Source organism: Urocampus carinirostris, chromosome 2, assembly GCF_059441175.1.
Source record: "Urocampus carinirostris isolate Australia breed hairy pipefish chromosome 2, RoL_Ucar_1.0, whole genome shotgun sequence".
Lineage (NCBI taxonomy): Eukaryota > Metazoa > Chordata > Actinopteri > Syngnathiformes > Syngnathidae > Urocampus > Urocampus carinirostris.
Window position 1 is genome coordinate 55,631,018 of NC_142350.1, and position 72,089 is coordinate 55,703,106.

General features: G+C 41.1%; 2 protein-coding genes across 4 annotated transcripts in view; one reads left to right on the plus strand and one right to left on the minus strand.

The window, feature by feature from the left end:
* Nucleotides 1-2,630: 2,630 nt before the first annotated feature.
* nr4a3 (nuclear receptor subfamily 4, group A, member 3) lies at nucleotides 2,631-55,209 on the minus strand. 2 transcript variants are annotated; one of them, XM_088327219.1, is made up of 8 exons: nucleotides 54,904-55,209; nucleotides 51,992-52,144; nucleotides 44,803-45,638; nucleotides 33,565-33,694; nucleotides 25,913-26,076; nucleotides 25,625-25,824; nucleotides 12,906-13,084; nucleotides 2,631-4,120 (listed from the first exon to the last, which is right to left on the minus strand). In XM_088327219.1, the coding sequence occupies exons 3-8, from the start codon at nucleotides 45,634-45,636 to the stop codon at nucleotides 3,858-3,860; spliced, it is 1,770 nt and encodes a 589-aa protein (XP_088183345.1). In that variant the 5' UTR covers nucleotides 45,637-45,638; nucleotides 51,992-52,144; nucleotides 54,904-55,209; the 3' UTR covers nucleotides 2,631-3,857. The 2 variants fall into 2 exon arrangements, with proteins under 2 accessions (XP_088183345.1, XP_088183346.1); XM_088327220.1 differs by lacking the exon at nucleotides 54,904-55,209 and adding an exon at nucleotides 51,697-51,778 and having other exon boundaries at nucleotides 51,992-52,139.
* Nucleotides 55,210-65,876: 10,667 nt separating this feature from the next.
* LOC148372630 (uncharacterized) overlaps nucleotides 65,877-72,089 on the plus strand; it is a 21,626-nt gene continuing 15,413 nt past the window's right edge. Inside the window, exons 1-2 of one of the 2 annotated variants that reach the window (XM_088328065.1) lie at nucleotides 65,877-66,826; nucleotides 66,895-67,082. In XM_088328065.1, the coding sequence (XP_088184191.1) occupies nucleotides 66,822-66,826; nucleotides 66,895-67,082 (193 nt within the window). In that variant the 5' untranslated portion in view covers nucleotides 65,877-66,821. Of the gene's footprint in view, nucleotides 67,083-72,089 lie in introns of both variants that reach the window. The other variant, XR_015849655.1, reaches the window with a different exon arrangement.

Below are 72,089 nucleotides of genomic sequence, written 5' to 3' on the forward strand. Positions count from 1 at the left end.
CGGTCCGAAGCCTTCGTTCTGAAAGCGCCGGTCTACTGGTGAGCCAAGAAGTGTTCTGCAGGTTCGAGAGCGTTCTCCATCCGGGACCCGGTGCTGTGGAATGCTCTTCCCCCTGAGATTCAATCTGCAAACTCAGTGGAAATGTTTAAATCTAAGCTTAAAACACACTTCTATTCTATAGCATATGAATAACCTATACTTTTTGTGGAAAATATCTCTGTATTATTTGTAATTGCAACATCCTTTGCTGTCTGGTAACCCTGGAAGGGGGATACCACATGTGCGGTCCCTTCTCAAGGTTTCTTCATTTTCCTCATGTTGAGGATTTTGAGTTTTTCCTTGCCCTCATGTTGGTCCCAGATCAGGGCATGGTGTAATAATAGTCTGAAATAATAGTCTGTGCAATAACCTGTGCAGCCCTTTGAGACTCTTTGTGATTAAGGGCTATACAAATAAAAATGACTTGACTTGACTTGACTTAATGCCGCCATTGGGCCTAGCTGTGAAAGTAATGTCAGGCAATGAACCGGTCTGAGGTTCCGACCACTGAGTTACGTGTTAATCTTACCGCAATAATTTGATAGAATATCTAACTGAATACCGCAGCAATCATAGTTTTCATTCTGAGAAGTGACTCTTATTAGCTTTTCCGTCTATAGGGAACTCAGTAAAGCAAGATGTTCCTGCTTGTTATGCATGTGTTAGGACTAAACGGGTATTAGCCAATTTGCCTTTCTGCACATCCAATGCGCAGATTGTTTGCAGTTTCCTAATCACAGTTGCAATCAATCACCTAGCTGTGTTGCGCCGTGCAAGGGGGGTAGAGTGATGGCAGTGACAGTATGGACGACATGTACTGGGAAATGTCAGGGCGACGATCAATGCTGTTTAACGAGGCTGGCGGCTGATCCGGACCTCATACGAACGTCGCATCCTCCCTTTCTCCATCCTGCCTTCTCTCTTCCACTCCTCTTAATCCTCTTCTACTCTCTTCTTTCAAGATCCCCCAATGGGAAGAAGATGAGGCCTTTTACCTGTCGGGAGGCTTATGATTGTAGTGTTTGGGTTTAGTATGACAACAAAAGAGAAGCGAAGGGGATGAGTCGTTACTACGTTGATCTCACACAGGAGAAAGTTTGAGTTTGATTCTTGGCTCAGATCCTATCATTTTCCCTAGTACTTTTACTTCATTCTCGGTTCCTGCAAACTTCCGTATTCTCTGCACATAACTCATTAAGCGATGATAACTCCAGCTCAACTTTTGCAACTTTTGGTCTTGATACTACTTTTTATGAGGGTTCCACTGTGATGATCATAAAGTAGACTGACTTTTTGGATATACTATATTATGTTTTACCAAAATTATTTACTAGATTTGTTAGTCCATATGTTCCCGTTTCAGATATCAAAGGACCGACGTTTTTGTTTTTGTTTTAGAATTTCTGTTGGTGTTGAGGTTACCGCAATGCACTTTTCTCTTGAAAATCCCATCATGTTTTTGTGGTTAGTTAAAAAAAATATATATGTCAGGACCAGAACGGAAACAGGACCCAATTGCGTTACGTTTCTCACTCTCTTTTTTTCCAGAGGAAAGGAAATATTACGTACCAATGGTAAAGGTGTGTGGTATCAGTATCAATGAATGCTCAAGATTTAGGTATCGTATTGGGATCGGTCTTAAAAAATGTGTTTTATTTTTTTTCAGAAGAGGTAATACATTTGCCCAAACTTGAGTACATTTTACTTGGGTTGTGTCAGGACCAGAACGGAATCAGGACCCAATTGCCTAAGGTTTTCCAAAAGTTTTATTGGAGGAAAGAGAAAGGTCTGCGCCCATGACCCGGTGTTCGCTGGACGCGGGAAGCAAGTCGCTCTAGCAATCGGATTGTGATCCAAACACGGAAGTGGATCTTCCGTAATGAGCAATGGCGGCGTCAGGGTCAGAAAAAACGGGTCGCTAGCCGGGAGAGGGAGAGCAAGGCGTGGTCGGGGTCGGAAGCGAGTCGTAACCCAGAACGGGAGAGTAGACATAGTCGGGGACAGAAAAAGTTCTCAAGCCTGGACGGGAGAACAGACATGGTCAGGAGCAAAACAGGTCGTAGCCGGAGACAGTTGGGAGCAAAAACGGGACAGGTGGGAGTCAGGGTCGAAAAAGGCTTCCCTAGTATACACTGAGGTTCGCAGACGGACTGACCACAGGGGATTGACAGGATCAAATAGTGACAGGGAGCCAATCAGACCTCGAGCGGGCACAGCTGAGTCACATCAGTAATCACGACAACATACGCAATTTGCAACCTTAAAACCTGATTAAAAGTTGCAGATTGCTAATTTACGGTGCTTGTTTGCTTTGTGTGCAATGAAGAAACACCTAATATTCCTAATGCTGAGGATTTTTTTTTTTTTTTTGCCATCATGTAAGTTTCAGATCAGGTGATGTTGTAGACCGTAGACCATTGAGATGTTTTTGATTAAGGGCTATACAAATGAATGTGACCATAAATTGTACACGTGAATGTGTTTTCTTTCTATATGTGACGAACAATTACCCAAAGTTAGTTCAACTACAACTTTTGAGAGGATATGTGGTGTACAAAAATAAAGGCATGGAAAATTAAACAACACAAGAGTCAGAATAATCAGAACTAGTTTATGATTTCAAAGTGCTGAACAGAAAATCCAGTGAACCAAAGAGAAAGAAAAAATCAAACAGGAAAATCAATCCAAAGGACATTGAGAGAAAAAAACTGCAACTGTTTCTCTTTTTTCGTCTCTTTGAAAACAATGCACATGTCGTACCACAATATTTGAAAAAAGCTAAAAACACTTCAAAATATTAGTTTTTGTATATTTATATATTTATATATCTATAGAATTTGCTTTTTTTCCTGGTAATATCACTGCTGCTGTGAGTGTGTAAGTTAGGTGCGAGTTGGGACACACGAGCAGGCTAGTTTTGGACTGCTCAAAAACAAACCATGCTAAAGATGCTGGCTTCTCAGACGCAAACACGCTCGCACACTTTTAGATGCACACAGCCACAAGAACTAAAATTAAAATAAAAAAAGACTTCGGAATGTTTCTTCCGTGGATCTATCTGTCGAGCACCCTCTTATCTCTCCTCGCCATTGATTTGGGGAGGAGCAAACCGGGTGTGTGTCGCTGCTTCTCGCCCTTTTGCAGGCCTTAAGTGCTTCAGAAGTTCATTTCTAGCTCCTATCCGTTCCATACGAGTAAAATAAACACACAAAAATGAGCATTTCAAGTCTGAGTGAGCAGTCATTAATCATTAGTGCACAGTTTCTCCTCTAAAGCCAGATTTTTTTCTTCTTGCTTCTTAGCTCTAGTGACAATATAGGACATGTCTTAGCTTTCAAATAATTTAGATTCTGAAATATAACCGCCGTGTCACTTCTTTGCGTCATTAGTAATCACACAAAATTGTACTTGGATCAACCAAGAACTCAGTGTTATGTTATATTCTGGATTTTTTTTCTCGAATATTCTCTTTTTGGACAAAGTGCAAAAGTGCACTTGTGTTGTCAAATTTTGTTTCCTTTCCCTACCTGTGAATTCAGCACACTGGAGCGACAAGCCAGTATACTGTACAGACAGCCTTTCTTTTTTTCTCGTTTTGCAGAGAGCGAAAAGTTCCCCTTCATTAGCTATCTCAGCTCTCATGTGAAAATCAAAAGTGGCAAAACCGTTTTTATACAATGATAAAAAGTCTTTATTTAATTGATGGTCCATTGGAGGGAGTTCACATGTGATTATCTTGTTGGCATCACAGCAAAGTGACTCCGCCACTGTCCCAAAATTGGACGTGAAGTTTTTTTCCTTCTCTCCAGCTTTCGCCATCAGTAAGGCAGAGTGTCCAGGAACCTGTCAATCAAGGGTGGAGGCGGCACCAGGTCCTCCAGCTTCAGGTAGAAGATGCGCTGAAGTCCTTGAGTCCTCTGGGAGCGCAGTTCTGCCCTTAAACTCAGAATACGACTCAGGGCGGGCGCCACCTTGGATGATGCCGGAGACGGGCCGCAGCCCAGATGGTCTCTGAGACAACAAACAACTTTGTTCTGCAGCTCCTCCACTCGCTTGGAGTCCTTCAGGCCCGGAACTTGCTCTGTGAAGGAAACGCCGGGAGGAAAATGGATCAAACAGTGCATGATGTCTCGCTTACAAACTTTGTTATGGACAATGGAATGTGTATTCTGTGTTTAGGTGGGTCGTATTTTTTATTGTTTTGTGTCAGGCAGGTGCGAAAACATTGTAGAGTAAGTATTGATCTGAAATACATTTGTGGTAGGGAGAATACATTTTGAAAATTATATCATACAACTGGGAATTTCAAAACAATCAATTATTCTATAACAGGCAACCTGTCATTATTACCGATGTGAATCACCAGTGCCCGCTCATTTGGTGCCAACCGCTGCGGGTTCTGATTGGCTCCCTGTCCCTATTTAAACCCCGTCCTGTCGATCCCCGGTTGTCAGTCCGCCTGCGAACCTCTGTTTATACAAGGCAAGCCTTTTTCGACCCTGACTGCTGGCTGTCCCGTTTTTGCTCCCGTTTGTCTCCGGCTACTACCTGTTTTGATCCCGACCACGTCTGCTCTCCCGTCCCGGCTTACGACCCATTTTTGATCCCGACTACGTCTACTCTCCTGTCGTGGTTTACGACTCGTTTCTGACCCCGACCACGTTTTTGCTCTCCCTGTCTCGGCTATCCACCTGTTTTCCGTCCCTGACACCGCCATCCTCGCTACGGAAGATCCACTTCCGTATTCGGATCACAATCGGAGTGCGAGACTTCCCACGTCCAGCGAACATTGGATCGTGGGCGCAGCCCTCCCTCTTTCCTTCAATAAAACGTTTGGAAAACGTTTGGAAATTGGGTCCTGATTCCGTTCTGGTCCTGACACAACCCAAGTAAAATATTTGAAAATTCCTCACTAAACGTACTAAAGTTTGGGCAAATATATTACCTCTTCGGAAAAAAACAAAACACATTTTTTTCAGACCGATCCCAATACGATACCTAAATCTTGAGCATTCACTGATACTGATACCACACACCTTTACCATTGGTACATAATATTTCCTTTCCTCTGGAAAAAAAACAATATTTGTAAAGAAATTGACATTTACATTTATTTAATAGCAATGTACCATTATTTTATTTAAATGTAACTGATGTATAAAGGCTGCCAATATCAGTATTGTGTGTACTGAGATGTTAAAAAAAGTACTGGTACTGGTATTAGTTCTCGTTTGTTTTGAGACCAATTGAAGACATGTTAAATGATTTATTTTTCTATCAAGCCAAGAAACGTTTAAGTTATGTGTAAAACGGTTATATTGAGTTAATCATTTATACATCTCGCATTTGCTGAGCCAGACAACTATAAAAATCAGCAAAATTTGGCTAAATGGTTGACAGTTTTGGCTGATGTATAAAGGAACACAATCGGCTGACCAATTTATTGATAGGCCCCTAAGTTTACTGAAGTGTCATTCAAATGACAAAGTTGTTGAACTTAATATTTAAGCAATCTGATAAACTATGACCCATTCTATACACTTGGTTTTCAATGTTAAAGCCCCAATGTGTACATTTAAGCACTAGATGGCACTGTGTTGTCTGGTGCGAGCGAAAACCAGTGATACACGGCATAGCGTGGCGGCAGGATGCCAGACAAACATGGCGGGGGGGGATTCCACTGTGCAAAACAAAAACTAATTTCTTGACTTATGTTAAAAAAATGGCATCGATATGATAGTTCATTGAGAGGGAGAGGGATGGTACGCCAACAGGCTGTACTTGCCAAAAACACACCCCTTACGACTCTAGTAGTTAAGAGATCCACTCCGCCCCAAAAATTCAAATCAATATTTTATGTCTTTTAATGGATGAGAGTGTCATGTGTTGCGCTGTTGCCATGGCGCCCAGTTGTCCCGCCCATGGACACCGGCTGACTCGCATTGACTGATTGCTTCTGTGGGTACTTAAACGCGCTCCTTTGAACTGTGCTTTGCTGGAACATTTGTTATACTTGTTATACCTGTTAAACTTTGGTGAAACTCCTGTGAGATTTCTGCAAGTTCTGTTTAATTCTGAGAAATGCCTAGTCTGTAAATCTGCCTGTGTTTGATCCTGCTTTGTTTTTGGTCTGATCCGTTTTGGACAACTTTTCTTTTGTTTGGATTTCTAATCCACTCCGCGACCGTCGATCCCCGGATCGAGTGTGCGCACCCTCCTCATCTTCCCCTAATAAATTGTGAGTACGTCTACGCGAATGGGTCCTTATTAACTGTTCCTCGCTCCGTTTCGTGACAGAAAGTTTTTTTGGACCACAAGGAGGTACTAGATTTTACACACTGTCCCTTTAATGTTCATCTGGGGCGGCAGTAGCTCAGGAGGTAGAGCGCTCGTCTTGAGATCAAGGGATCCGAGTTCGAATCCCGGCTCATCCGTGTTACACGTCGAAGTGTCTTTGGGTAAGACACTGAACCCCAATACCCCCAATAAGCAGGTTAGCGTCATGGCTGCAATACAAGGCCGCTATTGGGAAATGTGGAGCACACTGTAAAGCGCTTTGGGAAGTCATTGACTTGAAAAGCGCAATATAAATACAGATCATTTCATTTCATCTTCCGATGAAACCTCTCTGGAAACGAACATTTTGTTGAAATTTCTTCCCATGGAAAAAACATAATTAAGAGTCGTATGTTTGTTTTTTCACTTCAACTCTTGTTAATTCCCTTTAGAAACTGTCTAATTCATCCAACAGAACACTTCCGAAATTCATTATAATGGAAAGTTGCCGTGAATGTACTGGACATGTTCCATCTCTTTGCAAGCCCAATCAGCTCATTCAGCTGAAAGAGCAATTGCTACATCTTCTTTTATATTGAATTGCACCTCATTAGCCTGTATGGCTCAACTTCTTAACAGGCTTTAACCTGTCTCACTCACTACAGATCGATACACAGGCTAACCCAATAAGCCCCCCGCACACCATGTGTGTGCCGGCGCACACTCGAAAAGGATAGCTATATATACATATAAAAACGCCGGCTGACACACAAATGCCGGCCGCAATTTAAAACATTGACAAAGACAAAAGTGCTCAACAATTAGCTGATTATCCGGCCCTGTGAGCAGCCAAATTAGATTAGAAACACGTGCACGCAGTTGCACACGCATGCACACGCATGCACACGCAAACCAGTGCCCATAGCAACTCCAGTGGCACCCAAACCAAGCTTAATGTGACACTAACTCATTCTGCAGAGCACTGGGTGTCCACCTCTCTCAACACACACAGAGACTGGAAAAAGAATGAAAGAAAGAAAATAAATAAGTAAAAAAAGGGACGAAGAGAGAGTGGAAAAGGAAAAGGAGAAAAAAAGCCCAAAGGAATGGATGAAGAAAGGGAAATAACAAGGGGGAAAAATAAAGACATGAAAAAAAAGGAAAGACAAACAGAATGACAGAAAAAAAGGAGATGAAAGAAAGAAGGGGAAAAAATAGGGAGGAATTAAATAAGGAAGAAAGAAAGAATGAAGGAAAAAAGTCAGAATGTATGACAAAAAGAAAAAGAAAAGGTGGTAGGAAAGAATGAATAAAAGACAGATGGAATGGAAAGAAAAATGAAAGGATGAAAAAATGAAAGAAAATAAAGGGAAAAAAGGAGAATTAGCTGTAAAACAGAAAAGAAAAAGGACATGAAAACAGGAAAAAGAGAGAACGAATGACATGAAAGTAAGGAAAAGAGGAAAGACAGACAGTGTCGGGAGTAAAGCGTTTCAAGCGTTATGAAAGATAGCGTTCCTGGAACGATTACTGTAACGCATAATTACTAAAATTTCGTAACCGAACGGTTGTTACTTTTTAAAATCAAATCATACCGTCACGGTTGCCATGGCACCCTATTGGCCCCGCCCGTGTGGCGCCAGCTGCAGCTTGTTGACAGATTGGCTCCCTGTCAGTATTTAAACTCTGTCCTGTCAGTCCCCTTTTGTCGGTCCGTCTGCAAGTCTCTGTTTTAATACAGCAAGCCCTTTTTCGCCTGTCTTGTTTTTTGCTCCTGTTAGTCTCCCGTTACGATCTGTTTTGATCTCGACCACGTCTGTTCTCCCGCCCCGAATAACAATCCGTTTTTGATCTCGACCACGTCTACTCTCCTCTCCTGGCTTTCGACTTGTTTCCGATCCCGATCACGTTTTTGCTATTCTATCCCGGCTACTGACCTGTTTTTTTCCGTTCCCGACACCGCCATCGCTCGCCACGGAAGTCCCACTTCCGCGTCTGAGCAACCTACTCCCTGCAACCAGCGATCTCCGGATTGTGTGTGCACTCCTTTCCCTTCTTCCCAATAAAACTTGGGTCCTGTCTCCGTTCTAGTCCTGACACATACTTAACAGTACCGTTCATACTTTGGTGATACTTCCATCACCAAATAATATACAACTCCATTTCAGTAATTATAGCCATACATTAAGATACAAGGTTTTACAGTAATACTGTATTTGATCAACGATTGTGTAATGATTGATCGAATAGATAAACAACGCTGACCTAAACTGCAAAACATTGTATAACAGGAACTGAACCAGAGTAGTGGCGGAGAGTGTGCCAACACTTTTCTACTGGACTACTAGTGGTACAGCAGACGTATGGCAAGGCTTTAGGGCTTATTGCATTACCACACTATTTTTACGGTGACATGTACATAGTGCCATAGTTCATTCTGTTAAACAGTGTCTACTTCTTCACCAACAAAAAAAAAACATTATAAAAGCTCTTTTACGCACACATACCTATTAAACAAAGGAGTTATTGATTCTCAGGTAAAGAATTGGAGAGACTGTTTAACTACAACACTATGCAAATCAGTGTTGTGAGAAAAAAATAGTGTGAGAATGGGATAAGCTCTTATTGTCATGATTAATGATGTGAAGCACCTGTGCCCGCTCATTTGACTCTGATTGGCTCCCTGTCCCTATTTAAACCCACTCCTTTCTGTCACCTGTTGTCAGTCCGTCTGCGAACCTCAGTTTACTCTCGGCAAGCTTTTTCGACCCTGACTCCCTCCTGTTTTTGCTCCGGTCTGTTTCCCCGGCTTTGACCCGATTCCGATCCCGACCACGTTTTTTGCTCTCCTGTCCCGAATACTGACCCGTTTTCCCGTTCCCGACACCGCCATCGCTCGCCACGTAAATCCCAGTTCTATGTTCAGAGCGACCTGCCTCTCGCGTTCAGCGATCACCTTTTCCCTTTCTTCCAATAAAACTGAGAGAAACGTAACGCAAGTGGGTCCTGTCTCTGTTCTGGTCCTGACACTTATGCCATTTCTTATGCCATCCCTAACTACTCGGTTTCGATTCCTATTGGACACAAAGCTTTGCAATTATGATCAGCAGCACACAGTATATCAATGTATTAATATAACAACCAGCTCGGTGGCCTTGGGGGTATGGCACCCCGCCCCGAGACTGGGAGGTTGTGGTTCAAGCCTCGGTCGAGTCATACCTAAGACTTAAACATTGGTACCCGTTGCCTCGCTGCTTGGCATTCAGCATTAGGGGTTGGAATTGGAGGGTTCGGTCACCTAATGCCTCCCAACACCTCAGTTGGGTTGAGCGAGGGGGCTGGGAACCCCCTCCTCTGTATCAATCAGAAATGACTCTATCCACCTCCCACTAGGGGGATATGGCTGCGGTATATATAATATGACAAACATATCAGTCTTAATTTCATATGCATCAGAGTCCGGTGCGCCTTATGTATAAAAAATATCACAAGACTATTTTTAGTCGGTGCTTCTTATAATCTGTTGCGCCTTATTGTGCTGACAATCCAGTCATTTTTACCAGTAACATGCTCAACACTGGCCCAGACCACTTTGAGATATCCATTATGTGAAGAGTGTTTATTGTTTGTTTATGTGGCTCTTTTGTTTGTCGAGTCACACCAGCCCACCTTTCAATTTGTTTTTTTCAGACGCTTACTCTCCCCTCCCCTCCGTTTATATGCTCCAGCTCCTGTGGTGGAGGTGTGTATGTGTGTGGCAGTGCACGGTAGTGCACGGTAGTGGGGGGTAATCGATGGCTGCCTTTCTACACAGGCCACTCTGAATTGGTCGATGGCCCGGTTGCACTGGCAGTGCGCTTCTGCGCTTAGCCGAGGTGGCGCTGAGACGCCGGAGCAGAGCCGCGCTCCGTGGTGGGCCTGGTCGATGGGGCGCAGAGTTAAGTGCACCCCCAGAGAGAGGAGTTTGTGTTGGCGGCTTTAGACAGAGGAAGTGAAGGTGGCGGCGGAGGGCCAGGGGGGCTGGAAGTAAATAAAGTCCGCACCGAGGGGAGGATTTCACATGTTACAAGTTTATTTAAGGAGTGGAACCTTCGTTTGGTATTTGCATGGTTACATTCAGACAATGGAAATGTTTTTTTGTGTTTTAAGGACAATGGTACTTCTTCTAAACACGAGAATTAAGTTAGACCAGTTTTTTTAAACAAAAATCTCACAATACGAAGAAAATTCCAGTTCACGAACAGTCCCAGAGGCTATCAGCTTGTCCAGTTAACACATGCTAGCTATGACCGGCTGAAATAAATAGTACTGGTAAATGTGTTTTTGTTTACGTTTGTTTAAGTTACAGTAACACAGTATCTCAATCTCATACTTGTCATCCTCAGTCAATTGCTCCCCTTATTAATAAATGCAAATACTCCTTATTAAGCGATAATATAACTTAAAAAACATGAGCAGCATCTATGTACTCACAGCAAGACAGTGCTTTGAAGTTATTTTATCTGTTTGTGTCACGGTTGCCATGGCGCCCAATCGGCCCGCCTGTGGGTCACGGTTGCCATGGCACCTAATTGGCCCCGCCTGTGTGGCGCCAGCTGCAGCTTGTTGACGGATTGGCTCCCTGTCAGTATTTAAACTCTGTCCTGTCAGTCCCCTTTTGTCGGTCCGTTTGCGAATCTCTGTTTTTACACGGAAAGCCCTTTTTCACCTGTCCTGTTTTGTGTTCCTGTTAGTCTCCCGTTACGATCTGTTTTGATCTCGACCACGTCTGCTCTCCTGTCCCGAATAACGATCTGTTTTTTTATCTCGACCACGTCTACTCTCCTCTCCTGGCTTTCGACCTATTGCTGATCTCGACCACGTTTTTTGCTCTCCTGTCCCGGCTAATGACCTGTTTTTTCCTCTCCTGACACCGCCAATGCTCGCCACGAAAGTGCCACTTCCGCGTTCAGCGCGACCTGCTCCCCGCGACCAGTGATCACCGGATTGTGTGTGCACTCCTTTCACTTCTTCCTAATGAAACTGTGAGAAACCTTACACGAGTGGGTCCTGTCTGGTCCTGACAGTGGGTGAGTGGGCATAAAACCAGTCTTTAAAAGAGAACTGTCCACTACCATGTTTCTTGAGAATCCTTTTAACATATTCAGATAAATATAGCGAGGCTGTGATTTGTTCTCCTTTCATGTTTCTGTTCCCTCATTTCGGTTACAGTTAAAACTCTTTTTGATTGATTGCTGTGTATTAAAAGTGTTCATTTAGAAAACACTTTTCGCTTTTTTTCCCGGCCCATCCTTGCACGTGCTTTTTCTCCTCTGCATGTTTGACACATGCACATTGATTAAAGCTGCAGGTGTCAGGCAGGTGCAGCAGGTGCTTATGGGTATCAGGTTCAGCGTCTGCGTTTATGTGTGTCCCTTCGAGGGGATTTGTCCGCCTGATCACTGTCTATTTGAATCCGCCACACGTAAATGACAAACCGAAGCGCGAGGCCACAATGATGGTCATGATCAATGTTCCCTGTAATTTTCCACGGGTCTGAGCGTTCACACAAAGTCGGTGAGCAACGCTTGAAACAACAGTGAGCAACCATAATCCCAAGTGTGGCAAGATAATTAATTATCAAACATGTCCAAAACTTGACATCAAGTTCCATTTTGCTGAGTTTCCGGCAATGCAAAATGATTTTTTCTCTAATGAATGAATTGACTCATGTACGGCCTACAAACGTTGTTTTTTTTCCTTACATTTCTTTCACAAGATATCCATTTCTTTTTATTTCCTGATATATTTTGTCGCATGGGCTTATTTAGTCGGTTGTAAGATACAAAACTGTACTTAATCATATTTTTTAGTGGAAGTACAATGTTGGCAACAAGATTCACTTGATATACTTGGAAATTATTTTTCTTTTTTCCACGTTTTTTCTACTTTTTTGTTACTTTTTTCTTTTTGTTCTCTATTTACTTTTTTCCTACATTTCTTTCTTTTCTCTTTTTCTGGCTTTTTTCTAATTTTTTCTTCTTTTTTTCTCTTTCTTTTGTTTCTTTTTTTCAGCTTTTCACTACTTTTTCATTTCTGCATTTTTTTTCTTTTTTGTTCTATTCGCCCCTTCCTTTAAATCATGTTGTCCATAAGTTTACATAATATTTGGTCATGTTGGGATTAAAGAAGCAAAAACAACCTGAAGAGCCGTTTAGGACCCGAAAGCGCCGGTTCCTTTTAGTGAGCCGATCCGAAGAAGCCGGTTCTCTACTAATTCTACTAACTTTTACTTAACTTCGTTCTACTTCGACTCGACTTCAAAATACCGCATTTAGGACACAACGTCAGGCGAACCCGTGTATTTTTACCTTCATGCACTGTAACTTTGACTTAAGTCGCTTCTTAATTAGTCATTTTGAGCCCTCATTTTTGTGCGCTGGCTAGATTTTCTTGTGCGCTGAGAATGTGCGAGCAGTGCGCAATTGCGCGCAGCGCGCAGCTTAGAGGGTGCACTGGTCATGATCGCCTTTCACAAACAGTCCTCTGCAGGTGTATTTTTCGATATGCACAAGATCAATTCATGTGTTGTGTGTGTTTTTTTCTTTCACCTGTGAGGAGCACAAGTGCGGCCAAGCAGGCGAAGGCGGAAGCATCCAAGTTCAAGCTCTGGAGGTGAGTGGCGAAGTCTCGGATGGAGTCTAGCCACTCTCCGAAGCCGCGAAGGCACTGGAACCTGTGCAGCACCAAACCGTTGCAGAACACCAGCTTGTCCTCTGATAGCATAGATCTGGAAAAAAATAGGAAAGGTTTCTAAAATATTGTTATCATTTGCACCCAAATGGGTGTAAACATACCCCTAAGGGTGCTTGGGCGTACTGTTGATTTAGAATTTAGTAGACACTCAATATATGGATTCTGAAGTTGCAAGGAGGACCTAGAGAGAAGCCTTCAGATAAGGGAATTCCATCCTTGTTCTGACGCCCTCCTCTGACCACTTTCATTTTATTAAAACTTCAAGATTACAAAAAGCAGATCAGCCCTAAGGTATGTGGCAATCAAAGAGCAACATGATTGGCCAATAGGGATGATGATGTCACAGTCAAAACAATGAACAACACTGCGTAAAAACAGTCGAAATAAAGATCTGGCATCCTATAAAATCTCTTTTGTATGTGTCCAATATTAAATACAGTTTAGAATTATTAGGCACTCAAGGGGTGCGCAATATTTTAAATAAACTTAAAATAAAATAAAATGTTAAAATTATTTAATATATGCTAGGAAAAAATATTAACTGTACATTAAATTAATATAAACAAAAGGTGATTTATTTCAAAGTACAACCTTTTTTTTTTCCACAGAGGAAATTTACCAGTCCTTAAGGAGTACATTTATTGATGATCATTTTTGTGTTTACAAATCTTTTTCAAATATAGTAAGCTTATTTTTAGTATAAATTCAAAATAGTTCAAATAATTCTTAAATAAACTGTAGAATAATGTTAAAAAAAAAAAAAATGAGAGGAACAACAGAACAAGAATATTGAATTTGGGAAGATTATTTTACTCAAATTACTGTATTTTCAAATTTCGTACCACGACATTTTTCAATGTATTTTTAGTTATATTTTGGGGGGGGGGTCAGTTCTTTTTATTTCCAAATAAATAAATGAATATTACCATGCAAATTAATCTACAGGGTTTAAAAAATAGGTCAATTTCACAAAATACCAGTATAGGTTGCATTTTAGTGGCCGTGTACCAGTCAAGGGCCTAAAATTAAAAGAATCAAATATAGTGTATAATAGAATTAAACTGAATACATTTCATACATCCATCTATTATCTGCACCGCTTATCTTCACTAGGGTCGCGGGAGCATTGGAGTCCATCACACCCTGAACTGGTTGACAGCCAGTCGCAGTGCACTGAATACATTTCAGTTTTACGGAAATATATTTTCTTGATATGTAAAGGTATTTCTTTAAGAATATCCTTGGGATGACCTAGGACACGCTAGGGAGACTATGTCTCTAGGCTGGCATGGGAACGCCTCGGGATACCATCGGATAAGCTGGAAGAAGTGGCTGGGAATAGGGAGGTCTGGGCTCCTGACCCCGGATAAGGGGAAAATAATGGATGGATGGATGGATATCTTATTTTTGTTTAGGGAATTGTATGAACTATGCTCCTGGTTTGTTTGTGGATGATTTAAGTATTGGTATTTGTACCTGTCACGACCAGAACGGAATCGGGACCCAGTTGCGTAACGTTTACCACAAGTTTTATTGAAAGAAAGAGAAAGGGCTGCACCCACGATCAGGTGCTCACTGGACGCGGGAAGCAAGTTGCTCTCGCAATCGGATTGTGATCTGAATACGGAAGTGGATCTTCCGTAGTGGGCGATGGCGGTGTCAGGGACGGAAAAACAGCCCGATGGCCGGGACAGGAGAGCAAAAACGTGGTCGGGGTCAGAAACGGGTCGTAAGCCGGGACGGAAGAGCAGACGGGGTGGGGATCAAAACAGGTTGTAGCCGGAGACAAACAGGGAGATCAGGAACGGGCAAGGGGAAAAACGGGTGCAAAAACGGGACAGGCGGGAGTCAGGGTCAAGGCTTTCCTTTTGGCAACAGAGGTCCGCAGACGGACTGACCACAGGAGAGTGACAGGACTGGGTTTAAATAGGGACAGGGAGCCAATCAGAAAGCCCGCAGCGGCTGGCGCCAAATGAGCGAGTGCAGGTGATTCCAATCGGTAATCATGACAGTACCGAACATCCCTATTTATTATTATCATTACTATTATTATTTATAGAAAATATATTATGCGTAGTTGGCTTAAAAACAATAATATTGCAAAGGGTACAGCACTATAAAGGTTTAGAACTGCTGGATTAGATCATGTATAATATTCTCCTTAATAATATAATAAAAATACGGAGGAAAAAAAGCAATTCTGGGTTGGCAACACATGGATTCACACACAATTTGGACAAACATCCAACGGTAGCCTGTCGAGGTTGCATTTTCGCGACATCAAAAATTCCCATATTTCTGGGAAAACTGGAACGAGCAGCTGGGATAAACAGCCTAAACAGGTACGACTTGAAAGCGCTTCAACCGCTGCGTGCGATGGAAATATGTCTTAATGATGAAATAAAAAGGCTTCCTTCAGTTACCCGTGATACAGAACCGAGAGTGAGAGCATGTGCATACGCAGAGGGCTATAAAGCACTCTTTATGAGTGCCTGACTAAACAGCATGCTTCCTTCTTATTAGGAGCCTTTGTAAATAGACCCCAAACAAAAAGAAGACAGATGGAAGACGTAGGTTAAATGGGCTAACGTGCGGTACCTGCTTGAAAAACAGCCTCAACTCTAAGCAACTAGGGTTAGTACAGGCATGTCCAATGTCCGGCCCCAGGGCCAGTTACCAGGGTTGGGTTGGGTTACTTTAACTGGAATACTTTCAATTACTTTTGGAGTACTCCAATAGCAAATATGCTAATAAAAGACAAAATGAACTAAATATGAATAAAATGATGACTCACAACACGTGGTAAGCTTTCTCTCCTGGCTTTGATCTCTTTGATCTCCGGCAAAACGAACATAAAGTGCCACAGAAACAAAATGAAAATAAATCCAAACAGCTTGCCAACATCATTTTTGCCGTTCCATGTATTCCGTTACTCCCCAAGCCTGCACAAAATTTAGTCATTCTTTCATAGTTAGTTTCTTTTGTCTTTTATTAGCATATTTGGTATTGGAGTAATCCAAAAGTAATTGAAAGTAATCCAGTTAAAGTAACCCTGCCCAACCCTGCCAGATACTGTCACAATCATCTGGATCGGGAACACCTGGGCTCAGGATTTGGCGCCAACAGCCAGGACAGCTGATTGGCGCACCCTGTCCATTTAAATCCTCAGCTTCCGGAAACAAGCTGTCTGATTGTACTATGCTACCTGTTGCCATCTGCTCAGAAAGCCCGTACCTCCGACTCTTTGCCTGCCTCCTGTTTTCTTCTACTTGATCTCCGTTGCCGACCCGTTTCTGAATTTGCCTACGACCTGCCCTGCCCGTCTGACTCCTGATCACTCTTCCGAACACGACGCCGCCCTTCTTCTCCAGCCCCGACCAACAACACGACGATTACGCCTGTCCACGACCATTCCCGCCAAGCCTTCACCCGCCTGTCAAGCTTCGCCAATCCGTCAAACAACAGATTGAAGAATAACGTCTTGTCATTCCTTCCTTCCAATAAAAACCAAGAAACGAGTGCAAGTGATCTCAGTTTTCCTTTCGTCTGACAGTTACGGCCCTTGATCAACTTTTAACCGGCCTGCGGCCTCTGTCATAAAATTAATAATTTGTGGCTTGCCAGTAATGTTGACTGAACAATAATATACACTTGTACCAAAATGCCCTCGGCTTTCTATAAGAATTGGCGACTGTTGATAGAAAAAGGATAGTTGACTGTGAGGGCCGCCACTTCCAGGACATCACAATGAGGAATATGATCAAGAGTCACTGTCAGGCGAAACATGCAGACTACGAAAAGCTGACTGGAAATGAAAGCTCTGAAAATGTGAAGCAACTGGAAGCTGTTTTAGCGCCACAGCAGCGCTTTTTCACGAGACCCTATTCACAGTGATTTAAAAAAAAAAAATGTTCTAAATAACGCCATGCTGAATAGTCGGCCCTCACACATTTTAGCTAACGAAATCTGGCCCGCTTTATGAAAAGTTTGGACACCCCTGGTTTAGTATATCAAATTTTGTCTTTACTTTATGCTCTGGGGCCCGTACTGTAAATAAGAGTAGAAGCCGAACTTCCCCTTTAAAGTCAGCAATCAGATAATCTCCTCATTGTACCCTTCACAAATACAAACCTCTGTAGGCTTTGAACAGTCTTGGATAAAACTTGAATGATCCATTTGTCATACCACTTCAGGTCTTGACTATCAAGGGTTTTGTCTGTTACTCGGTTTGCCCCTATCTTTTTTCACGCTGTTCTAAATTTCGCTTGGGTTGGAACACCACAACACTAATAAGGAGAAAAATATGGAGGGATATGAAAAATGTTAATAGCAATGCTCTTTTGCATTAAATGGCTTGAACAGGAAAAAAAGGGCTGGCAAGCTGGAAATGATTATCATAGATCGTTGTGGAAACTGAAATAGAACAGACGTTATCAATTTCTATGGGTGGTTATAAATCTAAATAAAAGTTTTTTATTTTAGTTCCAAAGAATCAACTATGCCAATGTGCAGCATTATGGGATAGTTTCCCAGTTCCCCTGAATATCGTATTACTAAGTATTAATTCGATAAGTTTTAAAAATAAGTGTATGCAATGATTCATTTTAGACTCAATAATTGAAATAATACATAAAGTAAAAATTTGCACATACTTTTGGTGATTTTAATTATTGTTTCATATTTTACACAAAAAGAATAGTCGGAATGTAATACAGGGTTCGCACAGTTGCTTGACAACCTTAAGAATTCTTGTGTCACGGTTACCATGGCGCCCAATTGGCCCCGCCCGTGTGGCGCCAGCTGCGGCTTGCTGACAGATTGGCTTTCCTTCTATTTAAGCTCAGTGCTCTCAATCACCCTTTGTCAGTCTGTCAACGAACCTCTGCCCCGCAAGACGTGGGTTCTGACTCGGTCCCGTTTCCTGTTGGTATTTCCTGTCCGGTATTGTTCCGGTATTGTTGTTTATTTTGTCCTGTTTAATATTGGTTTCTAGTTTTGTTCCCATCTATTTTTGTCCTGTTTATTATTCTCTCCAGTTTTCGGTCCCTTCTAGTATGTCCTGTTTAATTTCGATATCCTGTTTCAATATCAATCCTGTCTGTCCCATCCTGTCCGGTATCGACTCCATCTGTCCGATATCTGCTCGGGCAATTGGTATTAATCACGTCGGTGTCTGGCTTCCTGTCTTTCCACGCCAGACCACTGCCTAACGTACATGACTCCCCATTTCCCATAAAAGAAAAGCTTGTGTGAGAAACGTAACGCATTTGGGTCCTGATACGGTTCTGTTTCATGATAGCTTGAATTTTAACGTTGCGTTTTCAAAGATTAAATGTGCTTGGATTTGGGATGAAGTTCTTGTAAATGCTTGAAATTGTCGCTATGTTTCTCTGCACTTTCACTCGATTGATCACGCATTATATGAAGAAAAATGAAACAAGTGTGCTAAATAATGACGCCGGCATGCCTTAGTCCACACATGAGTTAAACTTTGGAAGAATTCAGTTTCCTTTCTCTACAGTTTGATTTCATCGAGTGCTCTTAGTAAGAAAAAGAATACGAACATTTGATTCAACATAGACTAGAGACGGCAACAAACAAATAAAGTGGCGCACAGAAACTCAGTTTCATTTCTTATGCCCAGTTCAGTGAATGCTAGATAGATAGATAGATAGATAGATAGATAGATAGATAGATAGATAGATAGATAGATAGATAGATAGATAGATAGATAGATAGATAGATAGATAGATAGATAGATAGATAGATAGATAGATAGATAGATAGATAGATAGATAGATAGATAGATAGATAGATAGATAGATAGATAGATAGATAGATAGATAGATAGATAGATAGATAGATAGATAGATAGATAGATAGATAGATAGATAGATAGATAGATAGATAGATAGATAGATAGATAGATAGATAGATAGATAGATAGATAGATAGATAGATAGATAGATAGATAGATAGATAGATACTTTATTCATCCCCGCAGGGAAATTCACATTTCATTTGATAGATGCTGTTTCAAGATTTGGCTTGGAATGTATCTTTTTTTCCTGGTTATTTTCCTACAGGCAGCACTGAGTGACCTCAAACAACTATAGCTTGATTCACATTGGATTTTTTTCTTTAATGGTACTCTAGAAATTGGAAAATTGGCTTTAAAAGTTCTTACAAAGTGCTTGAATTTAGCCATGAAAAATGTGTACCTCACCCTCCAAACTCCCACCCTTCCCTCCATTACTCCTACCTGGTGTGTTCCGCGGACCAAACAGCTAAAGATAAATGCATATAGGTGCATTTTTCGCTCCCTAAAACACAATGTCCCATCAATATTCAAACGTTGTTTCCCCTCTATCAATATCTATCATCAGATGATACAAAAATTCAGCCAAGGATGACGCGGTTTAAAAAAAAAGAAATATCCAAAGTGAAATCCGGAATGTGTGATGTCAAACTCGCCTAAATCAGATGAAATGCATCACTACTGGGAAATAAAGGAGTGTAAAAATCAGCGATTTGTCACGTATTCAAGGCGATTTCGGACGTGACGCACGTAACCAAGGGCGGTCAGAGAGTCCACGTAATGTATGGCAGGATTTCTGCCACACATTCCGCTCACCCCTGACGATGCCGTCGCCATAGCAACACGCCCATCACCACGCAAACTTTGGTAACGGCGGAGGAGTAAATCTAACTGGCGCGCATGCGCACTAAACGAGGGAAGGGAGCGAGTGGGGGGAAGAGTTCCGAGTTCAACGCGGGGTGAGCATGGCTAGCCCGTATGCAAGACCGATCCTGCTTTGTGTAGAAATAAATGTATAAACGAATCAAAACCTACAAATGCATGGCACATAAATAAACGACCGCATAAATAAATCACGTAATGCCTACATGTATACTGTAATAGGAATGCCATGTATTCATTCATTTATGCATTCTGTCGCTTCTTCCGGTATTCAGTTTGTTATTTATTTTGTACTGTATTTTGATCAGGGTTGGGTAGGGTTACTTTAACTGGATTACTTTCAATTACTTTTGGATTACTCCAATACCAAATATGCTAAAAAAATACAAAAGAAACTAAATATGAACAAAATGACTAAATTTTGTTCAGGCTTGGGGAGTAACGGAACACATGGGACGGCAAAAATGATGTTGGCAAGCTGTTTGGATTTATTTTCATTTTGTTTCTGTCGCATTTTATGTTAGTTTTGCCGGAGATCAAAGAGATCAAAGCCAGGAGAGAAAGCTTACCACGTGTTGTGAGTCATCATTTTATTCATATTTTGTTTCTCATCTCATCTCATCTCATTTGCTACACCGCTTATCCTCAGTAGGGTCGCGGGGGTGCTGGAGCCCATCCCAGCAATCATCGGGCAGTGGGCAGGGGACACCCTGAACTGGTTACCAGCCAATCGCAGGGCACACGGGAAGAGACAACTCACTCGCTCATTCACACCTAGGGACAATTTGGACCGGCCAATTCACCTGAAATGCATGTATTTAGTTTCTTTTGTCTTTTATTAGCATATTTGGTATTGGAGTAATCCAAAATTAATTGAAAGTAATCAAGTTAAAGTAACCCTATCCAACCACTAGGGTCACTGGGGCACCTTTTCCTGTGGTGTGTCTTGGGCAAGTACAGCCTGGAGGTGCCCATCCCTCTCCAGGCCAACATATGTTTCTACCCGGTCTCAAACAGTTAGGCAAATGTGCTAATCCATGTCCTATATTTGGTTGTGTATTTTGTCATAAACGCTGTCGTATAATTGATGCATTTTGTCCTGTATTTAGTCATGAATGTTGTCGTGTACACAGGGTTGGGTACGGTTACTTTAACTTGATTACTTTCAATTACTTTTGAATTACTCCAATACCAAATATGCTAATAAATACAAAACAAACTAAATAAAATAATGACTCACAACACGTGATAAGCTTTCTCTCCTGGCTTTGATCTCTTTGATCTCCGGCAAAACTAATATAAAATGCGACAGAAACAAAATGAAAGTAAATCCAAACAGCTTGCCGACATCATTTTTGCCGTTCTATGTATTCCGTTACTCCCCAAGCCTGCACAAAATTTAGTCATTTTATTCATATTTAGTTTCTTTTGTCTTTTATTAGCATATTTGGTATTGGAGTAATCCAAAAGTAATTTCAAAGTAATCCAGTTAAAGTAACCCTACCCAACCCTGCGTGTACATTGTTGTGTGTTTTGTTATGTATTTTATCATGTATTTTGTATCTTGTCATGTATTTTGTCATAAATGTCATGTATTTTGTTGTGTGATATATCCTCTATTTTGTTCTATATTTTTGTTATAAACATTATGGTGAAGTTTTTTTGTGCAATTTGTCAACAATTTTGTTGTGTACTTTGTAGTGTATTTTATCCTGTATTTTGTCATTTATTTTGTTATAAACCCTATGGTGTATTGTGTTGTGTAATATGTCATGGATTTTGTTGTGTATTCTATCATGCATTTTGTCACGTCATTCGTCCTGTATTTCATCCTGTATTCTGTCCTGTGTTTTTTCCTGTATTCCGTTGTTTATTTTTCGTGTATTTCGTCATTAATTTTGTCATAAATGTTGCGTATTTTGTCACATATTTTGTCATGTATTCTGTCACAACAAAATGTTATTCAAAAAAGGAGGCGGGTGAAAGTGGCAGAGCTTTTCACCTATCGGTTGCTCATTAATGAACGATCACTCCACTCGTCGATCAACCAATAGGTGAAAAGCTCTGCCACTTTGACCCGCCTCCTTATTTGAATAACATACTGTTGTGACAAAATACCCGACAAAATACATGACAAACTATACAGCAAAATAAATAATTAAATAAATGACAATACGCATACATATATGAATAAATTGCATTTCTGCCATAAATTTGGGTATGCCATTTATGTATTTGTTCAGTAATGTATCTGGCATACAATTGCAGGTTTTTGTCCATTTCTAAATTTGTTTCTTCATATGGCAGGATTGGTCCTCCATACGTGGTTTCCTGGGCTGCATGGTGAAGCTCTCACAGTGCCATGTTTTTTGCGTGTGCGTGTGAAGGAGGTCCCGCGTTTGTGGTGATTCACAGCCTTCTTCTCCTGAAGGAACTGTGATGCCACCACCCATCTTCTACCCACCCTGCACCTGGACTTAGCGGGGCGCACAAGAACAAAGTTGTACATCATCCATGTAAGTGTGTGTTTAGGTGAGTAAGTGTGTCTGACTGTGTGGGTTTTTGGGCCCCGGACGACAGGCGGAACAAAAGGACGAGCTTGTAGGGCGAGCCCCCTCCTCGCTATAAATTTAACCAGATGCATGCCTTGGTGGAACAGAGCGGTAACCCCGGGCGATACTGAGGCTCCGGAAAGTCCTAATGACATTGAGCAGCTGCATATGAAGTTAAGATATGAGATTTACACTTTTTTTTTTTGATATGAGCAGGCTCAATTGAGTATGAATCGAATCTACACACACAATGGCCCTCTTGTGCGTCACTCATCAGACAAGCGGAACTCTGCGCCGTCACAGACACCGACTCCATTCATAATTCCCATCAAATGGCTGTCTACCCCATTTCGGATACACCAACAAAGCAGCTTACTTATGGTAGATGGTGAAGGGTACTAGTGAATAAAATGAAATGAAATTAAATGATCTGCATTTATATAGCTCTTTTCAAGTCAACGACTTCCCAAAGCGCTTTACAGTGTGCTTCACATTTCCCAATAGCGGCCTTGTATTGCAGCCATGTAAGACGCTAACCTGCTATTGGGGGTATTAGGGGTTCAGTGTCTTACCCAAGGACACTTCGACATGTAACACGGACAAGCCGGGATTCGAACTGGGATCTACCTCCTGAACTACTGCCACCCCTAGTGAAGTCTCTACAAGTGTTACCCAACCTTTTCCATTAAAACAGTTCTAGGCGAACTTAAACATCCCAAACTTTTGACATTTAAGAGCAATTTTATCACAAACTTTACGCACAAGAAAGACTCCTTCTCCAGAATAATGAAAAACAAAAGAACAAGTGCTCGCGTAAAACCAGAAGTGGCAAAATTTGACCAAAATGGAAATCTAATGCGATTGCTGGAGCGGTTTACTCCCACACAAAATACTTGGTCTTGCTCCAAAATAAAGAGTGTAAAATACTAATCTCGGGGTAAGATTTTTTGTTCTTGTAATTATTATTAGTATTAGATCATTATTTTTTTTTAAATCGGTAGGTGTTTTAAGGGTTAGAAAAGCTGTGGTCTAATGCAGTGTTTTTCAACCTTTTTTGAGCCAGGGCACGTTTTTTACATTGGAAAAATTTTGTGGCACACCACTAACCAAAAATGTTAAAAAATGACACTGAGCAGTATGTTTATTTCAATATACTCTATAATACCCCCAGTTTTTACAGCGCAGACACTTGACAATGACATAATATTTGCAGAAAATGATTCATAAATATATTTTTGTATTTTTTTAGATTTTAAAAAGTGACATTGGATAAATTCTCACGGCACACCTGACGATCTCTCATGGCACACTAGTGTGCCACAGCACAGTGGTTGAAAATCACTGGTCTAATGCATAAGCAGTAGTGTTAGTGAGTATGCACACTCAAGAATGTTTAAAGATTAATTCCCAGCAGCAGTTTTTATTTCATTTTAAGCCTCAATGATCATCCATCCATCCATTATCTGCACCGCTTATCCTCAGTAGGGTCGCGGGGGTGCTGGAGCCCATCCCAGCCGTCCTCGGGCAGTGGGCAGGGGACACCCTGAACTGGTTGCCAGCCAGTCGCAGGGCACACAGAGACAGACAGCTCACTGGCTTATTTACACCTAGGGACAATTTGGACCTGTCAATTAACCTGACATGCATGTTTTTTGGAAGGTAGGAGGAATTTGGAGTGCCTGGAGGAACCTTATGCAAGCATGGGGAGAACATGCAAACTCCGCACAGGAACGCTGGTAACTGCATTTAAACCCATGACCTCAGAAGTGTGCTGCGGAAGTGTCGCCCCTCTCAATAATCATTATTGCCAAAATTGACAATATTTCATTTCGCTAAATAATGTAACTGTTATTTGGGATTTTACAATACTTTTAACCTATTTTTAAATCTTCACAGTTTTTAAAAATCTCGTTTTTCTATACAAATAACAAAAATAATACTTAAAAAGGGCAAACATGATCTACCAGGGTTAAATCTTTTTACTACGTTCTGTTTTTCTGTTTTTAGTTTTGTAATAGTTCCTGGCATTCGCGAGCACTATCTTATTATACTAAACACGGTTGACCGAAGCTAATTATGATGATACCAAACACCAATCCCAATTCTTACCTTATCCCTTAGCCACTTTGTCCTTTTCATTTTATTTCTACCCAAAAACTTCTGTGAAAATTGGGAACATGTTTCTTGATTATCACATCATCACTGAGTGCTTCGCTCATTTTAACGTAACATAAGCATCCTTTTTCAGTTTTTTTTTTTTTTTTTAGTAAATGATAAATTCATTGAGATAATCAAAAATATCTAGTTGAAAATATAGTGTATTGTTTATAAGGTCAGTGTTTGTTATGTAGTTGTCATGATTACTGATGTGATTCACCTGTGCCCACTCATTTGGCGCCAACCGCCGTGGGTTCTGATTGGCTCCTGATCAGTATTTGTACCCAGTCCTGTCTGTCCCCGTTTGTCAGTCCGTCTATGAACCTCAGTTAATACTAGGTAAGCCTTTATGACCCTGACTCCCACCTGTCCCGTTTTTTGCTCCCGTCTGTCCCCCGGCTTCGACCCGTTTTTGATCCTGACCACGTCTGCTCTCCCGTCCCGGCTTTCGACCTCTTTTTTGTCCCTGACCACGTCTTCTCTCCTTTTCTGGCTTACGACTCGCTTCCCACCCGACCACGTTTTTGCTCTCCTGTCCAGGTTACTGACCCGTTTTTTCCGTCCCCGACACCGCCATCGCTCACCACGGAATATCCACTTCCGCGTTCGGAGCACAATCCGAGTATCCGAGCGACCTGCTTCCCGCGTCCAGCAATCACTGGATCGTGGGCGCAACCCTTTCTCTTTCTTCCAATAAACTTGTGAGAAACGCAACGCAAGTCGGTCCTGTCTCCGTTCTGGTCAGGCCAGTAGTGAATCATTGAGATAAAAGAATATTGATTTAAATAATAGACAAAAACACACAAACTATCCTAGAAACATGCATTTTTTTAAAAAAACACTCATAGGTCCACAAATTTAAATTTATTCTACATAACACGAGGCTCGCCTACAGGGAGTTGGCATTATTGTCCGCCATCTTGTTGCTATTGGTACCCAAAAATACCAACCTAGTAGAAGGCTGGGCAAATGAGAAGGAAAATTATGCTTTTTGGTTACTTTAAGTCTCCATAGTTTCTATTTTTCCTTGTGCTTTGTACCTCTCCTTTAATGGCATCCGACAGAATAAAACAAAATTGGTTCTGCCCAACCACTGTTACACCGAGAGTTGATATATCTAGTTAAACCTTTACTCATCTCCTCCATGCTGTTCTTTTGTTCTCACCTGTGAGCCAATCGCAAGACAAAGAGCTCCAGGAAGGCAGAATCTATGAGCAGGTTCTGATCGTCCCGGTGCAGCTCGGAGAAACCGGGCAACCGGTCGGCCCAGCATCGTGTGGTCTCCATCGAAATGGTGAGGAGCCTGTAGAACAGATGGATATGCTCTGCGTCCGAGGAGGTGGAGGGTGGGTCGGCAGCGCTGAACTGCAGTGTGGTGGGAAACGGAGGGAAGACGTTTAGTGTCTGTGAAGCGTTTTTCTCTGGAAACCTATTTCAATCCTTGTAGGGCTACCTGGCTGTAGTCAAGGTCGTGGGGCGTGCAGTGCGAATAGGCCCTGAGCAGAGCGGAGACCAGGCTCAGGGGTGGCGAGGGAGATGCTACCTCAGTCTGCAGGGGGCTCTTTGGTTTGGAGGGCAAACGGCCACGACGCCCCTTCAAGCTGTCGGTGCGTACCACTGCAAATAGAGTCAACGTCAGCACAAATGACAATTGGTGGACTGTTTAATGTGTATGAAATAACGCGTTCCTGGAATACGATAACTTTTCCCGGTAACGAGTACTGTGACACGTCATTTATAAAATTTTCTAACTCAAATGTCATTACAACACCGTGCGTTACTCAGCTACTTATTATAGCAGATCGTGAATAACAACTTCTACTACAATTTAGCATTTGCTCCAGCATTACAGCACTGATTGCAACAAGTGACCAAGGCTGAGATGTTTGAATATTTACCTACAAAATACAGTTGCAGTGGGTCTGTACCAAGTACGAGGAGCACATAATTTCTCCTCACTGATGTTATGATATTCTTCCTACTGTACATACTAACATCCAAGCAATAGTTACAGCTCTAAAATAAAATACTGAAATCAGGGCGTCAGTTTATATGCGCATGCATATTTTGTTGCGTGTCAGCAGTAGCAAATAATAGGCAGCGCATGGGGAGGGCGAGTGGGAGGGGCTTCTACAGGAAAAACTATATCAATGGGGCAAAGTTGAATGATGCAATCCCCATAGCGCTATCTTTCAATCTACAGGGAATTTTTACCCTTGTTTGTAACTAGCCTGTTTTAGGCGTTCTCAAACACCCCCAAATTCAACCTAAGCACCCCCAGAAATTATAGCATTTTTAAAACTCTTTTTTCCTTAATAAAATACAAGATAGGCTTAAACAGGATGAAAAACCCTAGATACATTGTCTAGAAAGGGAAAATGTAAACATACACATGCAAAGGTACTGTGAAACTATAAATGAAATAATAAAAAATTGTAAATTGATCGGTAATATGCCTAAGCTTTACTTAAATTAAATGGGGATCATGTATATTAATTGACTAATAGATATTGCTGTATTGTGTGGTGCAAGAAAGAATACACACTATCGAGACTCAAAGTGACCAAAATGTCCAATTTTATCTCCCATTTTCTTGCCTTGTCTCTTTGAGTTTTCCAGTTACCCGTAGCAGCAAGACAGCTGACAGTTAGCCCATGTTATGTAAAATAAATTAAAATTCCTCGAGCAATGAGTATATATTTTTATTGCATGTTTGCGTATTTTGGATTATTTTTAAAAGTAATATTACTCTTTTTACTGAATGATTTTTTTTCTACCACTAGGAGGTGCTAAACAATACAACTGTCCGTTAAATGTTCATATTACGGTGTCAAACGATAAGCCCTACACAGATACAAAAATCCCCATCTTGGACATTTCCTAAAAATCGAGAATAAGCAGGTAGGCGCCTTGCAGGGCTGACTTCCTATTGGTGTGTGAGTGTGTGTGTGAATGGGTAAGTGCGAAGCACATTGCAAAGCGTTTAGGAGGTCTTCATTGACTTGAAAAGCGCTATATAAATGCAGACCATTTACCATTTAAGAAAATATTGGTTTGAAGATAAAAGATAACATGGATATGGAGTGTCTCAACTGTTAGATTGCACAAGCCAGTTCCACAGGTTTGTTTGCACATTTTCTTCTATCTATTTTATGATGTGGCTATTTTTAATCAGTTCTAGGGGGTCAGCTTCATCGTAATTAGTAACAGTGATTTGTAACTAAATAGTTACTTTCAGAGTAACACGCTACTCTTGGCCGTCAGTAAACTGGGGGTAACACAATTACTTTTGAAACTGATAACTAGAAACAAATGACTTTTTTCCAGAGGTGCAAAAGACTTTAAATGTAAACTGGTGATGTTCTCCAGGTGATGTTCTCCACAGGCGCTCTGCAACATTCCCTCACTGGAGGTTAGCAGCCAGCAGGTGGCAGTGTAAGTCGTGAGGGGAAATTTGTTGATAGGGAGACAGGTGCTTTTTAGTCAAGGTGACATACCATGGTTGGACAGACTTTTCCAGTTAGGTTAAAGAAAATTGGTATAGGGCCCCTGCTAGAAGAACATTTCATTTCAAATTTGGTTACTAATAAATTTATTTCATCAAATTTGTTTTTGTTCATGATGAAAAACTTGGGGTGGGCAAATTTTTGGGTTGTGGCACGCACTGGGTTAAAAATATTGGTAGAGGGGCCCGTCCAGGAGTTAATTTCATTTTATAATTGCTTATAAATTAAAGTCAAATATAGCAAAAAATCCCTGTTTTTAAGCACTGCATTTACAATTCAGCATGGCGAAAAAAGATGAATATATTGATAAAAGGAAATGATTGCATGGGTAAAAAAGAAGAGCAAGTGAAAAACAGAGTAGCTATTTGAATTTTAGTTGAGCGCAGTAGCCATTAATACTAGTTTGTCCTTGTTTAAGAGACCTGTAGCGCCTACTAGGGGGCAACAGGTCTAAGAGTTGGTGGCCGGGTTGGAAAAGTCCTTTATAATGTTGATGGCTCTGCTGCAAAATCGGACCCCAGCAATGTCCTCTAGACTGGGTGGAGAGCAGCCATTAATCTTCTGGGCTGTGTTGATTTCTCTCCGCATATTTTTCCCATTTTTTGTTGTGTTGGAAAGCAACGATATTGTGATCTGTTTTGTTTATAGTTTTGAGTTAGAGTGAACATTTTAATGGATTATTCCATCAACTCAAAATGTAACTTTCATACTATTAATTGCAATATTTTTGGTTTCTTACGCCTTCCAGCAGGCCTTGGTGTTGTCAACTCGAAATTTGATTGACCAACCAAATGATTAACGAACAGCTCTATGCATGGCTGACTCCCTAGTGAAGTACAATGAACATTTTCTATGGAAAGGACAGGAGTTGGACCGGAACAACATTTCTTTTCTATTACTATTACTTTTTTAATTTATCATTTTATATGATATTATAATTTGTAATTTTATATATTTCGTTTGGCGGGCCGGATTACAAAGCCTGACGGTGCCGCATGTGGCCCGTGGACGTAGTTTGCCCACCCCTATAAGACTTAGTGCTGGTATTTGTTGATAAAAATGTCTAAATTTGTTTAAAGTTTAAATCGAAATTCCACTCACATCACAATGAATCGTATAATAGTTAATTACTTTCCCAAAATGTGCAATCCAATTTCCTACTTTCTCCTACTGAAATAGAAGTAGTCACCGCAGACTGCAATTTGAAAAAAACATGTCGAGCAAGACCGTTTTGTGTAAAAAAGTATTATTAAGTATTTAATTCACTTCAATATTTGTTATTTATAGATATATATACCGTGGACCTGATTTTAGACATTCTCTTAAAGCTCAAAAGTGTAATATTTGACCACTAGATGGCACTGTGTTGTCTAGTGTGAGTGAGGGCCAGTGCCGGATAAACATGGCGGTGAATGCATTGTGCATTACACTGTGTAAAAGAAATACAAATGAGGTCATGGCGTCAAATCCAGCTACCAGCCTTCCTGTGCGGAGTTTGCATATACTCCCCATGCTTGCGTGGATTTACTTCAGGCATTCTGGGTTCCTCCCACATTCCACAAACATGCATTTCAGGTTAATTGGGCGGTCCAAATTGTCCCTAGGTGTGAATGAGCAAGTGAGTTGTCTGTCCCTGTGTGCCCTGCGACTGGCTGCCAACCAGTTCAGGCTGTCCCCTGCCCATGCCCTAAGATGGCTGGGATGGGCTCCAGCCCCCCCCCCCCTGCGACCCTACTCAGGATAAGCGGTGCAGATAATGGATAATGGATGATAGTTCATATATTTATGCATGGTATTCACATCAATGTTTATTTTTTTTTTAACTGACTGAAAGTTTATTGTACCACTAGGCGGCACTAAATTTTACACACTGTCCCTTTAACTACTCAAAGGTTCACCTAACAAAATAAAACAACACTGTGTACAGACAGTTGCCATAGTCATATAAAAACATTTTTTTATACGGTTAAGGGGTCCGTGAACCGTGATTTCGATTTTATATTCATACTTATACTTGCTTTGATCGCTTCTGAAAATTCTTATTGTGATGGGTCACGGTGATTTTCTAGGAAATTTGATTTTAAACTGGCATGAGAAATCATTCAGTGTATTTAAACACATTGTGAATTTTTCCAATTAGCCCGTCATTTTATATAAGGTGGATGTTATAGTCAATTTAGTGGTTGTCTGAGTCTGTTTTAGCCCTATATCTAATCATTACATTATGGTAATAACATGATAGTAATATAGTAATAACATAGTTATAACATGATAATCTGCTATTTTAGAAATGAATACGAAATCGGTGTCCCTTTGCTCTAATCCATAACCAAAAGTAGCTCTCAGACTTTTCTGAACAAATTAAGACCCAAATAAATTGCTTCCATGATGACTAAATGTAAATCTATAAAAGCAACTGTAGGTGATTGTGTTCTTTTCTGTCATGCACTATAAAATTATGAGGCAACACATTGTAAAGCGGTAATTAAGAGAGGTTAGTTGTGAAACTTAATGACATTCACAAAGCCCAAAGTTAATTTGTTATGCGAATGACTTGACACACACTCATTTTTAATAACTTATTTTCCAGCATTGCAGCATCAGGGTGAATGCGATTAATTTCTGGCGAAAGTCATTTGCTGCCACGCAGAAGTTAGTCAAACGGTGTTCGTAACGAAGAAAGAATGGAGGAACAATCCTGCCATTGGAGAAATAAATATATAAGTAAAGAAATACAGTATTCCCTTGCTGTATCGCAATTTACTCATCAAGGTTTCGCTGCTTTGCCGATTTTCATCGTGGTTTTGTTCTGCGTTCTGATTGGCTAAAGAGTAGCCCTGTCCCAATTATGCTGGTTTTTACCTTTTTGTGAATAATGTTGCAGCCTACGTTATGAACGCGCGCATCTTTCTATTTTTATATTCACTAAAAGCCATCATCGTGTCAACAAAATGATCAGGATTGACAAAAGAAGCTACAAATATATGCAATAGAAATGAATGGACGTATGAATAATTCACCTAATACTGAATGACATACAATGTATTCATATATTTATGTAGTATATCAGTTATTTTGGTGTTTATTTTGTCATTTATATTTTCATGTATTTTGTTGTGTTATTTGTGGGTTTATTTATTTTGTCATTGTCACGGTTGCTATGGCGCCCAATTGGCCGCACCCGTGTGGCGCCAGCTGCGGCTCCGTGACAGATTGGCTTTCCGTCTATTCGAGCTCAGTGCTCACACTCTTCCTTTGTCAGTCTGTCAACGAACCTCTGCCCCGCAAGACGAGGGTTTTGACTCGGTCCTGTTTACTGTTGGTATTTCCTGTCTGGTATGGTTCCCGTTTATTTTGTCCTTTTTAATATCGGTTTCCAGTTTCGTTCCTGTCTAGTTTGTCCTGTTTATTTTTGATATCCTGTTTTGATATCAATCCTGTCTGTCCCGTCCTGTCTGGTATCGACCCCATCAGTCCGATATCGATCTCGTCGGCCTCTGGCTTCCTATCATTCCACGCCAGACTGCTGCCTAACGTGGATGACCCCCCATTTCCCCGTAAAATAAAAGGCTTGTGTGAGAAAACTCACGCATTTGGGTCCTGATCCAGTTCCGGTTCTTGACAGTCATTTGTTTGTTTTTTTGTGTATTTTGTCATTTATTATGTTGTGTATTTTGTCGTTCACTTTTTCATTGATTTTGTTCAACCCACGGCTTGCGTGGCAGAGGTTTGTCGACGGACTGACAAAGCTTAAATAGACGGAAAGCCGATCTGTCAATGAGCCGCAGCTGGCGCCACACGGGTGGGGCCAATTGGGTGCCATGGCAACCGTGACACTGTTCATATCTGAATAATTGAAATAAAAATAAATCATTAACGCAGATAGTAGTTAGGTTGTTCGAGTAGGCTTTATTCTGACATTTCTTTTTGCTTATTGTGAGGGTGAGCAACAGGTGGTTCTGGAGTTGCATGCGGCTCTTTGCCGCTCCCTGGTGCTTTTCAAAAATGTTTGATAATGGAAAATTACATTGTTTCTGTAAGAAGAGAAACATGACCCCAACATTCTTAATGTTTTCCAATGAATATACAGTATATATACAGTGAAGAACATTTCATGTGGATGTTTTAGTCAATTTAGTGGTTGTCTGAGTATGTTTTTGCCCTATATCTAATCATAAAATTATGGTAATAGCATGATAGTAACATAATTAATACAATAATAATAACATAGTAATAACATAATTAATAACATAGTAATAACATGATCAGCTGTTATTTTAGAAATGTATGCGAAATTGGTGTCCCTTCTAGTAGGCTTTTTTTCTGACTTTTCTTTTTGCTCATTGCGGGGGTCAGCAACAGGTGGTTCTGGAGTTGCATGCAGCTCTTTGGCGCTCCCTAGCGGCTCCCTGGCACTTTTCAAAAATGTTTGATACTGGGAAATTACATTGTTTGTGTGGGAAGAGAAACATGAACCCAACATTCTTAATGTTTTCCAATGAATAGCAAATTTGAAATGAAATGTCCTCTTGGCTAGGGCCCTATACCAATTTTCTTTAACCTAACTCCAACTGGTTACATGTTTTCCAATGAACAGGCTAATATTAAACTTTTAACCTTTTGCAATTCCAAACATATTTATTTTTCGCATACCTGTCAACCTGTACGTTTTTGCCGTACAAAGTATGTTTATTATGCATTTTAAGACGTGTACGACGTACGAGAAAATCTGTATGGAAAAACGCAAATTTGTCAATTATGGGTACCAGCCAGTATACACCGACTATGACGAAACGGCAAATCAATCAAGTCAAACGAGTTCGCCGCGGTAGCCTCTATCTCGGTATCGTTTTTTTTTCGTCACAAACGAAGCGAGCGATTTGATGCTACTGTGTGCATGCCGCCTCGGATTTCATGTGGTAGTTATGTAGTGAAAGGAAGTCCGTCTCTTTTGAGAGAACCGGCTTTTTCCGCTCAACTCATTAAAAAGAGCCGGCTCACTTTCTTTGATGGATTATATTACGAATCATTATTGTTGTACAAAGAAGTTAAGAAAAAAAGGCAGTATAAAAGGAGAAAATGAAAAAAGACTGGTTTGTGGTTATCCCTTTAATCAGTATATTACCAACAATAATTTAATACAAAAATTGAATTAATAATTTGGATAAGAAAATGTATTATTCTACTTAATTATATTTGCATGTATTTTTCCTTCTACAGTGAACGTCCAAGCTACTTCATTTTTTAACCTTTTTATAACAAACCTCGTTCATGTCGAGCAACTCAGTATCTCACAACAGTATGTTAATAACAATACATATGATATAACGAAACACATGTACAATATAACATGTTAAACTACATAAATAAACACGTTTGAAAAAAAAACATGGTGTAAGATCATTTTGTATTTTGTAAGGGAAAATACAACATTTTGTAAGGGCATGAAGCTGTGGAGGTTGACTGGTATGTTTTTGTGAGGTCTAATATGGCTCTTTCAACATTTTGGCTTGGCAAAGCCTGTTTTTTTGGGCACTATATATAATTTCCCCCACCAGTCACATTTAAATCGTGTGGGTGCGGTTAAGAGTTTGCCTACCTTCCTTGACCATGCCCACACTCAGACACTTCTGGAAGCGGCAATACTGGCAACGATTGCGTCTTCTCTTGTCCACAGGACAGTTCTTACTGGCCAGGCACACATACTTGGCGTTTTTCTGCACAGTACGCTACAGAAGAAAAGAAAAACAAACACACATTCCAATAATCAGCCTCCAAACACAATCAACCAGCAAATATTTCATACGTTAAATTCAATTCCAGTTCTTCCCCCCCCCCTTGAATGAAAGCAGAAGCTCGCAGGTCAGTTTTTAATTACGCGCTGAAAGGCGACGCTGACATCAGTATAATTAGATAAAATTAATTTCCCAACAAGCGGCGCCTGCAGGGGGGACAATTTTATTAGCGTGGGGTTCCACAATGGTGGCTACACACGTGGTGCATGGAGAAGGCTCCCGAGAGAGGGAAGGAGTGCGTGATCAGATTCTTTGTGATGCTCGCGGGTCAGTTCGCGGCACCCGGGGGGCTTCGCGGGTCGCGTCGCTCTCAATGGGCCCCGAGGGAGCTGTTTTCTCCTCGGCTGCTTGGCGCGATTATTACTGACCTTATTAAAATGAAATCACAAACGGGCCGCGTGGGGACTGTTTGCGATCCACGCGTGGACAGCAGTAACAGAGACGGGAGTGATTCGTTTTTTTCTTTTTAGTTGAGGACGCTGGCATTTATAAACACCTTTATGCGACGCACATGTATTAATGTCACGGTCGGCGGGCCTCATCTGGCCCCCGAGAAGGTTTTCTTAAGCCTTGAGATGATCGTGATTCATCGTTGTATCATACACCAGGAATTGTTGTGTACTGTATATGTTTTTTACCGTAATTTACATGTACTTGCACTTTATCCAGGTTTAGTGACGAGTATAGAAAAGTGCTATTACTGTTTTTTTAAAAGTGGTTAAAGCCCATATTTTCTGAAATATACAATACAGGTTACTAAAATAGACTAGCCCCGCAACCCTAGTGAGGGTAAGCAGTGCAGAAAATGGATGCATGGAAGAGTTGACGTTGACATCAACATGGTAAAAACATGGTATGCAACACGATTAGACACTCCATGGTAAACATGCTATCAAGACTTAAAAGAGAAAAATGATATAAAAGGCTGTCGGAATAAAAAGCCAAAAGTATTTACAACATAGTGCATCGAGACTGGTCCGAGTTATAATAAAAGTGCAATGAAAGAGTATGCCACAGTTGCCATGGCACCCAATTGGCCCCGCCCGTGTGTCACAGTTGCCATGGCACCCAATTGGCCCCGCCCGTGTGGCGCCACGTGCGGCTCTTTGACAGAATGGCTCCCTGTCAGTATCTGAACTCTGTCCTGTCAGTCTCCTTTTGTTGGTCCGTCTTCGAATTCCGCTTTTACACGCAAGCCCTTTTTCGCCTGTCCTGTATTTTTGCTCTTGTTTTTCTCCCGCTACGATCTGTTTGATCTCGACTACGTCTGCTCTCCCGTCCCGAATTACGACCTGTTTTGATCTTGACCACGTCTGTTGTCCCGCCCCGAATAACGATCCGTTTTTTATCTCAACCACGTCTGCTCTCCTCATTTTCGACTTTTATCAGTTCCCGACAGAAAAGAAACGTTACGCGAGTGGGTCTTGTCTCCGTTCTGGTCCTGACAAGTAGTGCAATAACATTAGCAACAACCAAAATTCCAAAATAAGTCACAGGATATATATTTTCACAGTTAAGGGTGGTGGCCCTAAAAAAGAAACTGTCTCTGTCTCAGTCCGCCCCTCAGCTTGTCGCTTAATTTTTATTTGGTCCTTCCATCCGTTTAATTTTGACACCCCATCGTAAACGAATTCTTCTGCATATCGTAAATAATATAGCATGGATGTTACAAGCCACCATTCAGTTCCAGGGTTTACTGTAGTTGTGTTTTTGTTTGATGACATTTAGGTCGATATCTGTGTTTTTAATGTTTGGAATTTGGACAACAATAATACAAAGTGAACAGAAAGGTAGCGATAGCAATATTGTGACAGAGTAATCCTTCACTTTTTGCGGGTGTTGGGTTATTTTTTACCAAAAAAACACCTTCGCAGACCAAATATGCATTTAACAAATACAATTACAGTGTACCTATAAATGTCTTTTTATTATATTTCTTTTCTTTTTTTTTTTTTTTTTTTTTACAAATAAATAATCTCTTAGTCTTTTTAAACAAACCAATCACAAAACACAATGCACGATTGAAATCTATAAAAAACTGAAAGGTATTATGCGTTATATCGAGCCATCACTGGACTGGAATGTTAAAACTGCCACAATATCTGTCACGATATTAAAAGCACACTCTGGTGTAAAATGGTTGCTATCCATTTATACGTGTCAAGGTAACTAGTGCATTTAAATTTTATTCAGGCATGTTTTGGCTACCTATGTTTAGGAATTGGCATATAAAGAGAAGGTTGTTGAGTTTTCATCCCAAACTGACTAGTTTTAAAATGTGTGCATGCATTAGTGAATAACTGCTTTAATATGACATTTTAATAGTTATTTTTGTCATGATTACCGATGTAATTCACCTGTGCCTGCTCCTTTGGCACCAACTGCCTCAGACTCTGATTGGCTCCCTTTCCCTATTTATACCCTCTCCTATTTGTCCCCTTTTGTCAGTCCGTCTGCGAACCTCAGTTAACACTAGGCAGGCCTTTTTCGACCCTGAGTCCCACCTGTTTTTTGCGCCTGTCTGTCCCCCGGCTTCGACCCGTTTTTAATCCTGACCACGTCTACTCTCCCATCCCGGCTTTTGACCCTGTTTTGTCCCCGACCCAGTCTACTCTCCTTTCCTGGCTTACGACTCGCTTACGACCCCGACCACGTTTTTGCTTTCCTGTCCCGGCTACTGACCCGTTTTTTCTGTTCCCAACACCACCATCGCTCACCACGGAAGATCCACTTCCGCTTTCAGAGCGACCTGCTTCCCAAGTCCAGCCATCACCGGACCGTGGGCGCAACCCTTTCTCTTTCTTCCAATAAAACTTGTGAGAAACGCAATGCAAGTGGGTCCTGTCTCCGTTCTGGTCTTGACAATTTTATGTCTTTTATTTACATTTACAAGCATGCTAAGAGTAACATTTGAGCTTGACCGTAAACTAAAAACTCAGTTTGTTAGCAAATGATCTAATAATGTTTATTTGTCCGTTTTGTGCCCCCCCCACCCCCCCCCCCCCCAAAAGAAATCTATGGTTATTTTTTCCATTTTATTTCATTTTTCTAAGGGTTAATTTCCCAATATTGTGGTTTAGTTGAATTGTAGTTGTAATACTTATTGTATGTTGAAAAAATACTGTACGAGCAGGGTTGGGTAGGGTTACTTTAACTGGATTACTTTCAATTACTTTTGGATTACTCCAATACCAAATATGCTAATAAACTAAATATGAATAAAATTACTAAATTTTGTGCAGGCTTGGGGAGTAACGGAATACATGGAACGGCAAAAATGATGTTGGCAAGCTGTTTGGATTTACTTCCATTTTGTTCCTGTCGCATTTTATGTTAGTTTTGCCGGAGATCAAAGAGATCAAAGCCAGGAGAGAAAGCTTACCACGTGTTGTGAGTCATCATTTTATTCATATTTAGTTTCTTTTGTCTTTTATTAGCATATTTGGTATTGGAGTAATCCAAAAGTAATTGAAAGTAATCCAGTTAAAGTAACCCTACTCAACCCTGTGTACGATAAACTATCGTTATATCTCCAGTGGATACTACTGTTCATGTGTATATTATAAATTCAAGAATCTTGACGATTACTATGTTTTCATCAAGCTAATACGACTATAAAGCAAACACATTAGAGCGAATGCAAAAGGGCACTCTTCTTCAACATATTAAAACAAATACGTCCAATTAGAAAACCCCTCAAGTCAATATTGCCCACACCTCCAGGGTGATTGACAGCACACCAATTATTCCATATGCTGGCGGACAGACACCTAATGGGGTCCTAATGCGGGCCGTTGCCATGGCGTCGCGTCATCCCCATGTTAACATCTAACATTTCATTCTATGGTCAGAAACATTCGTTTTTCTTGCAGTCACCTCAGGGCTCATTGCTTCTATTCTTCTTCTCATGTCTCAGTAGGTGTCTGCTTGTGTTTGTTGTGGTGACATTGCGAACTAAAGCAGGGCGGAGGTGTCCTTGGTGACCTCCATTACCATGAATGAGCAGGTGGGCGCAGTAAGTAAACACAATTACCGTAAATTACGGACTATAAGCTGCGACTTTTGTCACAAGCTTTTAGCCTGCGGCTTATGCAATGACGCGGCTAATCCATGCATTTTGTTCTAATGGCGGCCAGGGGCGCCTGAGCAGTATGGATAAGGATGAGACACGTGGAATATATATTTAAACCCAGTCCTGTCAATCCCCTGTTGTCAGTCCATCTGCGAACCTCTGTTTATACAAGGCAAGCCTTATTCGACCCTGACTCCCACCTGTCCCATTTGCTCCCGTTTGTCTCCGGCTACGACCCGTTTTGATCCTGACCACGTCTGCTCTCCCGTCCCGGCTTACGACCCATTTTTGATCCCGACTACGTCTCCTCTCCCGTCCTTGCTTAAGACTCGTTTCTGACCCCGACCACGCCTTGCTCTCCCATTTCCGGCTACCGACCAGTTATCCCGTCCCTGACACCGCCATCGCTCGCTACGGAAGATCCACTTTCGTTTTCGGATCACAATCCGAGTACGAGAGCGACTTGCTTCCCGCGTCCAGCGAACACCGGATGGTGGGTGCAGCCCTTCCTCTTTTTTTCAATTAAACTTGTGGTAAACGTTACATAAATGGGTCCTGTTTTTTGTTCTGGTCCTGACATGTCCAGAAGGTTTAATGTAACTTTGTGCTTTGTGCATAATAAAACTAGCATGAACAGACCCTCACCATAGAAAAAGTGTATTTTCTCTTCCCTCATGATTTACGGAAGTTGGCATTAGTTTGTATAGCATTATCTTATGTAGTGTCATTACCTCCTATGGTTTGTGCCCAGGAGGACAGGTACATGCTACACCTAAACTATGGAATGTGTATTAGTGCAAGGATTACGATTACGGACATTTATTATGGGCAATGCAAAAAATGAAGGTAGCGTTTCCCAGTGCTAAATTGTAATGGGAAAAAATTCCTCCAAGTGAATATGTACGCCACAGATTATTGTCATTGGGCAAGACACTGAACCCCTAATGTCCCCGATAAGCAGGTAGTTGCCTTGCATGGCTGACACTGCTATCGGTGTGTGAATGTGTGTGAATGGGTAAGTGTGAAGCACATTGTAAAACACTTTGGGAGGTCTTCAGTGACTTGAAAAGCACTATATAAATGCAGACCATTTACCATTTACCATTTTGAAAGTATATGAACACTATAGGGCAGCATGGCGGCGCAGTGGTTAGCACGTGTGTGGAATAGTTCTGAGGTCATGAAATCAACCTTTCCTGTGTGGAGTTTGCATGTTCTCCCTGTGCTTGCGTGGGTTTTCTCCGGGCACTCCGGTTTCCTCCCACATTCCAAAAACATGTGAATGAGCGAGTGAATGGTTGTCTGTCTCTGTGTGCCCTGCGATTGGCTGTTAATCAGTTCCGGGTGTCCCCTGCCCACTGCCTGTAGATAGGTGGTATGGGCTCCAGCACCCCCGCGACCCTACTGACGATAAGCGGTGCAAAAAATGGATAGATGGATGGATGAACACTATAGGATCTAGGGCCTTTTGTATTTAAGGAAATTTAGAAATGCATCCCACGCTTTTGATTCAAAAGCAAATTCCCTGAAGGAGCTATTCAATTGTTTTTATACCTCTAGTGTGGTATAAACTTCCTTTTTTAAAAAAAAAGAGCGAAGACAACCAAGGTAAATGTTGACTTGGATTAGTTAAATGGACTATATTACTGAACAAGGGGAACACACGCTGCGGGTGCTGTTGGAGCAGCACAGAGGTATGCAGAGGGTTATTTTCGACATGTAACATGTGCTAATAGCTGTGGTTTAGATGAAAAGCCTTTAGGGACTTTCCTCCCCGCCTACTATCCGCTGCTTCTTAATCAGGGGCAATCAGGACTCTGAGCTCTGTCCGTCAAGTGCGAGTTGGTGAGAGGCAGTTTTGTAGCGAGCAGATTGAATGTGTGTGCTTTTCTGAACTGATTTGATTGTTTCCAGTATGGGAAAAAATATGGATTTTAAGGGATTTTTTTTGCCCTTCGCTAGTGTTGACGCTTACATGACTTTAATCAATTATAGTCGTGTGGAAAAACAGTGCTTCGAATCCAGTGTTTCTCAACTGGTGGGTCAGGACCCAGAAGTGGCTGCACAGATCAAAGACTATTGCAAACTCTTATTACAGACTATTATGACACATTCTATTTATTTTATTATGATTTTATTTTCAACACAAGGATTCTGCTGGAAATGTGAATTTCCCTATGGGGATGAATAAAGTATCTATCTATCTATCTATCTATCTATCTATCTATCTATCTATCTATCTATCTATCTATCTATCTATCTATCTATCTATCTATCTATCTATCTATCTATCTATCTATCTATCTATCTATCTATCTATCTATCTATCTATCTATCTATCTATCTATCTATCTATCTATCTATCTATCTATCTATCTTTACAGGGGGCACTTGTGTACAATGTAGGCTTATATGCAAGTACAGATGCTCCCCTACTTACGAACATTTGACCTACTTAAAACGGTAGATACGAACATTTTTTTCGGGATCTCGAAAAATAAGTTATTATTTGTATTGTGTCGACCTTTTTCCGAGTACAGGACAGTACTGTAGTGCTTCTTTCCGCCGCTACTGGCGTGTGGTGGTGCTGTGAGAGGTCACCTAGCAACCACCCCGAACTTCGTGTGCTAGGAACTTTGATGTTTCTATTATTTATTATCTTGTGCATCCATTCAATATTAAGTGTAAAGAAAAGGCGAGCCGTTTATTTTCAAAATGAAAGTGGAATAAGAAAGCTTGATGCGGTTGAGAAAATGGTCAGAACACTTTTTTTCTTTTTACCTCGGAGGAGGACCTCTTGAAGCCCATCTTCCAAAAGTAAGTTAAACTTATCTTTATCTTTATAGAGCATATTATTTAATGAAATGTTTATTTTTTAGTATCATACAGCATGGGTGTCGAACACGTGGCTCTAGAGCCGCATGCGGCTCTTGGCCACCAAGAATGCGGCTCTTTGCCTCATCATATTATCTATATATTGTGGCTCTTTGCCTTGTTTCTTGTTTATTTTTTATTTTTATTTTTGTGTGTATTGAGGGTGGACACTTTCCTTGAAATCAACACAAGAACAATACTTTTATTGTAAGGAGAGGAGCGTGTTATAGAAAATAATGTTTTTAATTGCGTGTGTTTGTGTGTGTCTCTCTGTCATGGCAGGTCAGTGCGTGGTGTGGCTCTTTGACTCAGTTAAAAATTTCGGCTCTTTGTGTCAAACCTGTTCACCACCCCTGCAATACAGGTTACTTATACAAGCCTTAAACATACTTATATAAACCATAAACATAGAAAATATAGCACCGAAGCAACTTATGAATGAATTCAACTTACGAACGATCTGTTTTTTCTCGCTCCCGACACCACCATCGCTCGCCACGGAAATAACAGCGATCACTGGATCGTGTGTACAATCCTTTCCCCTTGCTCCCAATAAAACTAAAAGAAACGTACGCAAGTGGGTCCTGTCTCCGTTCTGGTCCTGACAGCATCAATAGCGTATTCACAAATCCTGAACAACAAGTCAAACCAAATGACTGGACCGCATTTTTCTGCCAACGTAATGAAATGCTAACTCAAATGAATTCACCATGTTTCAAACAACACTGATGAACTAACAGTAATTTTACATGGTTATAACTCCATCCATCCATCCATCCATTATCTGCACCGCTTATCATCAGTAGGGTCGCGGGGTGGTTATTACTCTCCCGCTATAATTGATTTGTAATCCGTTTTAAAGGGACAATAAAAGCAACATAATAATGGAGTGCGTCTGATGATATGGAATGGAAAAACGTGCATCAAATGCGTCTTTTAGCAAACGTGATTGAATTTGAAATTGTTCCCAAAGTGCGATGAATGGATTCAGTAGGCAGACTGACAACGGACCGACAACCCCCCGGCCCCACCACAACCAGACATTCATTAATTAGTCAAAAACAACAACGAGTCGTGAAACTAATTGAAAAGAATGATAATCACTTACACTGACCAGAGGCGGTATTCAATTAGATCTACAGTTGTTCTTGCTTTGTCTCTTAATTTTGCTCTCTTGCAGCCGGCACGCTAGAAAATGTAATTAATTTGAATCATTATATTATAGGAATGTATGGAATTATATTTTTGGAATATTTTTTTTGATAAGCAACTTACAAAAAGAAAATTGTTAATAACAAAGACTAAATCAAAAGCTTTATCAAAGGGACAGTGTGTTTATTTAGCACATCCTAGTGGTAAAAATAATAAATACAAATAAATGATAAGCTCATTCTGTTTTTTTGGAAGCAAGCAAAGGAGATAGTTTGTTATTTTGACTGCTTTACCTCACTATTGTTTTTTATTTTGTCACTATCAGCCAATGGTGTTCTTTGATTCCACACCCGTTAGGGCAGGTCTGCTTCTTGTAACTTTCATAAATAGAAAGGACTAATGAGAGTGCTTTTAGGACAGATTTGGAATTAGGTACTGTGAGGGTTTTTTTTTGTAAGGGATCCTTGCTCCTTATATTTAGTGTCCCTTGAACTATTAATATATCAACTATCATATAAACCGTCATGGTTGCCATAGTGCCCAATTGGCCCCGCCCGTGTGACACCAGCTGCGGCTTGTTGACAGATTGGCTTTTCTTCTGTGTAAGTTCAGTGCTCTCATTATTCCTTTGTCAGTCCGAACCTCTGCACCGCAAGACGTGGGTTTTGACTCGGTCCTGTTTCCTGTGGGTGTTTCCTGTCCGGTATGGTTCCCGTTTATATTGTCCTTTTTAATATCGGTTTCCAGTTTCGTTCCCGTCTAGTTCGTCCTGTTTAATTTCGATATCCTGTTTTGATATCAATCCTGTGTGTCCTGTTGTTTAATATCGGTTTGCAATTTCGTTCCTGTCTAGTTTGTCGTGTTTAATTTCAATATCTTGTTTTGATATCAATCCTGTCTGTCCCGTCCTGTCCGGTATCGACCCCATCCGTCTGATATCTGCTCGGGCAATTGGTATCGATATCGTCTGCCTCTGGCTTCCTATCATTCCACGCCAGACTGCTGCCCAACATTCATGACACCACATTTCGCGTAAAATAAAAGGCTTGTGTGAGAAACGTCACGCATTTTGGTCCTGATCCTGTTCCGGTTCTTGACAATAAACTCCTAGGTCGAGAAACTTCCATTTGTTTTACATTACATGAGGTTATCGTCGGATAATTTTTGCTGATACAGGTACACAAAAACTTCAAGCAGGCTGGGCAAAATCGTGGTCACTTTGAATATCTGCAGTTTATATTCTCCTCATGCTTTGTGGCCTCATTTTGAGTTACACTACACAATACAGCGACATCTACTGGTCAACCAATACACACTGTCCCTTTAAATGTTGAACTGTAAGAAAGGCTTGTTATTTTTATGATCCTTTTTTTCTGTAGTTTGCAGACAATGCAATTAGACGATATTGTTCTTTTTCTCCAAACACTACCTAGTAAAAGTAAGTTTGACTAAAAACTTTATTTCGATTTTGTGCGAGTGTGTTTTCTTGGTCACATGCTACGTGGGATACGTGTTGAATTCGATTTCTCTAGTGACTGATAATATTATAAGCGCTGGATCTGATTTTGGGCTCACCGGTTCAACACTAACATCGGAACAATGTCGTATAGAGAAGACTGTCGTTTCTGAAATACGTCGACTGTATTTTATTTGGAGTGTCTGCATTACGGCGGAGGAGGTGGGAGATTTTTTTCTTGGTTGTCTTAGAGAGAGCATGTGTTCTCACATAAATCTCCAACACACTCACACAAGCCATGCACACACTTTGGCTACTTGGTTGCTGGGAGCGACAACCCCTGTGGGTGTTCTGTGCTTTCATAATCACTCCTGAGACAATTTAGAGTGGGGCTCAAGGTTGAGGCGACTCCCGTCAAATACAAGAAAATTACTTCAAATGAACATCAGGTTAGGGCTTGTTTGTCCAAATATTGTTATATTCTCAGGTTGAATGTACATCTGCTACTGTGATACTTTACTTAAGGTAGGTTGTGTTGAATGGTCCACAATGAGTCAAATTTAGACACAATGCAAGTATTTGTTACATTATCTCAGGATAACACATAAGAGACATATACAGATCAGGGTTTCCTCCAATGCTATATAAGCTTGGCGGCCACTAGATGTCACGGTTGCCATGGCGCCCAATTGGCAGTCATGAGCCGGAACAGGATCAGGACCCAAATGCATGTCGTTTCTCACACGAGCTTTCATTTTATGGGAAATGGGGAGTCATGCACATTAGGCAGCGGTCTGGCGTGGAAATGACTTTGCAGATCTTTGCATATTGTGAGGGATACTTAATCCTATTACCCCCGATAAACAAGGACTTACAGCGTTATATTCGCTAATGTTGGATGATTTAGTTAGAGCCATCAGATTGGAGTTGAGATTAAGCTGAGAATATTAAACTAGGGACCATTCATGAATTATTTTTTTGCTTAGCAACCTAACATTAGCTCATTTTTGGACACAGACTGTGTCCTTTAAGAAATTTAGTTTCTTAAAGGAGCTAGATTTTGTCATTATTGCAGTTTTCATCTTTTTTGAGTTTGTTTTGGCATTTGGACTCTACCTGAAGCAGGTCTTTTCTTACTTTCACCATTTTCAAGCCACGCTAACAAATACAAAAGTGAAAAAAAACAGCGGGGACACATCACTCTCCTGCACTCCCCCAACAACCCTAACCTAGTGTATTCCACCCGAAGCTTCACTAAACTTAAGATAAAAGCAGAGAAGGGAAAATAAAGAATAAGGGCTTTTTGAAGTCAGCTGTGCATTTTTGAAACATACATAATGGTAAATGGAAAATGGTCTGCATTTATATAGCTCTCTTCAAGTCCGGAACATATTTAACTTTCAACATTTTAAGGACACCTCAACTAATGCATCCCATCTTTGAGTTTCAGTAATGCTAAAACAGAGATATTTTTTTGTGTTTGTTTACCTTGAAGAAGCCTTTGCAGCCCTCACACGTGCGGACGCCATAGTGCTGGCAGGCGGCGTTGTCCCCACATACGGCACAGGTGCCTTCCCCTTGGGGACCACGGGGCGGGGGCGAGGGCAAGCTGTCCCCGAGCAAGGGGCCACAAGGGCCGAGTGCCAGAGAGCGGAACGCTAAGCTGGTGCCTCCACGGTGCAGCTGGTACATGGGCTGCTGGTCCAGGGGTGGGCAGTGGGGGTGGGAGACAGAGGAGGACGAGGACGAAGACGAGGAAGACGTGCGGACCAGGCCTCCTCCGAGACTCTCGTACCCCCCTACGCTGCCCCCGCTATGTGGTGGCGAGTGCTGATAGAAGTGCGGGAAGCGGGGTGTCTTTAAGGACCCTGCGTCCAAGCTGGAGCCCATAGAATGGGTGTGCGATGGCGGGACCAGGGAGTGCTCGTCCCATAGAAAAGAGGTGCCGGGCTGGGGCGGCATGGAAGGGGTGGTAGGCGTCGAGGGAGGAGACTGTTTAAAGTACATGGCTGAGGAAGACAAGGCCTCCAGTTGCTGCGCCGTTGGGTAGCTATCCTCCTCTTTCTTGATGGTGGGCCTGTGCGGGGGCATTTGGTAGAGGCAGGACGACTTGGGCTCGTAGCCTCCCTCGACAAATACGTTGAAGCTGGGCAGGGAGGTGGTGGCGGCTGCGGCCGAGATCTCGCCACCGCCCAAGTCCAGCTTGGTGTAGTCGGAAGTCATGAGATCAGAGGCGTAGCTGTCACCCTGATAGCCAAACGACTGGCCAGAATAGGCGGATCCTGGGGGGGTAGGCCCGTACTGAGCCTGCACGCAGGGCATGTCTGTAGGGCAAACACAGCGCACCAGGACAGTTAAGAGACAATACAGCAGGAGTAACCAAAAGCTGTACTATAATGTTAGGGGTGTCATTAGTCAGGGGTGGAGATGTGATGACACGCTAGTTAATCACTTTTTTTTTAGTCTAACAAGGATTGATGCAGAGCAGCAGAGTGAGGCCAAGGGCTATGAGGCAGACATGCACACATGGGAATTAATAGCAAAAATTGCACAGCTCAATCGGAACAGACAGTTGTTAAAATGGTTCAAGTACTGCGCTAGTATTGATTATCGCTGGTCGTCAAAAGTTTGTGGCGCAACGTGTGGTTCTTTTTAGTGTCGACATTTGCAATCTTTTATCCTCAGTTCTACATGAACCTTAACTGGCCGTGACGAATAAAAAAGCAAGCAATAATTCCCTCAGAGAACTGGGTGAACAAATGACTAAAAACAGACTCTTGCTAATTGCATGATTGTATTCCCCAAAAACTTGTAGCACATGAATTTAGCATTTATTTGACATAACATGCCGACATTATTGTCTGCTATCTTGCTACTACAGGTACACAAAAACCTCAAATAAGTTAGGCAAGAAAATAAAAAGTTAAATGGTGTCTTTTGGTAAATGTCAATCTCCGTAGCTAGTATTCCTACTTTTGCTTTCTAGCACTCGTTTTCTGTTGCACTACGCTACACAACAACAACTAGTGGTCAAAAAATACACACGGTCCTTTTGAGATTGTAATGCTAAAATTTTCCGTGAAAATGCTTTGAGGTTTCTTTACTGTGAGTCAAAGATTTAAATTTACTTTTCACAGTTCACAGAGCCCTTAACCGCTAGTTCAACAGGGCTCTACTTCCTGTGATGTGTCTTGGGCAACTACAGCGTGGCAGCAGCGATCCCTCTGCAAGTTGACTTGAGGTAAAAAAAAGGTTCTAACGGAAGATTTGAAGCATATATATATATATATATATATATATATATATATATATATATATATATATATATATATATATATATATATATATATATATCTTGTCACGGTTGCCATGGCGCCCAATTGGCCCCGCCCGTGTGGCGCCGGCTGCGGCTCGTTGACAGATTGGCTTTCCGTCTATTTAAGCTCAGTGCTCTAACTCTTTCTGTGTCAATCCGTCAACGAACCTTTCCCCCTCAAGACCTCAAGACGTGGGTTTCGACTCGGTACTGTTTCCTGTTGGTATTTCCTGTCCGGTATTGTTCCCGTTTATTTTGTCCTGTTTAATATCAGTTTCCAGTTTCATTCCCATCTAGTTTGTCCTGTCTAATTTTGATATTCTGTTATGATATTAATCCTGTCCGTCCCATTGTTTAATATCGGTTTCCAGTTTCATTCCCGTCTGGTTTGTCCTGTTTAATTTCGATATCCTGTTTTGATATAAATCCTGTCTGTCCCGTCCTGTCCGGTATCGACCCCATTTGTCTGATATCTGCTCGGGCAATTGGTATCGATCTCGTCGGCCTGTGGTGTTCTATCATTCCATGCCAGACTGCTGCCAAACGTGCATGACTCCTCATTTACCGTAAAATAAAAGGCTTGTGTGAGAAACGTCACGCATTTGGGTCCTGATCATGTTCCGGTTATATATATATATATATATATATATATATATATATATATATATATATATACATGCAAACGGGTATTATTGCACCAGACAGCATTGTTTGGTATATTGGTACAGCTTTGCAACAACACAGTGTATCTTGCACTTTATTTTCAATAGGAAATCTCATTAAATATGACACAAATGTTATTATAAATTGTCTTTCACGATTAACAGTCCTGAGGGGAAAATGCTTCTTCTTTTTTGAGTCATCTAGCTTTTAGAAACCCAAACAAGTTCATAACCTTTGACTGTTTTTTCGTCAGATGCTCAACCAGGTAATGTTGAATAATAAGATCAGGTCATGATTTTATGGAGGCTTGTACACACACACACACGTGCACACAGACGCAAGTGCAGCTAAATGCAGCAGACAGCAGTCGCTATGACTTCCTTCTGATTTGATCTGCAGACACAGACACGTTCCATTTGCGTATTTAGCGCGCATCCTTATCGAAAAGCTTTACGTCACAAACCTGCACACGCGTGTCCGTGTGTGTGCATCGGTGCCGACTGTCAACACAGAATCCCAGGCCCGACACCCTCATTCCACCCTGTGCTTTAATAGCCGCCGTCATGTTTGTCCAGTTAAATACGGGACATATTAGGCCGGGCTGTGGGTGAAGCACTTTCGGATGCTCTCATCCACTTCCACGTGTGTGGGGTTTTAAAGGCAGTTTAAATGTTGTAGGATTATTAATAAACACAAAAAGTTGATATGGGCTGATGCCCGATGACCGAATGCGGTGTTACTCATGTCGGAAATGGGCGAGGAGGCACATTATTTTGCGTCTTTATAAGACAATGACATTATTCCTGAAGGGCAACGTTCCTGTGGGTCTTTGAAAATCTCAACTATGACTCATGCAACCACACACACACACACACATACAAACTGATTTATTAACGGGGAAAATGATACATTTACAATACAGTGCCTGCAATAATTAGAAGCACATTATGAAGATTTTTTTTAAAACTATGCTTTAAATGGTATTTGTGATAATATTATGAATTATCAACAAAAACATGCAGTTGCATTCATGAGATGATAAGATTTTCTATTCCAAAGACAATTTCAGGAAAACCTGGGTCTAAAATTGTGCAAAATGGCAACCTATTTGGATACTGTGTTCAGACAGAACCTCATTTGCTTTTATTTAGTTTGTATGATTTCCTACTGAAACAAAATTGGTCTAAAGCAAAAACGTGATGACATGCCATCTATACTATTACTTCTATGGAAAATTAAGATTCACAGCATGCTTTTCCCGATAAAGAAAATATTGCTAAGTCAACAATATTGAATAAAAAAATACAATTGAAATCTGATTAATTGTGCCATTTTGGTTTCAATTTATTTTGGTCGTTGGCACTTTGGGTCGTGATTACAAGACAATTGCTAATTTTGTAGATGAGCGCTTAAAATCTGCGAGAGGGATGGCTGTACCGCTGTGGGAGTGATCACTGACGGCTTTAAAGCTAGCCACTAAAAGCGTTCTCTTTATTCCCTTAAAGAGAGAGTGTGTATTATTCGACTCCTAGATGTCAATGTATTGTGGGGTGCACCTAAAACAGAGTGCACTATTTTTTCTTCTCATGATTTTCCCCGCGGCAGCACAGCAGCGCAATGGTTAGCGCGTGTGCGGCACAGTTCTGAGGTCATGAGATCCAACCTTCCTGTGTGGAGTTTGCATGTTCTTCCCGTGCTTGCATGTGTTTCCTCCGGGCACTCCGGTTCCCCCACATTCCAAAAACAAGTGTGTCAGGTTAATTGGCCAGTCCAAATTGTCCCTAGGTGTGAACGTGCGAGTGAGTTGTCTGTCTCTGTGTGCCCTGCGACTGGCTGGCAACCAGTTCAGGGTGTCCCCTGCCCACTGCCCGAAGATAGCTGAGATGGGCTCCAGCGACCCTACTGAGGATAAGCGGAGCAGATAATGGATGGTTGGATGGATATTTTTCCCCAACTTTTCATAAGGTTTTTGGTTTTTGAGTACCTGTAGCAGCAAGATGGGGGACAATTATGTCAGCTCCCTCTCGGGGTAGCCCATTGTATGTGAATAAATGCAGATTTTTTTGCCTATGAGTTTTTAAAAAATATGTGTGTTTCTATTATAGTTCTTGTATTTTGCTATTTAAATAAATGTTTTTAAAAAAAAATGTATGGAATGATTTTTTTTTTTACCACTAAGCGCAGCTATATAACACATATTGTCCCGTTAAACTTATCTAAACATGACAAAAACTTAAAATTCCCACGTACACTCTATTATTTGCATGATTTCCCGTAACCATAACGTTTAGCCTCTGACAGGATCTGAACAGTTGTGAGGTTTACCCTAAATCGACTTTCTGCCTCCGAATTGTCACCGCGCAATTAAGGACGCGTCTCCAAGACACTCGAAGCCGTCAGCTAAATTGGAAAACGCACGGGATGAGCCTTGCACTGACAGGAAAATCAGGTTACACCGACATCTATGTTGAGCTTAGTTTATGCTTGAAGCATCGGTGCGCTCTGAATGAGCCAAATGTCCACTACGCGTGCATGCATACATTTTTAAATCACTTCCCGTGCGGAAACAATGTGTGAAGTAACACCAGAATGGATTGGGGGCAAGAAACATTTGTATGATTTTAAAGACAACAGAAATCAAAACGTTGCAAACAACTCCATGATGAGATAATCAAATATTTGATACGGCAATTCCATCCACTATAGTAAATTATATTCTTCACTGTGTTATCAATTCCTATAAAATGCACTACTAAATTATGTCATTTTTATCATGTTGAATAGTGCTAGAAAGCAGTATAAAACAACCGCCTTCTTATTTGGTGTCATTTTCTTCTTGTGTAAAACTGTGCTGTTACTAGGCTATATACTGCCCTCTAGTGAACAGGAGAATATTGACCAACTGCCACAGCCAGCTATTGTAAGTATCAATGTTGCGAAACAAACATATGAGATACAAATGCGTCAGGCACAAACCTAGCTTTACGTCTTCTAAGCATTGGTAAGGTTTATTGTAACTCAGATTTTTGCCTCAGATTTGTCTCTAAACAATTATGGACATAACTCCAAAACCCGGCATCTAAGCTGGAATAGATTTATCGTAATCCTTTTATGGATCCGCCCCCCAAAAAAACGCAAAACACCAATATTTGTTCATGTACGCTAATATTGCCTGCTTTAGACTTAAAAAAGTGGTATTACATTGAATATATTTTCAGAATTATACCATAATAGTTATCATTATACCTAGTTTAGCAGAGCCAAATTAGAAGCTGTTCAACAAACATTAGTTTAGACAATATCCTTGTGCAAAATCAATATCTTGTACGTATCTTTCTTTTACATCAAGTTTACATTGGAAACATTTTTACAAATAAAGGCAAAAAAGTATCTCAGTTCCCAAAATAGTTCTCATGTTTTTATTCGCTTATAAAAAGATGTTTACAATGTAAACATCGACTACCACTTTTCGCCTACAGCTTCACTCCCACCGCTTTTTGCCACTTAACCGATTTTTATACAAATCACTTTTTAAAATTGAAATTAAACAAGTATTTTAGTCTACGGCTGCTTTGTTCCGAAGAGAGAATAAGTCTTCAAATTTTGGGGTTTAAAATTGTCCACTTCCGGTTTCAAACAAGCACGTGTTGTTTTTGTTTTAATATGATGGAGACGGGTTGTTTTTAGTGTGTAAAAATAGAGTATGTGATGAAAATCTACTGGGTTTTAACGTCAAACGGCTGCGGAGTATAAATGTAGGCCTACTTTGAGCAGCTTTCATGAAAAAAAAACACCCGTGCAGTATACATTGAAACGACGTTAAATTCAACATATGCAGAAATATTGCACCACTCATGCAACCTTCTGCTATGAAATGTGTTTTTTAAAATCCTTTCGTGGAAAAAAACAAGAGAAAATTAAGGGGGTGCAACGGTGAGGAACCGCAACTCCCAAGGTCAAGCCTCAGGTGCATTTGTGTGTCGCACCTGTTGTGTCACATCGCTTCACGCATTTGCGGCAAAACGAAAGAATTGGGGGTGGGGTGTTTTTATGTAAGAAAAACACGTAAACTAGACCTAAAACCGCAGAGGTGGCCTCAGGTGCAAGAGAGACACTTGCAACCGAAGTGTGCGTGCATGCCAATACATTCCTGCGCAGTGTTACGGACCTAAACATAAACCCGTGTACGCTCATTCCTGCCAAAAACATAAACCAGCATCCCATGAGAGGAGAACCAGTAAAACCACCTCTTTCGGTTTCGGCCTTCGTTTTTCTTTTTTTGCATTCACGCTTAATGTGTTGTTGCGTGTGTGTGCAAAGCAAGAGGACAGACAACCCAAGCAGAATCAGACACACAAGTTGTGCAGCAATACACAGCGAGGTAAAGGGAGGCAGTCTCTGACCTCGAGGTGCGCATTTCAACTGGACAAACTGCAGTTGTTCCAATAACTGAGTGCGCCTGTTCATTGTCAGAATGCCATAGATCTGACAAATACAAATACAACATCAGTACCGAGAGGGATCCATCAATAAATACACTTCAGGCGAAATAAAGGAGTTTTCTTCTGCATCTGAATTGCATCATACACGCATAAAGGCAGCAACAGGAAGACAATATCACATTTTTAATGGTGTGAATTGTCACTCACGCACGCGCGCAAAAGGAAAATCGTCCTAAAATGTAGAAATTGAGCTCACCTGGCGTGAGAGATTCGCGCTGAATGGTGCTGGGTGCGCGGGCGTGTTGGATGGCGTGGCTGCAGCCGGGTCGGTGCTCGTCGGATTGGGCGAAGGAAAGCCCCAAACGCCGGGACTCGAAGCTCTGCTGGGGGCCCTTTTCCGAACCTGTGCCTGCATTTGTGCAGCGGAGGGGAAAAGGGTTAATTGGGTTATAAGAAACCCACATAGAAAAGACATTATGACAATTTTCAAAACTTTAGAAAGGTTTTTTTTGTAATTGCAAAAATCTCTAAATATGACCCGTGCGCGCCCAAAATTTATATTATTATCATTTTATCATTATTGATGCATTTATTTATTTATCCTCAAATTTACGAGCAATCATTCACAACGCATGAATTTTATCGCGCAACAACTTACAGTGTGCATTAGAACCGCTGCAGAATCAGAAACAAGTGAGCCCTTTTTTTTAAAAGCAGAGGGGTGTGCAAGAAGTTGCAAGCGCTCACTTTTGGCCACCACATGGGGTTCATGCTTGCATGCACGTAAAGAAAGAAAAAATAAGAAGGGGCTACCGTGCACCCTGCACTTTCGGCCGCTACTGGATTACACGCACAAGGCACCGGGGATATCATAGTTTAGAGCGCCCTCTCTCTGTAACGCCTTCTTTTATAAAACGGAGATTCGCCAAATTCTAACTTTGCATGTTTGGGAGCTTTCATAAAGCATTCAAACGACGCTAAGGAATTGAGTTTGTTATCTATTTTGCGGACAGAACACACGCAAGTGGTCCTGGTGAGGGGAAAAATTGGAAAAAGTTCCATTCAACTATCTTACCTGCCAGTCGAGCGCTTAAGCGGTGATTTACTTGTTTGTTTGTGTCGTTTTATTCAAGCACAACACGAAAAACAACCATCATGAATTAACAAAGGGAAACGAAAAACTATTTGGCACAAAAAAAAACACCGAACTTAAACATATGCCCAAAGAGAGAAGGTAGAAGCCGAAGCTATTAAGTTCCCTCATTCCTTGCAGGTAAGACACATTCGGAATCAAACCTAGTAAACAAAATATTAGCCCCCAAAGGAAAATTAGAAAACAAAGACATGACATATTAAACTTATAATAGTATCACTAAAGACCATCTTGATATCATCATCATCATTAGTTTATTATATATGATTTTTTTATATAAGGGACATTTTACAGGTTTATGGTTTTGAAAGCACATAATGCATGAGTATTATATCTTTTAGGTCTCACCCTGATTTAGTGTTAAGGTCTCCAGTGACCCGTTAAAATGTTATAAAATACAATAACTGAACGCATTTTCGCCCCAAATGAGTGTGTCTATTTTATTGTACTAATATAGCTTAATAAACGGGAATGCACTTAGATAAAATACATTGTCATGTCAAGGTGCCTTTTTAAATGTATATTGATATACGGGGCGGCATTAGCTCAGGAGGTAGAGCGCTCGTCTTGGGATCAAGGGGTCTTAGGTTGGATTCCCGGCTCCCCCGTGTTATATGTTAAAGAGTCCTTGGGCAAGACACTACATTCCTAATGCCCCCGATAGGAGGTAGTTGCATTGCATGGCTGACACATCGGTTAGTTAGTGTGTAAAAGGGAAAAGGTGTGAAGCACATTGTAAAGCTTTAGGAGGTCTTCATTGAATTGAAAGTCAAGTCATGTTTATTTGTATAGCCCTTTATCACAAAGAGTCTCAAAGGGCTGCACAGACCACAGATTAAAAGAAAATAATTCATTCATGAATGGTTATTTTATGCAGATTTATTTAAAAATAAATTATGCATTTACAATTTTATCCACTGCTATTTTCTGCTCTATAAGGGGCACCGATTTATAAGCCGCAATTTAAAATATCTGTCCAAATTTAGGTTTTTAGGTGTGCATTATAGTCCCGAAATTACAGTACAGTTCTTCACAACAAAAATAATCAGTTCTGTGAAATTATCATTTTAAATAACGTTGCTGCTATAATGTATTGTGCGATTGATTTAGGACGACGACCAGATGTTGAAGGTGCTATATCTGAGTCAGATCTGTATCATGTGGTGGAGCAAAGCCCTACCGAAAAAAAAACAGCCTGGAGAGGGATGGGAAAGCGCTATATAAATGCAGACAATTTACATGTGTCTCAGGGGCCAAAAAAAAATCAAATTACAATGGAAAAATATGGTCATGGGTGCATATAAAATTTTATATAGTGTTTTTCTAACTCCATTGAGCGATTCTCCTGTCTTTATTGCTTTAAGTCAGACCCCGGGTCAAAATGGATTCGCTATCGGTTAGTGTTGCCAATTCCTAACACAACATGAGGGTTGAATTTGGTTCCTGTTGAGAAAGTTATCAACGCACCCCATTAAAATAAGAAACAACTTATTTTTGTCTAATCTTTGAGATGCTAAGGCACTAAAACAGAAATAAATAGATAACGTTTCTGTTAGAAGCGGTGTGCGCTCCTTTTCGGTTCAGTACGCACCGGTAACCAAGAGCGCCGCGCATAAGCCGCAAAAAAACGCGCCCTGGAGCGCCGGTAAACTCCCGGTGAAGACTTTTTTCCCTTCCTTGCACCAATTAAGCCGAATTTCGGAACATTTCTGTCAAACTGGCGTTTAGAAAAACGCGGCATGGTGATGAGTGAAACCACTCCGTTGTCGAAAGGACCAAATAGTGACACTTTTGGTTAACTTTCTAAAAGGTTTGCTGAATAAATCACGACGACTTTTTTTATTGAGATTTCGTCTTTCTGGTTTAAGCATCTTATCTCCATGACAACCGGAGACAGTGTAAAGAATAATAGTCCACATTTCTGGATGCAGGCGCACTTACGATGCGGACCACCGTTTGCGCGTATAAATTGGTAATAATCGTTGATCTCATCACGAGTAGCTTCATCTACTTACCGCTTTGCTGTGGAGGTTCCGTCTTTACTTGTGACGACACTCTCGCGTACGGTGTCCTTTCCACAGCCACAACAATCAGCAAAAAGTTGAAAAAAATAGAAAAAGGAAAACGGGAGGAATAAAAAAAGTGTATCGAGGGAAGGGGGGAAAGTTCTGTAATGGATTCCCCTTTTTGAGAAGTCTTTTGAGTGTTTCTAAAGAGGAAAAGCAAAAACACCTGAGCGGCAGCGCGAGTTTCTGCGTCCGTCCCCTTAGAGCGCCACTTTTCCAAGTGTGCACTTTGTTTTTGCGCGCTGTGTGAAGGGAAGAAAGTCAAAGAGTGCATTTATGTGGGCTCAGCCTCTACTAGAGCGCCTGGTATGCGCTACGTCAATGTGACGCCATGGGATAGGTGACGTCACTCCGAGTAGAAGCCTCTCTCTTTCTCTCTCTCTCTCCCTCTACCACCCACAAACACCAGAGCAATGAGAGAGAGAGAGACGGTTGGTTTGATGGTTGCAGTATAAGGAAATCCTTAGCGGGCGGTAGGGCCAGTGTTTTTTTTTTGTATAACCCAGGGGTTGGGCAAACCATTTGAGTCGCGGGGAAAATTGGGTTCAAACAAGGGTCTTAGACTCAATTTACCTGCTTTTAATTTTTTCAACAGACAATAAGGTCAAATAAATAAGTAAACCGATCTATCTATCTATCTATCTATCTATCTATCTATCTATCTATCTATCTACCTTGGTCAATGTTCCCTGTAATTTTCCACGGGTCTGAGCGTTCACACTAAGTCGGTGAGCAACGCTTGAAACAACAATGAGCAACAGCAATCCCAAGTGTGGCAACTAAGTCATTATCAAACATGTCCAAAACTTGACATCAAATTACATTTGGCTGAGTTTCGGGCAATGCAAAATTGTTTTTGTCTTTTGAATGAATTGACTCATGTACTATTGCAAAGGTTGTACGGCCTACAAACGTCGTTTGTTCTTACAATTCTTTCACAAGATATCCATTTCTTTTTATTTCCTGATATATTTTGTCGCATAATATTAACATTTTTGGGGGCTTATTTAGTCGGTTGTAAGATACAGAACTGTACTTAATCACATATTTTAGTGGAAGTACAATGTTGGCAACAAGATTCACTTGATGTCATTGGAAATTATTTGAATGCAACACAAACTTTTTCTTCTTTTTTCCATGTTTTTTTTTTTTTGTACTTTTTTTTATACTCCTTTAAAAAATCTCATTGTGTTTATTTTTTCCTAGCTGTTACTTTTTTCTTTTTGTTCTCTATTTACTTTTTCCTACATTTCTTTCTTTTCTTTTTGTCTGGCTTTTTTTCTAAATTTTTCCTTCTTTTTTTCTCTTCCTTTTTTCTCAGCTTTTCACTACTTTTTCATTTTGGTATTTTTTTCTTTTTTGTTCTATTCCCCCATCCTTTAAGTCATTTTTTGCACAATTTTACATAATATTTGGTCGTGTAGGGATTAAAGAAGCAAAAACAACCTGAAGAGCCGTTTAGGACCCGAAAGAGCTGGTTCCCTAGTGAGCCGAGCCGAAAAAGCCGGTTCTTGACAAACTCTACTAACTTTACTCAACTTCGTTGTACTTCGACTCAACTTCAAAATACCGCATTTAGGACACAACGTCAGGGGAACCCGTGTATTTTTACCTTCATGCACTGTAACTTTGACTTATGTCGCTTCTTAATTAGTAATATTGAGCCCACATTTTTGTGCGCTGGATAGATTTTCTTGTGCGCTGAGAATGTGCAAGCAGTGCGCAATTGCGTACGCGCGCAGCTTAGAGGGAACACTGATCTTGGTCATATCCTTCAAGAGGGGTGACCGACAGCAAGACAAACACACACAATAACAAAGACAATAAAAAAGGGAAAAAATAGCAAAAAAACACACATGCATTTTTTTAGACCTTGGCCAACCCAAATGCCCAAAACCAAACAAATTAGGGACCTCGTCATCTAAGTCGGTCGTGCTTTCGTCCCCCCAGATGAAACGGGACACTAGAAAGCTGCCATGTCACTTGGATCCGGGTGACACAACATACTCTTCTGTTCAACAGCAGGGCCCGACAGTTTTCACTGGTTTACCCCTGCCGCATCATACAGGTGCCCTGCCCATCCTTTAGAACATCCCACTATCCTTGTACAACAACTCCCCACTCATTCATATTAAAAACAAATAAATAAACAAATAAAAATAAACAGGGACATAAAACAACTAGGAATACATAAATGAAATAACCAGAATGGCTGTGCGCTATGACGAGCATCACTTGTGTTGGGATGCAAATCTTTCTACTTTTGTTTATTTGTTTAACACTCTTCTGAGTTCGTATAGTCGATGTCGTGTGTGGTGAATGGTTTTAAAACAATATTTGTGGAACTTTTTTGTCAGCAAAACAAAAATTGCAGAGTCAGATTTTTTTGTGGAAGTTTTCACATCTTGGGTAACCTACCTGACTGCCTGTAAAAGATGGTGTTGATGTTCAATGTCGTTCTGGTCTGGGAGAGTGGAACGTCTTTCTGGAAGTGCTGAGATGACTTTGGTCGTGCCCCCCAGCGTTTTCACCTTTAGAGTGACTTACCTGATTTCTTAGCAAAACCTGTTTGAAAGAGTATAATGTCTTTCTGTTAAAGCTGATGAGTCAGCAAAACAACAAATGCCGAGACTGTTTTTTGCGGGAGTTTTCACATCTGAGTTCACCTTCCTAGCAACCTGTTAAAGATGGTGTTGATATTCAATGTATTTTTGGTCTGGGAGAGTGGAATGTCTTTCTTGAAAAAATGATGAGTCAGCAAAACCAAAAGTGCTGAGTTGTAATTTCTATTTATTCGAATTGTTTAAATAGGTTTGTTTTGAAACACTCAGATTTAAAGCAATTTAAAAAAATTATTTTTGTATTATTTATGCAGTAGTATGATGCGGCTGCATCGGGTCAGATGCAATCGACATTTCGTTCTGTGTACATTGTTACACAGAATGACAATACAAGGAAATTATTATTATTATTATTATTATATTATTTAGCATTTCAGTATTCTAGAATTTCTGTAGCTTTATTTTGGTAGTATTTATGTAGTAGTATTTTTGTAGCATTTCGGTGGTATTTTGTTTTATTACTGCAGATGCATTCTTTTAGTTTTTCTGTAGTAGTATTTTTGTAGCGTTCCTGAATTCTGTAGTATTTCTGCAGTATTTTTCGAGTAGTTCTGCGATGTTTGTATACTATTATTGTAATATTATTGTAGTATATCTTTAGTAGTATTTTTCTTGTAGTATTTTTGTCGTACTATTTCAGTGGATTTTTTTCTTTTCAGAATGAGAACAAAACAGTGGATATTAGGTCCTCGTATTAGGCGCTAAATTTGATATTTACTTTTGTGGTAACTTTGCAGTATTATTGCAGTATTATTTTTGTAGTGAACACACAATAAGACAATGGGGACAAAGCTGGCACAAAAAACCTAAATTTTATTCGTAGTACTTCATTTACTGTTATAGAAATTGTCATATATTTACAATTTTCGTCCGGTGGGCCGTACTAAAAAGTCTGCCGGGCCGCATGTGGCCCACGGGCCTTAGTTTGCCCACCCCTGGTAAAACTTGTGAGAATGACCTGAACGAATGAAGTTTATTTAGGCACAAGTACTCGAGAGTACTAGTTAGTCATACGTTTCCACAGACAAACAACCTGTCCGATCTTGCCAAATCTCGTACCGATTACGGTTTTAGAAAAAAAAAAAGTTGCATCTCTCCTCGCTTACTCCATTCTGGAGTTGAATTTGATTTATCTAAGCAATACTAATGAGTCATACCTTGCATAAATATAAAAAAATAAGACGTTATTCCTCTCTTGCCTCATCTTCGAGTTTGATTTAAGTTTATAATAGCAATTTTTGATCATCTATACCAGTGATTAGCAACCACAGGGCCGCGGGCCAGTACCGAGCTGCGGGTCGTTTGGTACTAGAAAGACACTAAATTTGCCATATTTTAGATCAAAAAATATTATTTTTTTCCATACTGTATATAACGCGCATCTCTTTTACCCACAAAGAACTCAAAGAGTGGTTGCACATTATACACAACGTATTACGGTATTATCTTACCCTATTTGAACAAAAATTGATCAGTCGAAAAAATATCGCTGACCACATTTGCAAAACATTGGATGCAACAGTAATCGAACCCGGATCGCGGCAGTGAGAGCGCAGAATCCTAACCACTATAACAAATAATTTCAGGAAAGAGTTCAGCCAATTCTATATGGTCCAATGTGATACAGTGAATAAAAATAATCCTATGATGAGATAAAATCAAATGCCTTTTCATATGTCATCTAGATCCCAAGTCTAGTGTTTACTCAGTGGGTCTCGGCTTGTTATTATTATTGCTAGCATTACTAATGTTAATATTGGGCCGACCCGCCAGAATATTGTCCCGGGTACACAAAAGCTCATTTTCTAAAAGGGACACTGTGTAATATGTGACCACTAGATGTCGCTGGTGTAGTGCAGGGATCTCAAACTCGATTTACATGGGGGCAGCCGGAGCTGGGTGAAGTTGGACCGAGTCGGGTTTTTCACAAGAAAATCTCCACTGTAAGTAAAAAAAAATAAAAAATACATATATATATACTCTACATATTTATAATATAAAAAGATCTAAATAAAAAAAAATCACAAATGAATATGAAAATATAATAAATCAATAATCAGTCACTAATAAATCAATACCTCATTTGTAGGGGCTGCACTTACATGTATTTTATGACGACTAGATATCACTCCGTACTGAAAACGAGTGCTAAAAGGCACAAGGAAGAATACAAACCACAAAATCTTTCTTCTGATTTTTTTGGCCAGGTTTTCACGATGATTTTCTTTTTCTCAGGTCAAGCAGAAAAATGGTGGACAATTATGGCCGGTGAGGCCAATGTAACGTAAAATAAAAACACCTTTTACGACCTGAGTATTTCTTGAAAATACATTTTTAAATGACAATGTATTTTTCCATATTTTTATAATCAATTTTGTTTTTCTTTAAAGCTAGAGTTCCTAAATGATACTTATTGTCCCTTCTACTACTACGAATTAGTCAATTGATGGTGTCATGATTACCGACATGCTTCACCTATGCCCGCTCCTGTGGCGCCAACTGCCTCGGACTCTGATTGGCTCTCTGTCCCTATTTAAACCCACTCCTATCTGTCCCATTTTGTCAGTCCGTCTGTGAACCGCAGTTAACAAGCCTTTTTCGACCCTGACTCCCACCTGTTTTTTGCTCCCGTCTGTCCCTCGGCTTCGACCCGTTTTTGATCCCGACCACGTCTACTCTCCCGTCCCGGCTTTCGACCTCTTTTGTCCCCGACCACGTCTACTCTCCTTTCCTGGCTTACGACTCGCTTCCGAACCCCGACCACGTTTTTCTTTTCCTGTCCTGGCTCCTGACCCGCTTTTTTGACCCTGACTCCTACATGTCCTGTTTTTGCTCCCGTCTGTCTCCGGCTACAACCCGTTTTGATCTTGACCACGTCTGCTCTCCCGACCTGACTTACGACCCGTTTTTGATCTCGACCACGCCTGCTCTCCCGTCCTGGCTTACGACTCCCTTCCGACCCCGACCACGTTTTTGTTCTCCTGTCCTGGCTACTGACCCGTTTTTCCGTTCCCGACACCGCCATCGCTCGACACGAAAGATCCACTTCCGCATTCAGAACGACCTGCTTCCCGCGTTTAGCGAGCACCGGATCGCGGGAGCTGCCCTTCTCTTCCTTCCAATAAAACTTGTGAGAAACATTAATGGTTCTGTTTCCGTCCCGGTCCTGACACTTGGATTAAAAAAAATTACAATGTTCGATAATCGATACCACATTCTTTAAGACCTATGACAACCTATTCTATACACACGAACTTAATATTTTCTTCAGTATTGCATTCCTTAAAAGGCAATTTACCATTCCTTTAATTTCAAGTTTTTGATCCAGTTTAGTGACAACTAAAATGCAGCCGGATAACATTTCAATGACTGATACCGCCGGAAAAACTTCCATTGACACTGATACCCATACTTGGTATCATTACTCGCCCGGCCTTATTTTCCAACATCCCTCAATATGTAGAGGAAGCAATCGTGCACACCAAAATTCTCGTGTCAATTACTAAACAGTGCCTGGGGGGGCGCTTCGCTAACATTGTGTAACATCCACTTTCATTTTGGAACCGTCATTTATTATTTTTCCCACAGTAAAACAAAACAAGGCTAGTTATTCAAAACGATTGCGCAAGCCACATTTGGAAGATAAATGACTGGAATAGTTTTGAATACGTCGCTTTGCGCCTATGAAGAGTAAATAACAGACAGGTATCTTTGTTGGAGTCTGGGACTCTTACCAATCCTCTCGAATACCGGAAAAACAGCTTATTTTACTTGTCCATATCTGTTGTGTCACAGTCAACAATGGGACAGTGTGTATTATCTAACGCAGGGGTGTCAAACTCATTTTAAGGGGCGGCAGTAGCTCAGGAGGTAGAGCGCTCGTCTTGGGATCAAGGGATCCCAGTTCGAATCCCGGCTCGTCCGTGTTACATGTCGAAGTGTCCTTGGGTAAGACACTGAACCCCGAATACCCCCAATAAGCAGGTTAGCGCCTTACATGGCTGCAAGGCCGCTATTGGGAAATGTGGAGCACATTGTAAAGCGCTTTGGGAAGTCATTGACTTGAAAAGCGCTATATAAATGCAGATCATTTCATTTCATTTTCATTTCAACCCGGGGGCCACACAAACGAACAACAATTCTCTCGGGGGCCGGACTAGTAGGTTAGAGAGAAAGAAAAAGAGAGAGAGAGAGAGAGAGCAAGAGAAAGGAAGGGAGAGAAAAAAAGAGAGGGCGGGACAAAGAAAGACAGAAAGGGAGAAAGAGAGAGAGAAATCAGAGAGAGACATGATAAACAGGAGGAGAATTAGAGAGAGAAGGGGAAAGAAAGGGAGAGAAAGAAAGAAATCCAAAGAGAAATAGAAAGAGAGAAGGAGAGAAAAGAGAAGGAGAAAAAGAGAGAAGGGGAGAAAGAGAGAATGGCAAAGCAAAGAGAGGGGCAGAGAGAGAAAGAGAGAAAGGGAGCGAAAGAAGAAGAGAGAGGGTTGCACAAAGAAAGACAGAAAGGGAGAAAGAGAGAGATAAATCAGAGAGAGACATGATAAACAGGAAGATATATAGTGAGAGAAGGGGAAAGAAAGGGATAGAAAGAAAGAAATCCAAAGAGAAATAGAAAGAGAGAAGGAGAGAAAAGAGAAGGAGAGAAAGAGAGAAGTGGAGAAAGAGAATGGCAAAGCAAAAGAGAGAGGGAGAGAGAGAAAGAGAGAAAAGAGAGAGAAAAGGAAAAAGGAAGAGAGCAAAATAATGTAAAAAGACAGATAAAAAGTGACAAACGGGAACAAAGAAAGAGAAAAGAGAAACAGGGAGGGTGGAAGACAGGCACAGAGAGTGAGAGAAAAAGGGAGGAAGAATGTCAAGACCAGAACGGAGACAAGACCCACTTGCTTTGCGTTTCTCACAGGTTTTATTGGAAGAAGGAGAAAGGGTTGCGCCCACGATTCGGTGATTGCTGGACACGGGAAGCAGGTCGCTCTGAATGTGGAAGTAGATCTTCCGTGGCAAGCGATGGCAGTGTCGGGAAAGGAAAAACGGGTCAGAAGCCGGGACAGGAGAGCAAAAACGTGGTCGGGGTAGTAAACGAGTCGTAAGGCAGGAAAGGAGAGTAGACGTGGTCGAGGACAAAAAGAGGTCGAAAGCCGGGACGGGATAGTAGACATGGTCAGAATCAAAAACGGGTCAAAGCCGGAGGACAAATGGGAGCAAAAAAACGGGACAGGTGAGAGTCAGGGTCGAAAAAGGCTTGCCTAGTGTTAACTGACGTTCGCAGACGGACTGACCACAGGGGACCGGGAGTGGGTTTAAATCGGGACAGGGAGCCAATCTGAGTCCGAGGCAGATGGCACCAAAGGAGAGGGCACAGGTGCATCACATTGGTAATCATGACAAAGACAGTGTAAGAGAGAGAGAGAGAGAGAGAGAGAGAGAGAGAGAGAGAGAGAGAGAGAGAGAGAGAGAAATAAATAAATAAATACAAGTACAGTGTCTTTGTGAAAGGCACCTGGCTTTGGCAACATCAAGTGGACATATTTCAACCTGCAGCTCGTTTTTCTCTCGCACTTTTCTCAGCGTTGTATCGCGGGCCGAATTCAATCCCTTAGCAAGCCTGATCCGGCCCCCGAGCCGCCTGTTTGACACCCCTGATGTAACGCCTCATTGAGGTAAAAAAAAACCAAAAAACCTCTATTCATTTAAAAAAAAACAATATTGGTTTAAAATAAAGCAAAAATGCATGAAATATCTTACGAACATGCATTTTTTTTAAAAATACTCATAGATCGAGACATTTTACCTTCACTTTACAAAAGATGAGCCTCACCTGAAGGGAGCTGACACAATTGTCTGGCATCTTGCTGATACGGGTGTCGAAAAAACCCAAAAAGGCTCGGCAAAGCGGTGTGTTTTGGTCACTTTGAGTCACCGTAGTTTGTGTTCCTCCTTGTGCTTTTAAACACTCGTTTATGGATGCACTACAGCAGCGGGGAAAAACTTACTTTCACCGAGGGCCACATCAGTGTTACGGCTGTCCGTAGAGGGCCTGATGTAAAGTTAAAAAAATGTATTATTCTTTCAAGTCCCAAATGTACTTCCGGCGGTGTGCTATGAAGTTTTTTAATCTTAGCCGAAAATGATTAAAAAAAATGATGATTCAATTCTTGATCTTTTTAAAAAAAAAAAAAAATATTTAATATTACTTGCTTTTATACAAACGCCCCCCGACTTACGAACATTCGACTTACGGATCCCTTTAGTTACTAACATTTTTTTCGGGATGTCAAAAAATATCCGGACATAATATCCTGTAAGTTAGATTTTGTATTGGGTGCACCAGCTCAGTAGCCTAGATGGTAAGGCGCCCGCTTTGAGACTGGGAGGTTCGGGTTCGCGCCCCGGCCGAGTCATTCCTAAGACTTAAAAAGTGGTCGGCGGCGCCCTCTCTTGGCTGCGGCTGCATCGGGTCAGATGCAATCGACATTTCGTTCTGTGTACATTGTTACACAGAATGACAATACAAGGAAATTATTATTATTATTATTATCTTCTTCCGAGTACAGGACAGTCCTGTAGTGCTTCTTTCCGCCACTACCGGCGTGTGGTGGCGCTGTGAGAGGTCACCTAGCATCCACCTGAAGAAGAAATCCGGCTTCCTCTTCCTAGTTCGTGTATAAACATACTAGAATAGAATATAATATAATATACCTTTATTGTCATTGTTACAAAATGGGTTAACATATTGTGACAACGAAATTGGGCATGACACTCCAGTTTCACACATTCACAGTGAGGTAAAAAACCCAAGAAGATAAAGGAACAGAGAATATAAGGTGATAAAACAAGGAGGATAAGGTTATAATTATAATTTACACTAAATTTACCCAAGAAATGTCGGCATATAGGATGTTACATACAGTTTGGTATCGTAGGGTTTGTGCAATATGCATTTGGTAAGAACTTTTACATTTTTATTGTTTAATATCTCATGCATCCATTCGATATGTCATGAACCGGAACGGGAGGTAAGACCCAGATGCGTAACATTTCTCACACAAGTTTTATTTTACGGGAAAGGAGCAGTCATGCACATTAACACAAAACGCCAGTGATTCGGCAATCAGAGGGCGAAAAAAGAAAGACAGAAGTCTGGCGTGGAACAACAGAAAGCAAGAGACCAACAAGATCTATGCTAGTTACATGAGCCGATACCAAACAGAACGGCATTGAAAGGATTGATAACAGATATAGGATACAGACAGACAGGACGAGAATGACCGGAACGATACCAGACACTGGATTCCGGAGACTGAAATCAAAACAGGACAAAACAGACGTGATCGATACCGGACAGGATACACAAACGGGAGACCGGACAGGGTCAAAACCCACCTCTTACCGGTGCAGAGGTTCGTTGACGGACTAACAAAAGGGTGAATGAGAACACTGAGCTTAAATAGAAGGGAAGCTGATCCGTCAACAAGCCGCCGCTGGCGCCACACGGGCAGGGCCAATTGGGTGCCATGGCAACCGTGCCACAATATGATGGGTGTAAATAAAATGATGACTCACAACACGTGGTAAGCTTTCTCTCCTGGCTTTGATCTCTTTGATCTCCGGCAAAACGAACATAAAATGCGACAGAACCAAAATGAAAATAAATCCAAACAGCTTGCCGACATCATTTTTGCCGTTCCATGTATTCCGTTACTCCCCAAGCCTGCACAAAATGTAATAATTGTATTCATTTTTAGTTTCTTTTGTCTTTTTTTAGCATATTTGATATTGCAGTAATCCAAAAGTAATTGAAAGTAATCCAGTTAAAGTAACCCTACCCAACCCTGCGAAACACATGTACAATATAACATGTTAAACTACATAAATAAACACGTTTGAAAAAAAAATATGGTGCGAGATTATTTTGTATTTTGTAAGGGAAAATACGACAGTTTGTAAGGGCATGGAGCCCTGGAGCTTGACAGGTATGGAAATGTAATGTTTTTTGTCATTATTTTTTGGATGATTTGTTTTATATTCTGTGTACAGTGTCCTGAAAGGTGATTTGAAATAATATATATTATATGATTAATAATAATCATAATCCACAGAACATCGGCTCACAACAAACAATTAAAATACTACTCATAAACTTCCTGAAAAAAAGAGAAAAGGAAAACCAAGCATCCAATCAGAGGCCGCGTATTTTTCTGACAACGTCCTAATTCTGGCCAATGACGACTCCCGATGGGCGGGCAAAGCCTTGACGCACTGAAGCTCGTGATTGACGCAAGCTTCGTTGCTAATTTTAGCATCTGGCAGGCGGAGGCAGGGAGCTTGAAAGGGACTCCATTCATTGTACCGGGGCGGGCCTTTTCTATTTCAGCGGCGCAATTGTGAAGCAGCCAAGCCAAATATAGTCGTAGACAGGTATTTTTAGCCTTACAGCGTTTCCCCGTTTGCATTCGACCGAAGCGATACGGGATAGCGGCAACAAATCCCTCCCGAGTGAGCGCTCGCTCGCTCGGTTTACAGTCAGCTGATGTGACGCCGCCGCCGTACTCCTTAAAAGCGACTTGATAAAAGCGAACCAAGCAGCTGTCGAGAGTGAAATTCTTGCCGCTTCTAAGTGTTAGTCCGGGGAACGCGACTTTAGGGTTTGGGGGAGAAGATAGGCGTGTATGGAGGCGTCTTCTGCCGCTTGTTTTTGGTCGGTGTTCCGGGGTTGAAGTCTCGAGATACGTTTGAGGCACTCCAAAAGTGAGGGAAATTCAAATGTTTAGATTAACTTTGTCAAGTCACATTTATTCATATAGCCCTTAATCACCAAAATGTCTCAAAGGACTGCACAGGATTACAATTACCTGATCTTAAACCAACATGCGGGGAAGGAACAACTCAAAACCTCAGCGTGAGGAAAAAGAGAAACCTTGAGAAAGGACCTCACAAGTGGTAATCCCCCTTCCAGGATGACCAGGGTGAATCACAATCAGCATTACTATACACAAGCATAGTAAACACTAGGTAACATGTTGAAAATTTGTCCGGAAAGTGCTTGAGAGCAGCGACGCCCCTAGCCTGTAAACTAGTCCAGAAAGTCTATGACGGCCACGACGCAGTTTCCCATCTCTGCCAGCTGGTCCATGCAGGCGTTCACATGCTTCAGGTCAAACGCTGGTCCGCTGACTCATCTCCAAATCGTCCTTCATCTTCGTATCACCACCAGGCAGGCAGTCGGAAAAAGACAGGACAATACAGAATATGAGGTGGGCATCAATCATAAGCTTTGGAATAGAAGTGTGTCTTAAGCCTCGATTTAAAAACTTCCGTTGAGGTTGCAGATCTTATCTCTGGAGGCAGGGCATTCCATAACACCAGGGCCCGGATGGAAAACGCTCTCGAGCCTGCAGACTTCTTGGCTCTCGGAGTCACAAGTAGACCGGCATTTTCCGAGCGCAGACTCCGTGCCTATGTTTTGGGAATGGGGGAGGAAACCGGTGTGCCTGGAGGAAACTAACACAAGTAAGGGGAAACATGCAAACTCCGCTCAGGAATGCTGGCAGCTGGATTTGAACCCATGACCTTAGAACATATTAGCCACTCCGCTGCCCTTAAGAACAAAATCCATCCATTTTTTGCACCGCTTATCCTCAGTAGGGTCACGGGGGTGCTGGAGCTCATCCTAGGCGTCTCGGGCAGTGGGCAGGGGACACCCTTAACTGCTTGCCAGCCAGTTGCAGGGCACACAAGGACAGACAACCACTATATCACTTACACCCTGGGACGATTTGGACCACCCGATTAACCTAATGTGCAAAAAAAATTTTCAATTATTAATTTTATTTCCCCGAAAATATATTGTTATATGGTGTTACCAATTTGAAATGACCAAAAAACGCAAACGTTGACAGGTACAGTATGTGTTTCCCAATCTGTTATGAGCCAAGGCACACTTCATTCATCAAAGAATTTTGAGGAACACTATCCGTCAAAAATATTTAAAAATGAATTGCTGGCACCAGTTTTATGTTTATTTTTAAAGCTTAAATGATTATGTTGCCTTTAATAATAGTATCACGTTTTCTATGTGATCACTGTGGCTCAAAAAGAAATACATTTTATTTATTAAATAATATTGCCGTAATTATTGATTCGGCCATATTTTAAATCTGTTTTTCAAGTTTTACTATGTATTTTTGTAATATATTCTTTGCCAGATTTTTACTTTATTTGATTTATTATTTTTTACAGCGCAATCTTAAACAGAACAGGTTTTTAAATATACTGTACTATTGTCACACACCACTATCCTTCAACGCCAAGGTCCTGCTGATATCTGAAGTCTGGTTGAAAGTTTTGCACTGCCCATTCGGTATAGATGCTGATCTGAGTCAGATCAGGAGGCTTCTTCTGTTAATGGTAATCACGAAAACCAGTACTATCTGTTTCATGTGTGGGAGCAAACCCCCTACCCCATCACCCTTCCCAAAAACGGCCTGAATAGGGATGAGCGCTGGCAGGCTGTACTTCTCCCAGACACACCACAAGTAGTGGTGCCCTGATGACCCTGGCGGTTAAGTGAACCGTGAACTACCTCATAAGCAGTTAATTACTATATAAAAAATACTTACCTGGAGATGAATGTGACAGTCACTTCATCAGTGGGAGAAGGCAAATATACTTAACCATGGCTTGCTTTATTGCAAAGATAAGATTGGGCAATTTCCCGCGAGACACTGGACAAAGTCTCACGGCACATTTGTGTGCCCCAGGACACTGTTTGAAAAACAATTCCCTCGAGCAGGTTTCAAACATTGTGCTCGCGGGCACCAGGAAGGCCCCTAGATCACCTGAATAGCCTGTAGATAGGTTCTGAAAACAGTTCACCAGACATTGCAATTTTCTAATAAATTATATTCGTAACTGACATGATGATTTACAGTGTTCGTTTTACCTGTGAAAAGTGATGGGTCCCGGGGACTCGCATGCTCAAAAATCTATGGGTCCCAACAGAGATCTATGGGTCCCCAACATTTAGTGTTATCGGGGTTGAAATTGTAAATCGGCGACAAATATGTAATATAAATCTATATATTCATTCAGTTTTAATCAACACAGTTTATTGGTAATACAAATCACTTATCACTTCTAGATTTTTCAGTTCACTACAATATTGTACATTATACAAAATAATATTGCTGAAATAATTATATTAATCTATATTTTCATTCAGTTTTAATCATCACAATTAATTGGTAATACAAAGCAAGTTATCACTTCTGATTTTGCCGTTCATATATTCTTCGCGGTTTGCTGTCCCGCCACAGTTGTAATGCCTTCTCAAGGTCCACTCCATTATCATCCTCCTCATAGCGTAACCAGTAATATAATTTAGTCCATTTTGGCAGAAAAGTCCTTTTCTTGCTAGGAGTATTCTTTTGTTTATTTTCTTTCGTCGAATCGTTCGCTTCCACACACGTGTTTTCCTTGCCTCCGCGATCTTCCGAAGAATTTCTCCGCAGTTTTTTCAAGCCGGAATTATTGCCGTTGTTATCACTTTCTGCGTTATGTTTTGACTTATTACTGACACTAAAGAAATGACCAATTTTGTGTTGATTTTCACCTTCCCTCGACGACAAGCACCACAACAATGACGTAATCTCAAAGCAACGAGATCTCGTTTGCCCTGATCGGCGTGCAGACGAAAACTCGAACCGCGATACCAAAACAACAATGGCTGATTTGCCCGACGAAAAGTTTGGAGTGCGGTAAATCTTTGTAAAAAAAAAAAAAAAGTAATCGGGTAATAATGACAATTCTGTGTCAAAAAAGTTGCGTCCCGGGGACGCACGTTCATCCGGCACTATGCGTCCCCAGCAAAAATGATGCGTCTAAGACGCAGGGACGCGGGCAAACGAGAACACTGGATTTAATGGTTGACTTAACTACGAAGACCCACCTGGTAATAACAACATAATGATAACAAGTTTTTGTTTTAGAAATGTATACAAAAAAGGGTAGGCACGTGTGCCAATTATTGACAAATAGTTGTCGATCTCTGACTTGGAGAACAAACCTGAATTCTTCCAATATTTACAGGGGGACCTTATTATGCTGAATGAAGTGTCAAGTCATGCTTAAGACAATGTACAGTGTTTATCAAACAAGACTCGGAAGATGTTTCACAGCTGATAGCTGACAATAGTAAATTTAAGAATTACATAAAGGAAGAACTAGAATGAAAATTAGATTGTAATCGGATACATTTTGAACTTATTCATTGGGTTTTATGAGTGCCAAATTCTGCTGCTGTGTAGTTTTATGATTTCACGAGGGGTCATGGTTGTGTGCTGTTGTTGTGCGCATGTCAAGTGTTGATCTAACGAGACCCCAAAACAATCAATCATTGTCCGAAAAATGTGAACTGTTTTGATTTGGATTTAAGAAAAAGATGAATGGTCTTATCATCAGATTGTCAGGAACCAGAACAGGATCAGGACCCAAAAGCGCGACGTTCTCACACAAGCCTTTTATTGTACGGGAAATGGGGAGTCATGCACGTTAAGCAGCGGTCGGGTGTGGAGAGAAATGAAGCCAGAGATCGATTCCAATTGCCAGAGTTGATATCGGACAGATGGAGTCGATGCCGGACGGGCCGGACGGACAGGATCGATAATGAAACAGGATATCGAAAATAAACAGGACAAACAAGACGGGAACAAAAACTGTAGAGAATAATAAGCAGGACAAAAATTGACAGAAATGAAACTGGAAATCAATATTAAACAGGAAAACAATAAACGGAAACAATACCGGACTGGAAATACCAACAGGAAAACAGGATTGAGTCAGAACCCATGTCTTGCTGGGCAGGGGTTTGTTGACAGACTGACAAAGTAAGAGAGAGCGCACTGAGCTTAAAAAGCCAATCTGTTAATGAGCCGGAGCAGGCGCCACATGGGCGAGGCCAATTGGGCGCCATGGCAACCGTGACCCAAATAAATGAAGAAATCCTGCAAATGTTTATTATTGAGTTGATGAAGTTTTGAGGACATGAAAATTTCAAATCCAAAAGGAAATTTAAATGATTGTTATTAAAATAGTTGGCGTTTGATAATCAATCAGTTGTCAATTGTGTTACTGGTGAGTACCCTCAAACGAAGTGACCTGCGATCGACCCCACCGCTCAAGTCACAACTCTAATGCGGTTAAGTGGCATATAAAATGGACTGATGGATGTTTTTTATCTATAAGTGGACTTGATGAAAAGTGAATTGGCTCCTGACAAGAAAAAAAAAGGTTCTTCACTGCTCAATCAATGACTTGTGCTGGTATTGACTTGACATGCTAGACCATCACTTTTCATCTGCAGCCAGCTGACCTAGAATCCCCCGGAATCAATATTTACCATCGACAGCAGAAGGTAACCCAAAGGCTTTCCCAACAACAAATGTGTTGTATGGGCCCATACTAGTCCAAACAGAGCCTTTTGATTAATATGTACTTGTGGAATATGAAAAAGAAGCACATGTATTTATACACTTTGGTTGGTGGCCATTGTCTTTGGATAAATCATGTCTATCTTTCAGCTGAATCCATTCATAAATAGCCTATTATTATTGTTTTACGAATAACAGTGTCTGAAATAACGTCTGACCGGACGCCCGGGGCGTGCATCTTTTAGGTCGGGCGTACATCAAACGTTTGCTTTATTCCGATTTCAAAATCTTTGTTCGGTTTGGAAATTCAGAATTTCGGTTCGTTTGGCAATTTGCATACTCGGCAGCTGATCAGAAGCCTGCATCGAATAACTTCGTGCTTCCGGACTTTCCCGAGCGTTATAAGGTCGTGCATTTACATATAATTTAGACGCACAGAGAACACAAGAAAAATTGATAAGTGGTTAGGAATCAAGCCAAAACTTCAGCCCCAGAAGAAATATTCAAAAGAGGCTAACAAAATTGATGACGCTGCAAAACGTAAACGTACATTAAAAGCATTGTGGAGAGAGGAGTTCACGAGGCTTGTAGCAGACAACGCAACGCAAACATTGCATGAATGAAGATGGGTAAATACAGTTACTGTCACGGTTGCCATGGCACCCAATTGGCCCCCGCTGTGTGGCGCCAGCTTCTGTCACAGTTGCCATGGCGCCTAATTGCCCCCGCCCATGGACACCAACTGAAGCTCGTTGACAGACTGGCTCCCTGTCAATATTTAAACGCTGTCCTGTCAGTAGCCTTTTGTCGGTGCGTCTGCGAATCTCCGTTTTTCCTAAGTTTTGACTCTTGATGTTCTACCGCCACGATTTGTTTGATTTTTGACTTTTCTTTTGTTTCCGACAACATCATCGCTCGCCACGGAAGTCCCACTTCCTCAGTTGAGCAACCGACTTCCCGCGACCAACGATCTCCGGATCGAGTGTGCGCTCCTATCTTTTTTCCCCAATAAAACTGTGAGTAACGTTACGCGAGTGGGTTCTGTTCCCTTTCCTGGCTCTGACAGGTACATATTGATGGCATTTGGAAA

Excerpts from the sequence above, each read along its gene's own strand:
- nr4a3 (XM_088327220.1), bottom strand. The coding sequence starts at position 51,760 with ATGAACAGGCGCACTCAGTTATTGGAACAACTGCAGTTTGTCCAGTTG. Across the intron at positions 33,695-44,802 it reads GCTGCAAAGGCTTCTTCAAG|CGTACTGTGCAGAAAAACGC; the intron begins GTAAACAAACAC and ends TTTCTTCTGTAG. Across the intron at positions 4,121-12,905 it reads CGCACTTGTGCTCCTCACAG|AGCAAGTTCCGGGCCTGAAG; the intron begins GTGAAAGAAAAA and ends TTTCCTTCACAG.